The following is a 72,089-nucleotide window of genomic DNA, read 5'->3' as shown; positions in this document are numbered from 1 at the left end:
AAAGGCTAGAATGAGTCCTTGTAGCACTCTCCAAAGAGACCAACAACACTTTGTCAATGAGCAGCCATATGCATGCTACAAAGTCTCCCAAGACTTCCAACACAGCTACAGCCCCCTTCTGTAATTTTTCCCAGCTATTGTTTTAAACACCAGGTATTGTGGCAGTTAAAAACTGGACTAGTTGGCTGTGGGCCCACTTATTCTCTTCTGCAGTTCAAATTCTAGGCCCTACAGAGGAATCATCTGATCAGCCTGCTAAAGAGAGACTGACTACCATTCCTCGCTAGTCTTCCTTGGAGTCAGTGACTTTTGCAATCTGCATTCTAGTCAATTTGTATCACGCTTCCGCTGCCTTTCTAGACATTTTGGACCATACTTGGTCACAATTGGCTTGATTTAATAAAGCTCTCCTAGACCTGAGACTATCATGAGAGAATCCGGGGTGATCCAGCAAACTCAGCTTCAATAAATTACACCAAATATATAAACACACACAATATAATTGAATCCTTTGTTTTTCCTAATGTACGCCATATATACAATTTTACAGATGCATCCATGATTGTACATTGTCACTGACCAGGACAATACAGAATGATTATCACAAGGAAGGTTCTGGTGCTTACTCTATTCCAAGGTACTGTAAACTAGATTAATTAATTGAAAAGAACTTGACAAATATAACCAAATAAACATGTAACATATATTTTCAGGTCTTCTAACAGAATGTTGGTGTCAGAAATGGGATTTTCCTAACATAATTTTTGGTTTGGCTGGATCCTGCGTGGAGATTCCCTGCGTGTTCTCACCTCAGAATAATTCTGGGACATCCAGTACTGTTTGGTATTTGTATAGGCGAAAACAGTATCTTGAGATTTTTAACAGTCAAAAAAGTTCTTCAGTATTATCGGAATACAGAGACCGAACCTCATTAGCACGTGGGAGAAAAAGCTGTTCACTGAGGATAGACCCTGTGAGAAGAGATGATAGTGAGGAATACTATTACCCCGGAATTGCAGAACATCAGAGAACAAATGCTTGGTCACTAAGTGGAATGATTCTCCTGCTAAATGTCACAGGTAAACATTTCAATATAGCCGCACTGTGGATTGGCCACTTAAAACAATGGCTATGGCCACAGAGTTTGGGTGGGGAGGGGGGCAGTCATGTGCCATACTTACCTTTATAAATATAACTATAAATTTAATTGAGCACATACTTTCTTTTAGTTTTATTCTTTTTATTTCTGAACACAAAGTGAACCATTATTGAGAATTTTTTTATCAAGGTCCACCAATACTTTCCTGGCTTCATTCTTTTGAAGAAATCACTAGTTGTAGTATGTTCAAAAATGTGCCTAAAAACAATAGGTTGTGTGCTATACTTACCCTGCTTTTTCAACTGCAAAGAGTCACAGGCAAGAGTCACATCGGACCGTCTTTTAGGAAGGATCTGGAAGAATACAAAGCAGCCCAGTTCTCACCAGAAAGGTGCTGGGACTTCAAACTTGTCAATGAATATTGACAGCTAGAAATTCCTCAAATTTCTTTGTCTCTACTGAGGTTGCACATATTACAGAGTCACCCTATCCTGGGGTTCCTGGAAATAGAATGTGATCAGAACAGTTCGTAGTATATAAAATGAATGCTCATGTTTTTGGTAACCAGATCAGGAAAGAAGGTGAAACATCCCCAGAAGCACATGGACAACAATGAAACCAGGACTAAGATTCTAACCCTTCTACTATTTATCCAGAGTTTAATAGGACATTGACTGATTTTGGCAACTATTATGGGTCTATCTATAAAATAACAAGACAGTGTTAATATCTATATCACAAAGCAGTGAGAAGATTCTGATCTTTTGCCATGAATGTGCAACTTCCCTAAACGTGCAGGACAAACAATGACACTCTCTGCTATTTGTTTGTTGTCAGTCAACAGTTAATGTTGTTGTGTTTCCCTTCATGTGCTGCAATCCTGAGAAGTATAGTGCTGCAAAGAAAATTTGCACTGACAACCTGCAGAAAATTGAGGCGGTGCCGGAACCTTTTTTTCTAAAGTCATCCCTTGTGAGGAAACCCGGATCTTCCAGTATGATCCTGAAACAAAACCACAGTCACTGGAAACCCCTTCATCAATAAGAATCAAAAGTCCGAATTCACAGCCGTGCTCATCGTGTTTTGTGACATTAAGACACCATTTTGACAGAATAGGTTCCAGAAGGCACAACAGTGACCCAACATTATTTTAAAAAAGTTCAGAAAAAGAGTGAAAGAGTTAGGAAAAGACAGCAGAAATGTGGGCAATTGGTTTCATTCTTCATCAGGACCTTCTCACACAGCACTTTCTGTGACCGACAAACACATTACTATGCCGGAACATCCTCCATATTCACCAGATTTGGCACCTTGGGACTTTTTTCTTTTTCCTAAATTGAAATCAGTGATTAAAGGAACATGCTTTGTGTCAATAGATGAGTAAAGAAAAAAACATCAAATACCAGAAACTGATATGCTCCACACCTTCCTGTCTACTCCACCTTCTAGTGGAAAACAAGATGACATAATTTCTCAATTGTGAAAGGAAAGAATATTGAAGGGGACAAGCATTAGAATTGTCAGTTATAATACCAGTATCCTTATTTCATAGACTCTGTATCTGGGCAAGACGTTTCCAAGCTTTAATCCACTAGGAAGACACTGACTTGCCATGAGCATGCTAGGGCAGAGGTCAGCAACCTTTACTATCAAAAGAGCCATTTTGCCTCCTCTTCCACTAAAGAAAAATAGTCTGGAGCCGCAAAACATAACACAGTTTATAAACTTTTAAAAGTTTTAATATTTTTTTAATTTTACCTGTTACAACAAGTGTGCATGTGTAGGCCTACTTTGCAATAAATTAAACACTGAACTATGCCCCTAGAAGCCTCCAGCTTCTAACTTATCATCCTGTTACATTAGCTGGAGGCTTCTAACGTAACAGGGTAGATTTTTTTGATGGGCAGAGTTCTTTATGTTCTGACGATGCCTTAGCGATGAAATTTTAGGCGGTGTTAGCCACAGGTGTCCCTCATTTGCAGCTTTAATTTTGTTCACCTGTACCCCCCAATCTTGAGTAATTGGGGTTCAGGTGCTAGAAGCCTCCAGCAATGTGTAACAGGGTAGATTATTTTGATGGGCAGAGTTCTTTATTTTCTGACGATGCCTTAGCGTTTCAATTGTAGGTGGTGTTAGCCATAAGTGTCCCCCACTTGCACCTCTATTTTGGTCACCTGTACCGCCTCCCCCCTTGTTCCAGAGAAATTGGGGTTCAGATGTTAGATGCTTCCAGCAATGTGTAACAGGGTAGATTTTTTTGATAGGCAGAGTTTTTATGAATTTGTAGGAGGTGTTAGCCACAGGTGTCCCGTACTTGCACCTCAGATTTTTTTCACCTGTACCCCCGTTTCCAGATAAATTGGGGTTCAGGTGCTAGAAGCCTCCAACAATGTGTAACAGGGTAGGGTTTTTTTGATGGGTGGAGTTTTTAGGAGGTGTTAGCCACAGGTGTCCCCCACTTGCACCTCTAATTTTGTTCACCTGTACTCCCTTCCTGTTCCAGAGAAATTGGGGTTCAGGTGCCTCCAGCAATGTGTAACGGTAGATTTTTTTGATGGGCAGAGTTCTTTATGTTCTGATGATAGCCTAACAATTAAATTTTAGGGGGTGTTAGTCACAGGTGTCCCCCACTTGCACCTACATTTTTGGTTTTGTACATCTCCCCATTCCAGAGGAATTGGGGTTCAAAGGAGGGGGATGTCATTGTACACACCCATTTGTACACGCCCCGTGGTAGATTTATTTCACTGGTAGATTTTTTTCATTAGAACACCCGATAGGGAATGCCCCTCCTCCGCAGTGTCTTGGGAGGAAGGGGATCCCCCATCAGAGATCTCCCCGCGGCAGCCGAAGGGAGCCGCAACAAGGAGGCTGAAGAGCTGCATGCGGCTCCGGAGCCGCAGGTTGCAGACCCCTGTGCTAGGGGATTCTTATGAAAACCGCTGAGAGAACAGAAAGTTTTCCTTGCAAAAAACAGTTATAACAATTTTGTATGTTATGCTTTGGAAAATCCAAAATTAAAGTATAAATGTAATATATTCTATTTATTTGTCTTTAACAATAGCATGACTTTAGTAACAATAATGTTTTTTAGATGATCCACCCATACCGGCACTTTCTGGAAAGAACAGAATGGTTGAAGGAAATTCAGAAACTATTGAATGCTCTGTATGGCACACATGTGGCTCCAGTCCACCTTCTCTGAAATACAACAAATCTGGCCAAACCAAGAGACACTTTGAAGCTTTACCTAGAGGATACTGGAGAGAAATATTACACCTTAGATATGTTCCCACAAGTGAGGATGACAAAACTGTAATTCAATGCACAGCAACTTATCATAACGGGAAGACGTCACAGAGAGCCGCAACACTGAATATCCTTTGTATGTATTCTGTGTGTTTCCATTGCAGGGCTGACAGGCTGCTAAGGGTTTGCTGCCATACAAACTATCTGGAAGAGATTTAGGTGCCTCTGTTGTCCTTTTAGGTCTACTTAGCCTCTTGATTTGGACGGGAGTGTTTTTTCACAAGATTTTGCCTACTCTGCATTACTTGGTTATCTTCTTGGAAGGGCTGTGATATCATACACATTATAATATAAAAGGGTAGAGAAAGTATAAAGCTACTTTTTTTTTAATTTTTACAACTACTAACAGCAGGTATTTTTTTAGGAAGAGGAGGACTCATTCAATTTTACCTAAGTGTAGATTGTTAAGATCGTGTTAAAAGTAATTTTTATTTTGATGGTTCATTTATAAGGCTTGCATAAATTGTGAGGTTTTTCTTTTGGGGTCAGATTAAAAGTTATATTTAAAGGTTAGGTAATGGGATAGATTAAGGTGTTTGGTGTTCATGCTCAAGTTAAGAGTTATGTTTTTGAGCTTAAATATTTAGTAATAGGGTAAATCCTAAGGGCTAATTTTAGAGATAAGGTTACACATTTAGGCATGGGAAAAGTATGTTTTAGTATGAAGGATGGCCTGAGTGATCTATTAAAGTTCAAAGTTAAAGGGTATGTGTGATTCCTTTATTTTTCACCTCCTGGTTTTGTGTTCTGGGTTCTGAAAAACAACTTTTTTTTATTATTTTTTTAAGGAGTTAAAGAAAATCAAATATCTCACCTTTGGTGACTCACTGACCTCCTATTCCCCTTTTTTTTAAAGAATCCAGTATTGTTATTTGCTCCTTGGTAAGTTTTGTACCTTTATTACTCCCTCCACAATTTGTCATGTTTTGGACATTTGTTTCAGCAATGACTGAAGTACACCTGGAAATTGTGGAACAAATATTTTTCTGTGTTCTGTTGTTGAAATACATAGAAATCAGCATGTCATGCAAATTTCAGAAAGCGGGAAAAAGAAAAAAAAATTGTTGCCCTGGAAATGCCCTTTAAGCAAAAATATTTTCTTCTTCACCAGATGCACCAAAAGATGTTATGGTTGTCTTACCCAAACCCAAAGCCATCATAGAGGGTGGTGATGTGATATTAACATGCTTCTGCAAATCCAACCCTCCTCCACTCACGTATGAGTGGTACCGAGCAAACAGCAAAGTTAAGTTGAGATCTGAAGATCAGAAGAGCTTGATCTTGCGGAATGTCAGCAAAGACACTGAGCCCTATTCCTGCAGTGCAATTAATGAAGTTGGGAGAGGAGAATCACCACCCACAAGGATCCCCATGCAATGTATGTATATCATATTGAGTAGTAACAGAGACAAACCTTTAGATCATAATACATTATTGAACAATACATTTTATGTGTTCTGTAGATGCTGCTACTGGAGTCCAAGTCATTGTGCTTTACAAAGCTGGGGGAGCCACTAGACTAAAGTGCAGCTTTGTAAGTAGCAAACCCAATGTGACTCATTACACCTGGTTCAAGGATGGAAATAAATTAATATATAAGACTGGACAGATCTTGGTTTTGGACAACAATGAAGATATGTCTGGCTCATTCTCCTGCATTGCTCACAACATAGTTGGAAGCTCCACCTCCTCGGAGCTAGAGCTTGAAGGTTGGCAAATAATTTTTTCCTTGTATTTGTTTAATTTTTTCCATGGGGATATTTTTCTATTGACTGTCATAAAACATGTGTTTTTCCCTATGAGCCATGCATGCTAGCAGTTCCTTTAATTCTGTAGTAAAATACAAACTCTATTCTTAGGACTGCCTACCTCTCTATAGCAGTGTTTCTCATCCAGGGTTACCTGGAACCCTGGGATTTTTCCAGAGGTTGCTGGGGGTTCTTTGAGCAATTTGTCACAGTAGCTGCATGGCAGGATGGTGGACCCTCGATGTCACCAGCTCGGTAAGTTGATATGTGCACAGGGCGCAGAGTCTAAGCAGCTGCCCGGTCTTCACCAGAGCCTCTAGAGGTGAGGGTGTTGCACTGCGAGCAACTGCCAGGTTGCAGCCCCCGTGCACACAGAGGCAGGTGACTGCTAACAAGCTGGAACAAAAACATAGTGCCAAAGGGAAATCCAGGAGAGTAGTCAGACGAGCCAAAAGGTCAGGGCAGGCAGCGAACAAGGTTGGTCAGGAAACAGGCAAGAGGACAGGATGGGCAGCAAACAAGCGTAGTCAGGAAACAAGCCGGGGTCAGTACACTAAGAATCTGGAGCCGGGGAAACAAACAACAGGAACCTGGAAGCAGTGCCAAAGGAACTCATTGTTCAGGCAACTTCCTACTGCCCTTCACTTCCTTTTAAGGGCAGGGCCTGTGATGAATGGAGCCATGTGACCTGCTGCATCCTACTCTACCACCAGAGGGAGTCCAAGAGACTAGAGGTTGGTGTTGTTCACAACTCCACCAGCAGGGGAAGTACATCAGTGAAACACTCTAGTCCTCTGTGGTAGTGGAGCAGCTGACTGGGAGTCACATGACCTTGTGATTGGCCCTTCTGCAATGCAGCCTTGCAGGTACTCTTCTAATGCAGCCATGCTATTCTCTTCATTATATGGCTCATTGAGTTTGGTGATCTCTGTGTCTTTCATAGCTGGCAATGTTAGCCTAATAGGAAATCATGCCCTGATTATATAACTCTTTGTCTACTTTTCATAAGCAATTGATGCTGATAACAATGAAGAGGGTACCAAGAAGATGATTTATATGACTTTATTTCCGGTACTGGGATTTATCTGCCTATCCATACTGGTTATATGTATTTACTGCAGGTAGGAAATTACATGAGTAAAAAAAAAAATACTAAAGCATTTGTTTAAACTTTGCAGTTTTCATAATGTAATAATAATCCTGTATTGTATTTCCATATTTATATTAAACCCCCCCTAGCAGTAAAACCCCCCCTAGCAGTTCCGTTGCTGTCTCCCAACGTCCTGCTTGTCCACACAGGTCCTGGGGACATGTCCTGCTGCTCTGATCTCCATCTGCAAAGTGCAGATTCGATCTACGGGGTTTCCCGGTGACGTCGGTACATGTGTTGGTGCAGTCAGGACTTAGCGGTAGGAAATTCAAATAATTTTGTATTGGATTCAATACAGAATAGCTGTATTGGGTCCAATATAAAGAAATATACATATAATATATATATAAATATATATATTTATATTATATATATATATATATATATATATATATATTTATAAATATATATATGCTACTATACACTTATATGACATGTTTTATTATATTGTTTATTTAAATTTTATTATTGAATTTAATAAATGCATTAAATATCGATGAGTTATGCCTAAGAGTTATAGCATAAAATACATTTCCATGCAAAAAAAATTGGAACACTTTATGCATTGAAATTTGAACAGATTTAGAACGCTAGGGGGGTTAATATTTACAATATATACCTTATATTTTATGAATTTATGTATATTTCATTAGTAGTTTAAGTTTGTATTTGAGTATAAATTTTAAATATGTCTCTTTATCACCTTACCATTCATGTGAAGAAATGTATAATTATATTTATGTATACTTTTATATTTTATTATCACAATTTTTTCATGTATTTTTTCATAGATATAAAGCACATCAGGCATCATCACCCACATCAACAACACAGGAAGTACACAGTTTGAAGGTAGTGAATTGTGTTTCTGCAAATAAAAATTACATTTTGTATTTATTTACAATACTATACTATAAATAGCATTTTCGGAAATAATTTTTCAAATAAAGAATAAGTCTTTTGTAAATATGAAATATTGTCTATGGATATTTTGGATTTACCTTCTGGAATCTGGGCCATGCAAGGTGCTCATTGACTGAGTAGGAAGATTTACAAGCAAGGGTGCACATGGATGACCATCATTCTCTTTCCATGCTGATTTTGTACAATGAAACATATATTATATTGATTTTTGCAAGATAGTTTACATTAAAGTTCCATATTTTTCTTATTTCTTTTTTTTAAACCAAAATCCTAAGGAAGTGTATTGTCATTCTTCCCCTTCCCAGAATTTACAATGCTCAGATGCCAACTATACAGATCTTGTGAAAGAAGAAGTTTCAGATTATTATAACTCTCTAAAGGTAATAAAATACATGGTGTGTTTTAATTATTGTTCTTGAGTTTTTTCATGAGCTGTAAAAACTGGCCCAATGATCTTGAGAATGGCTTTTACCAGAGCAATGACTGGTTTAATGGTGGGTGAGCCTGTTGAATATACAACAAGGACATTAATTTCTCCAAGAATCCTCTTAGTTCTGAGATAAATATCATCACCCCAGACATCTAATATGCACAACATTGTGACTGCCAGGAAGTCATACAATGTGTTTTGTTGGATACATTTCTAAAGAAGACTTCACCATAAGAATAATGTATTTAATTTGTATTTTTTTTTTTTGCAGCCTCCATTCCCCACTCAACGTGAACCTGGAGGAAGAAATGTAACATCAGATAACCATTATGAAAATATTATAAAATAAACATATTCCCTAAATTGAGGAAATGAGAAAACACTTTTTAATGAGTTTTTTTATAATATAAATATAAATATATATATATTTTTTTTTTAATCTGCATAATAAACACCAGAAAGAAAGAAATGATAAAAGTGATGTCATTAGTATTATATATATATATATATATATATATATATATAAATATATATATATATGCATTAGAAACAGAAAGGAAGATAAACAAGGTGGGCTTTTGATACAAATTTTGCATAAATGTTTTACTTACATTAAAGGAACAATTAAATATGAGTATGTGCAAGGCCAGAATAGCACTAGACAAAATAAAGTTAATGCATCAATACATAAGGTTATGAATAGACTTAGGTAGATATCTGAAAAAGACTGCAGTCATCTCAATGCCTGACATGTTTCACCATTTTGTCTTCTTCATATGATTAAAATATATATCTGAATAGGGGAATTCCAACATTATTAGGGATGACTATGGAGATGGTATTTATTATAGCTATCCATGTTGGGGGAAATCCAATACTGTAGGGAACATCATCATAATGAAGGTGATGTTTAGGAAATACAATTGTATTGTAGCAAAGGAAACAATAACATGTCCAAACATGCTGCAAACAGGTCCCAAAAAAATAGTAAGGGTGCTGGTAATGGAGGCAAATTTCCTGTCTCTGGCTCCCAGGTATTGTAAACTACATAATAAAGTAAATGTAACTCCAAAGAGTATGGGTATAAGTCTTATTCGGAAGATTTCTATTCACTTTCTGTACCATAGCCACAACAGGAAGTAAAAGCAGCTCTAATTCAAAGGGTAATCCCCTCTATGACATTCATCACCAGAATCGTGTTTCCAATCAGACAATTTCATCTTTGTTCCAGTTCTTGTCACAACTCCAAAAAATTGAAGTTTTGGTTACTTTCTGGAAAAACCTGAAGGATGCTAAACCCTTCTCATCCAATTGAAAACTACAAAAAATCGTTTGTATAAAAATGGAATAAGATTTTAGTCAAGAACGTACAAAGAGGGCAAGCTTATCATTTTACCGTTTTTTTATTTTAGAAATTTGAAAATTGAAGAAAAATATAAAGTACATTGATGTAAAGAGCAAATTACTGTTTCAGTCAAAGCAACATCTCTGTTGTTACTTTATTTCTTTCTCAAGCCAGAGCTTTACTGAAACTTTGTATAACAAACCATGAAAAAAACCCTAACTCAAAAGCCAAACCTAAAAAAGTGCTTGGCAACCCTTCGAAAATCCTAGATCTTCAAACTGAGTGGACTTGATGTGGAAGGTGTGTTGTTGGGGTCTTATATGATTTCCCTGGGCACCTAGGGTAAAATGTTGCTGGAGAAAAACAATTAAATCTAATAATAAAGAAGCATTTTAATAATAAATTGAAAAATTCTTCATTTCATTAAGGTATAAGTCGTTGATAGTTCTGACTATGAGGAAAAAACCTAGTGGGATAAAAAATGAATGCACTAGACAAAAGAAAAAGCTCAGCAAACATTTGCACAATATTTGTGTACAGGGTCATTCTTAGGATGATGGCAACAATTACTGCAAAGGTGACTTGTAGAAGACCTAGGGCACATGACTGGAGTACCAAGGTCTAGCAGTCTCTCTGCAAATGACATTTCTATTATCCATGGGATACAACTATGGAGCCTGACCATCTTCAAATATCTGCCAATTCAAACAACGGTTCCCATCACCCAACATAAACTCAAGCTATGTGCTGGAACTCTCCCCTCATCAGAGATGAGTCACCAAAAATGGTGAATGGTCTAGAGATAAAACCTAGCATAAGAGACTGGAGGAACCTAATATATAAAGAGAAAATAGAGTAAAAGGTACGTTATGAAGCCTTTAAACACTTCAGAGTTTGACTGACGCAAACTGGAGCAAAAATAATAAAATGGAGACATGACATGAGGAGGTGACCTCAAACGAGCAGGAGGAAAGTTCAAAACTAACCCAAAGAAGTAATATTTTATCAAAAAATAGTAATGACATCTGGGACAAACAAAGATGATAAAAAATTAAACAATAAGGTTAGAAAAACAGAGAGAGCAGATAGACAACTTGGTCCATTGGCCATCTTCTTACACCCAAATATGAAAACAAAATCTATCTCATAAATAAGATTGTTGTAACTGGCCCTACTTCTCTAGTAACTGGCCCTACTGGCCCTAGTACAAATAAAAGCTCCACAATAGAGAGCAAACCCCCATCGTTTGCTGGCACCTCAGATACAAACTGATTAGGGACTGATTAGTGCACAGTATATTACTGCCATAGTCATTGCCACTGGACTATATCTCCGATAGCAGTAATAATGGGGACTCCACAAACTTTTTTACAATCAGCCGCCCACATTAAGAAACTTCATCTGTCTAAACCACCTAGGAACCTAGAATGACAAATATATCAGGAATAAATAAGTAGAAAAAGGAAATTGGGTTATAATGGCATCAATATTCACAAGAGAAAAACCTATCTATGACCATATAAAATCCAAAAAATTTTAATAATTTAATCCGATTAATACAAATGGCCACCAAATGTACATACATTTGTAATAACATTTATCCTTCTTAGAGTATTCTTCAACGTCTTCAACTCCTATACATGTTTTTTTTTCCCCTTTCTCAATGCGTTTTGCACAATAATAATCAGGAGCATACATGGGATGTCCAGCTAAGAAGAGGATAAGTAGTATTATGTAGATTGGCTGCCATATAACACAAATCAAAAGAAAATTTTACCAAAATAAAGAACTAGTATAAAGCAAAACAGACCAATCCAAAAGAGGAACTATCTCTTCCAGGATGTTACAAACAAATAATAAAATAAGTAATGTGACTGTGAAGTAATGCTGAAATGTTCCAAGCAGTGACTGAAATAATAGAATCACAAATATCAAAACCAAGGATATAAAAGTGGGTGTAAAGATTAGAAGGTTTCTTATCAGCACCAAACATATAAACCTCCAAGATGAGCAGAGTGCTTTTTAACTTACCTAAGGTAACCTGTGTTCACATCCAATCATGCCAGATTCTTTCTTGCAAACACTACTGAGGTCTTTTTGGCATTTTTCTGTTCTGTATGCCTGTGTGTAGATTTGCAGTTATAGACAGACAACCTGAAAGAAGCTAATATTGTTTTATTAATCTATTGCTGTAAGAAAGTTCTATTATAAATGCATGTTTTAATTAAATCCAAAATGTAAAATGTAAATAGAAAACAAAAAGGTAGATAACACCAGTTAACATTAAAATCAATCATTAAAATAAAATAAAATAAAATAAAACTGGCCTTGTAATATTTGAATTTTCCTCTCATAACAGTCTTATTGTACAACAGGAAGGTTGCTAATTTCAGGAACTACCAGGGAGACGTAACTTCTGCAAATTGCCCCATTTCACATATGAGCATATAATTGCAGTCTGTTGTTCTTTCTTTCTGAAAGCTAATATCTCTAAGAGCTCAGGTAAGTAACTCCTATAAATATTTGGTAGGCTGACAGTTTTAGAAAACTACTTAAAAAAACTGTTATTACTATATTCTCTGATCTTCCATTTTGTTTTTGTTATAAAGGTATTATGTAGTTGTTTGAGATAAGCTGGCAACTAATTGTTAGAATTTTCTTATGAATCACAGCTGTAATAAGACCAGAGTTTGGTTGTATTTATTATTACTTTATATTGGTAATTCTTGAAAGGAGAACCCCATCAAAACTTTTATTTATTAATGGCTTGGTATGGATGTAAAGCAACCCTCATTCTGCTGCAGGTAAATGAAACTTTCAGGTCTTTTCCCTCCCCTAACCTGTGACTGGACAGGTAAAGGAGAAGCAGCTGACTGATGAGCTCATCTTTCTGTCACTGCTTCCTCATATTAGCATGGCCTCTGCATAAGAGGGCAACTGTTTGGCTTTTAATGTTAATTTTACTTTTCCCTGTCTGCTGTAAAGGATCAACAAAAAGCTAATACCAAATCTATTCAGGTACTTACACTGCATGTATTAAAGTTAAAAATATGTTTTAATTAGTTATGTATGAATTAATACAGAACTGCATTATTGTCTTTTATACTGATCAATAGCTAACTTGCTTTTTACCTATATTATATTGTATGTTGTCTGTAGTTTCCCATGGCAGTGTATTTAAGGTATGATTGAACCTACAACGGCATCACAACAAAAAATACAGTGGCTTCCGAAAGTATTCAGATCCCCTTCACTTCAGATTTGTTATGTTGCAGCCTGATGCTACAATCATTTAAATTCCTTTTTTTATTATTAATAAGTACCTAGCATAATTTTATTATTAATCAGTACCCCATAATGACAAATTGAAAGCACCATCTTGGATAACAAATCTGTCTGTCTGGATGTCTAAAAGCAGTACATTGTCTGTCATGAAAATGTATTTTACATTGTAGGCATCTAAATCTTAGGCATAACTCATCAAAATATGTCAAATATTTAATACATTTAATAAATGTAATAATGAACTTTAAATAAAAAACACAAAAATCTGTTAAAACAAGGGTGCAAAAAAAAACAAAAATACTGAAACGTGTAATATAACTGTACAGTAGCATATATATTATATATAATATAATTATTACTTTGTATTGGATTCAATATATTTTAGATTGAATCCAATACAAAATAATTTGAAATTCTTGGGGAACGTTAGCACAATCCCGGGACCAATCGGAAGCAGAGGACGAGGCCAGGGCATGGGATCGGACAGGCAAGACACTAAAGGACGCTGGAGGGACCTGGTAAGGCTTTATTTTATTAGCTACCCCGAGTGTGGCTCCCCCTTCTCCCTGACCAGTCTTTCACCACCTGCTGCTGAGTAACACCCCACAGCATGATGATGACACCACCATGCTTTACTTTTGGGATGGTATTGGGCAGATAATAAGCAGTGTCTGGTTTCTTCCAGACATAATGTTGAGAACTGAGGCCAAACAGTTAAATCTTGGTTTCCTCAGACCAGAGAATCTTGTTCCTCACTGAGAATCTTTCAGGTGCTTTTTGGCAAACTCCATGCGGGCCCTTACGTTCTTTGCACTGAAAACAGGCTTCCGTCCAGCCACTCTGCCATAAATCCCAGATTGGTGGAAGTTTGCAGTTATGGTTGTCCTTCTGGAACTTACCATCTCCACACAGGATCCCTGGTGCTCTCGGGTTCTTGGTCATCTCTCTTACTAAGGCCCTTCTGACTCGATTGCTTAGTTTGATTGGGAGACCGGCTCTTGGAAGAGTCCTGGTTGTTCCAAACTTCTTCCATTCTTATATTATGGAGACCACTTTTAGTGCAGTAGACATTTTTTTGTGGTCTTCCCCAAGATCCATGTTTGCATTATTCCTTTCTGTCTGCTCCTGGTTTTAATTTGGCATTATGGGTATAGATTATTTAAAAAGCAAAAAATGTAAACAATTGCAGCATCTGGGGCAACATAACAAAATTGAGCGGGGTCTGCATACTTTCTGAAGCCTCTATATAATATATTATTTGTTTTTATTAATTTGCTTTCTTTGGATGTCATTGGGTAACTTTTACAATATATTTTGTTTACCTCAACAATATATATATATACACACACAATGAATATAATATCCTTTTACAGATGATTGTACATCGTCACTGACCAGGACAGGACAGAATGTGTATCACAAAAAAGATGCTGGTTCTTACTCTTTTCCAAGGTAAACTAGATTCATATTTGAAAGGCAATTGATAAATATAACCAAACATACATGTAATTTAATTTTTCCTCTAACAGGGTTTTGGTGTCAAAGGTGGGAATTTCCTAACAAAATGTATGGTTTGTCTGGATCCTGTGTGGAGATTCCCTGCGTGTTCTCGCCTCATAGGAATTCTGGGACATCCAATACTGTTTGGTATTTATATAGTTCAACAAGGTATCTTGAGATTTTTAACAGTCAAGAAAGTTCTTCGTTATTATCGGAATACAGAGACCGAACCTCATTAGTTCCTGGGACAAGAAGCTGTTCACTGAGGATAGACCCTGTGAGAAGAGATGATGGTGAGGAATACTATTACCCCGGAATTGCAGAACGCCTGGGGACAAATGCCTGGTCAATAAGTACAATGACTCTACAGCTTCATGTCATAGGTAAGCATTTTGGTATAGAGGTCCCACAGAATGGCCACATGGCCCATGTTAAAATTTCATTTCCATCTACGGGTGTCTTTTTTTTTTGGAGCATAATTGGAAGGGAGGTGACACTTTCCCCAAGAAGCACACATACAAAATATGAAGTTTTATTCTTTCCACAATCTATCCAAAATACAATAAAATCATTGACTACTTGTTGGAGCTACATTTGCGCAAATAGATCCCAAACCTTTTTCCACTAGGAACCCACTTGCACCCTGTACAGCTGCTAGGGCATTCTTTATAGATGTATATAAAAACTCAAAGGTAAAATGTAATATATTTTGACAACAGTATGACTTTAGGCATTTACCATAATGTTTTTCAGATAATCCACCCATACCGAGACTTTCTGGAAGTAGCATTATGATTGAAGAACATTTTGAAGTTGTTGGATGCTCTGTAGAGCACACATGCGGCTCCAGTCCACCCTCATTGACGTGGAACAAACCTGGCCAAACCAAGAGACACTTTGAAGCTTTATCTGGAGGACACTGGAGAGAAACATCACACCTTAGATATGTTCCCACAGATAAGGATGACGGAACTCAAATTCAATGCACGGCAACTTTTCATAACGGGAAAACATCACAGGGTGCAGCAATACTGAACATCCTTTGTATGTATAACTGCCCTTTATAGTTTAATTATTGGCTGCGATTTCCCAATTGACAAACTCTGCAACTTATGGGCCCTATACATTCAGCAACAAAAATGTAATAGTAGATTTTAAGGGGTTAGTTAAGGGGCCTTTTATAAGGCAGTGATTGTGACCAAACATTCCCTGGTGGTGAATAAACTCCTTTAATGTAAAACAAATAGACCTGAAAGATTGGCTTACAGTAAATGTTTTGTGAATATTAGATAAACTTTTTTTTTTTTAAATACACCCCACACAAGTGTCAAGAATTCAGCACTAAGTTATAAATATAGTAAAAGTCAAAAATTAAAGTATTAGGATCGTTTTAAAAGTTGAGATTTAGGGTTGGGTTAGAGATAAAGTTTGTCTAAGCTAAACAGTTTAGTGTAAAATTGCAATTGATTTTGAACTATGGATATTAAATTAATTAATTAAACCAGATCTATCACCAAAAGTTCAATTTATTTAAAAGGGTGGATAACCCTTTAACAAAAAGCAAAAATGTAAAAAAGGTGGGGGGGGGCTTCGGGCAGTTTCCTCTGAGCAAGGGGTTGTGCCCAAAAAGTTTTAAAACGTGTCAATCTCATGCATGTGCACGGGTGCGTGATTGGTTGACATAGGCAGAAAAAGAAGAAGATGATTGGGGTTGATGCTTCCTTTCAAGTGCTAACTTGAAAAAAGAATCCAGCAAAGCACAGGATTGAATCAAGGTCAGCCGTGGAGGGATCGAGGGATCTGTGGAAGTATAGGTATATGGCATTTATTTATTTTAATGAAAGTTCCGCTTTTGAGTTCCAGACAATAGGAGCGACCCTAGAAAAGTCTTGGAGCCATGCATGGGAAAGGTTATGAGTGAGAAAGTCATTAGTAGGTCATTTTTCTGCCGTGGGCAGCACGGTGCCTCAGGGGTTAACACTCCAGCCTTTGCAGCGCTAGGTCCCAGGTTCGATCCCCAGGCAGGACACTATCTGCATGGAGTTTGCAGGTTCTCCCCGTGTCTGCGTGGGTTTCCTCCGGGTACTCCGGTTTCCTCCCACATCCCAAAAACATGCAGTTAGGTTAATTGGCTTCTCCCTAACAATTGACCTTAGACTACATTAATGACATATGACTATGGTAGGGACATTAGATTGTGAGCTCCTTTGAGGGACAGTTAGTGACATGACTATGGACTCTGTACAGCGCTGCGTAATATGATGGCGCTATATAAATACTGTATAATAATAATAATAATAATAATAATAATTGAAGGCGCAAAGCAGCTAGAAGGGTATTTTTGTGTCAGGTCAGAAAGTAGGTGAGACATGAGCTGTAAAGGCAAAACACAGTTACCTACATTTGCTTCTACGGTCAAATGGAAGACATTGTAGAGCATTGCAAGGCAGCAGATGAGGAGTGGATGGCCAGTTCTAGTGACAGATTTCATGGTGGATTGTGGATGAGTCTGGTTAGTAGAATACCAGAGAGGGGGATGTTACAGTAGTCCAGATGATTGATGAGAGCATAAAGAGCGTACTTTGGAGAAAGTGGTACGACCTAGACATTTTCTGAATGTGTGGTTTGAAGGAGAGGGGAAAAAGAAAGGTGAGTGTTATATAAAAATTTTGGGAAGATTTTGAAAGGGAGGAGGGGAAGATGATGAGCCCTGTTTTTTTCAGGTTGGGTTTCATCAAAATGTCAGTAACTCATGAGTTGGCAGTCAGGAAACATGAAACTTTATCCAGGACTGAGGAAAACAAGTCAGCGCTGGGCAGGCAGATTTGTGTGTCATCTGCATACAAATGTTTTAGTAAGCCAAAAGAGGATATGTGTTTGCTGATTAAGGAGGTGTACAGGGAACATTGGTGAACACCAACAGGGAGGAAAGTGGGGGAAGGGGGATTACAAAATACTTAAATGAGCAGTCAGTCAAATAGGAAGCAAACCAAGAGAGAGCAGTGTCACCAAACCAATGGAGTTCACGATTTTGTTTGGAAGGGGGTGATCAACAGTGTCTAAAGCGGAGGAAAAATCAGGAAGGATGAAGGAAAAGTTGCCTTGAGACTTAGCTCCGAGGAGGTCATTGGCCACTTTAGTGAGGGCTGTTTCAGTGCAATGGGCAGCACAAAAGCCAGACTTGAGTGTGTCAAGGAGAGAGTTGGTGTTCAGATAGTCCATGACTCATTTTTAGACAAAGAACTCAAGAAGATTATAGACATATGGGAGACGGGAGATAGGATGGTACCTAGACAGTAGGGAGGGAACTAGTGAGGGTTTCTTCAGGATTGGGATATCAATGGCATGTTTGAAGGTTGAGGGTAAGATACTAGTGGGAAAAGAGATTGATTAGCTTGAAATTAGTAGATGTTATATGGAGAGGAGAGGGAGGAAAACAAACGAGCTGTACCCAACTGCGCTCTCCCCCTTTCACTTTCATTGCAGTAATTCGTCTTCTTGTTCTCAGCTCGTATCGGCTAAGAATCATCTGATGCGTGTACATACCCTAAGCCCTAAAGGCTAATTTTGAGATAGAGATACACTTTTAGGCATGGGCAAGGTAATTTTTAGTATGAGAGATGGCCCTATAAAAAACTTGACTTTTAGGAAGCTAAGCTAAGAAAAGCCAATGTTTCACCTTTGCATCAGCAAGGGTCACTGACTCCTTTGCCTTTTTCTTTGTTTCAAAGACTCCAGTGGTAATATTTGCTACTTGATAAGTATTGTGCCGATAATATTCTCCCCATAATTTGATTTGTTGGCCTTTTATTACAGCAATGGCTAAGTACACCTGGAAATTGTGGAAGGAATATTTTTTTTTGTGTTCTTGAAAGTAATAGAAAGTCAGCATATCATGCAAATTGTCAGAAAGCCGGAAAAAGAAAAAAATGTTGCCCTGGTAATTCCTTTTCAGCAAAAAATATTTTCTTCTTCACCAGATGCACCAAAAGATGTTATGGTGACCTTACCGAAACACAAAACAATCATAGAGGGTAGTAATGTGCTAATAACATGCTCTAGCAGATCCAAACCTCCTCCGCTCCGGTATGAGTGGTACAGAGCAAACAGCAAAGTTAAGATGAGATCGGAAGATCAGAAGAGCTTGCTCTTGTGGAATGTCAGCAAAGACACTGAGCCCTATTCCTGCAGTGTAATAAATGAAGTTGGGAGAGGAGAATCGCAACCCACAGAGATCTCTGTGCAATGTATGTACATCATGCTTAGCAGTAACAGACAAACCATTAGATCGCAATACATTAATGAACAATACATTTTATGTATTCTTTAGATGCTGCTACTGGAGTCCGAGTCATTGCGTTTCACACAACAGGGGGAGCCATGGAGCTACAGTGCAGTTTTGTGAGTAGCAACCCCGATGTAACTCATTACTCCTGGTTCAAGGATGGAAATAGAATTATAAGTGAAACTGGACAGATCCTGGTATTAGAAAACAATGAAGATAAGTCTGGCTCTTTCTCCTGCATTGCTCACAACACAGTTGGAAGCTCCACTTCTGCGGATCTGCAGCTTGAAGGTTGGCAATTCATTTCTTTCTTGTTTTTGTTTTGCTCCGGATATTTACCTGCAAAAGTGGATCTGCGGCCCACTGCATGCCAGGAATTCAGTTATAGTACACTAGTCCCAGGATTAGGACTCTGACATGCTGTCTAATGACATAATGCAGAGCACAATACGTATTCTTCTATTTTCATATTGCTTCTTTGCTTGCCGCTGTGCCCCCGATACACAGAAATTCCGAGTTTTAGAGTTTTTAGTTAGAAGAAGAAAAATTTCTGTTCTTTACCGTATATTCTTTTTTTCTAAGTTTTATAGTTAAATTTCCAGATGTCTAATCACCTAAAGTGTCACTTAAAGAGGAAGAAACTTCCCATCTAATGACACCATGATGCCAGAACCCACCCACTCTCCCAGGGACACAACCTGCTCACTTCCCTGAGCTTGCGATCTGTACAGGGGACATGGTCCACGTGGCTCTGGCTGTTGCCTCCCCCCAGCGGGATCCTTATCCTGACCCTGCTCGGGGGTGCACCGGCCGGAGCCGTGGACCACCAAAATTTTCTCGCAGACCACCGGTTGGCGACCTCTGCACTGAGCTACATCTATCGCCTAGGGAGCCACAGCTCGTCTGCTGAAGGACTCCTAGTTCCTGCTTCCAATACCTGAATCTCAACAGCAGAAATCAGTCATTGCTGGGTAAGGGAGACACAGAGATCACCAGGCCCAAACCCCTGGAGAGAGCAAGGAAGACCACATTAGATGAGCGCGATCACAGGAAGGAAAAATAGGCTGACAGCATTAGTAGATTAAAAGCATAGCGAGCCAGACTATAAAGAGCTAGGCAGCCAATGTTATTATAACATTAAGCACATCAAGCTAGACAGTGGCAGAGATGACAGATGTTAGTAGCTGAAATGCTGGAAAACACATGGTAGTGAAGGTAGTTGGGTTGGGCAGTGTAACCCCAATAGATACCCCTTGAGGGGTGTAATACTGTGGAACCCCCCACACACACACATGTAGTTGTAATATTGTGGGCACCAATACCACTCTTGAGAGGTTATTTACTGCCACTGAACCAATTCCTGAGGGGTGGTGTTATTATGGCAGCTACTGACACCACTTCGGGAGTTTGCCATAATGCCCAATGACACTGCTCCTGTTGGGGAGGGTTTTATATTACCCCTGTGAGGCAGTAAAAACGAAGCCACTGACTCACTGGCTCCCCTCCTGGGAGGTCATTATTGAGGTCACTGGCACTGCTCCTGGGAGGGGTAGATTTATATTGCTGCCAATGATATCGCCTGTGGGGGATTTGTGACTATGTTTTTGGTATATTTGTTTGGCATTTCTCTGTTTGTTATGTTATTTTATTGTTGTTCTTACTGATGTTACTGAAAAATGTTTTCCTTAACCTTCTGGGTGAAGTGGACTCCATCCAACCTAAAGGACTGAAAACATGATGGAGAGGATGAGGACGGAGAGAAGAGGAGTATTGCAAGCCAGTACTCAGTGCTATAGGGAACCAGTTATAATAGTTTTGAGCTGACCTTATCTTGGTCATTGGCATCTGATCTATTAGACAAAATCTCAGCTAGTTGTCACTGAAAATCAAACATCTTCAACTCCCTCTCCTTTGGAAAAGACACCACAGGTTGCACACCAATCTATGAAACGCCTTCCAGATCTCAACTCTATTTGTGTTGGTTTTTTTTTGCTTTCATTGTATTATTTTTTTAAACATTTGATAATAATTGCACTAAAATTCTCCTAACTTTCTTCTGCAAATTTGAAGATGAGAACAAACCTGATTTACTTCTGATCTTGGGGGTTTTATCTGGAGTCGTCCTCCTGCTTTTGCTGGTATTGATTGTCTACTTTTATACTAGGTAAGGCAGACAAATCACGCAAGGAAACTGCAGTTTTAGGTCCCATGTGATTTTAGTAATCAGAAACATTCATTACCAATGGACCAATGTTTGAAGAAGTTTCTAAGCTGATTGGTCTAATGTGGCCCCTAGTAGCCACTCAAATCCCTAGTTTTCCATCTGAATCCTGACAAGTAGTGATGCAACTTAGATTTCTAAAATCAGACATTTTATGAAAAATTTAGTGCAAAGCATCAGGTTTACATTACAATATTCAATAGAAACGTATCATAAATGATTCCAAATCCAAGGGTTGAGATCTCAGGTCAATATAGATCAATAGATCTGGACATATGCTGGGACAGCAGAGAGGCAATACTGATTGGAAAGCCACTCTGACCTCTCCAAATAAAAATATCCCACCTCCAGAATTGTCAGTCTGATAGAAGTATAGACCTGAAATAATTAAAAACAATGGAATGGAAAGAGAATCATGCCATATATATGGCCAGCTATGGGTGCAATGGAATTTAAACTAAACTATGACCCAAATGTTCTGCAGCTGAACAATGTGCTAAAAATAAATCTTTAACCTTTTTTTCTTTTGCTTAGGAAAAAGGTGTTGTATTTTATCTCTAATTGAGCACATTTTAAAGCTAAAGGAAAACATGAAAACACAATTTTGTGTAGTTTTGAATTGCTTTAAAAATTAATTTTGCCTTAATTTGCAAAAAAAGTTGGTATCAGCTTCTTGTGATATCTGCCCATATAGAAAATCAATTGTATATCTGGCCCACATCTACAGATGAAAAGTCATACCAAGATAATGAACATTTGGTATCTGAGGAGAATTCAAATTTCCCGATATCTATGGTTAAATAATGTAATTGATTTATTTGTCTTTATGGATTATGTGGATTTTTAAGGTTTGTTTTTGTCGCCTTCCTCATTTTGGTAGACAAAAAAGAAAACCGGATTCTCAGTCTTCTCCAATCTTTGGTGAAATTAGTTCTCACTTTCCGGTGAGTATATTTTTTGTAGTAATTGAATTTCTATCCATAAACAATGCTTTATTGATATCAAAGCCCCAGGGTTGATCAAGCCCCCAATCCCTCGTGGCACACAGTTGTTTTTAGCTTGGTCAAATGACACTGCTGGCTTATATGCCGTCTTCTGTGGTACGTGGATTCTGGTGGTGGTTCAGTAATTGCACAGCTCTCCATCATAATAGATTGTAAGCTTATTTGGCCAATGTCCTCTTCTTTTCCTGTGTTATTTGTGTGCATTTATGAGACCAAAACAAATCCGGGGGCCCCAGGCTCTGGCCCCTCCCTGGCTGCTTTGGCAACTCTAGATAATCTCATGATTATCAATCTGCCCTATCAACTTTTGATGGTAATTTCTGCACCATTGTGCATAGTGACCACTGATAACAGGGAATCAGGGTTATTGAGCCTGATTTCTTAAAGCTCTCCAAGGCGGGAGAGGATACACTGGGTGAACCTGGTTGATCCCGGAAAATGCCTAAGCAAATGATTTTAGGAAATTAATTTCAGGCTTGCTGGATCACCTAGGTTCACTGATGAAAGTGTATCATCTCCAGCCTTGGAGAGCTTCAATAAATCAGGCCCAATGTTTTTATCTGTCTGTCATTTGCAACCCCTATTTCTCTGGATATGGAGTGGAGTCGTTTATACTTTTGACTCACAGAAACTGGGTTGAATGATGCTGGATGACATTAAAACTACAAGAGGAGCACAAGCTAAGCTTTAAATACCGCATATCCTCAAGTATAAGCCTACTTTTTCAGAACCCAAAATGTGCTGAAAAAGTCACCCTCAGCCTATACTCCAGTCAGGTGAATGGGTCCCTCAAGAGAAGCACCCCCTGCCAGCCGATTTCCGCTCCTGCCAATCTGGCCTAATCCCGGCCGGCAGAGGTTGGCAACCTGTGGTCTAGAGCCGCATGCGGCTCTTGACTTCCTTGTTGTGGCTCCCTTCACTCTTTACCACGGCCAGAGTTAACACTTCCGCCTCACGGGTAAGAGGATACTCCCTCTCTTACGTATGCATTGCGGAGGAGAGGGATTTACCTTCAGGGGCGTTCCTGGTGGGGGGCAGAGCCATCAGTGCAGAACTAGAGAGAGTCCCTCGCTGATAGGAGTCCCATGTCCCATGTGTTTCTGGGTGCTTACACGTGGAATGGGAACTAGATACAAAAGCAGTAACAGAGAGCCAGGAAAAAAAAAGTAAATTAGGTTTAAAAGTAAGTTATATAAACTAATGATGCATAATTTATTAGATGATTAATAAATGATTAGTAACTAACCATATATTAATGATTAGCTACTAACCATATAGTAATCATCTGATAAATGATTATTACTACACAGTATTTATATAGCGCCATCATGTTACGCAGAGCTGTACAAAGTCGATAGTCATGTCACTAACTTAAAGGATTCACAATTTAATGTCCCTATGTCATATGTCATTAATGTAGTCCAAGGTAAGTTTTTTGGGAAAAGCCAATTAACTGAAAAAAATAAAGAAGTGAACCTCATTTGTAGAAGTGAAACTTGCCAATAGCTCCAGCATTTCTCAACCTCAGCCTATAATCGAGTCAATCAATTTTTTCTGTTTTCTAAGGTAAAAATAGGTACCTCGGCTTATACCGTGTTTCCCCGAAAATAAGACCTACCCCGAAAGTAAGCCCTAGCATGCTAATCATGCAAGGGTGAAATAAAAGCCCTCCCCCGAAAGTAAGCCCTATTGGCTTCTTCGGAGGGTGTGGTCACGTGGTACACGGAGGGATACCAAGAGGAAGGAGGGAGCAGAGAGAGGAGCAGGAGATTTCAAAAGCACTGGAGCAAGGGGTGGAGAAATTGCAGGGTTAATTACCCTACAGCACTCTGGTGTGACACTAGCACTAAGAGGTTGGTGGATTCTCTTTTCAAAAGGTCCTTGCTGGTATTTCATTCATTAGCAGCAATGCATATTTATTAATTGGATTTTTTTTTTTTGCTTTTACTCAGATTTAACATGTAACTCTATGAGTCACATGTTCATTGTCAGCACATTTTCTTATGTTGCACTTGTTTGCTTATGAAGCTGTGTTTTTTTTCATTACTCATTTATGTCAATTCTTATTCATGACTTCTTGTATATAACAGGAGAAATCTGTGATTTTGACAGGTCACAGGTAACACTATAGAGGTATCTTTCTATAGTAATATTGGTTGCAGGTTTTGGTAAATACAGATTTTTGTACATGAATAAATATAGATTTTTTTGTGAGAAAAATAAGACATCGCCTGAAAATAAGCCCCAATGAGATTTTCAGAGGTAAAATAAATATAAGACACTGTCTTATTTTCGGGTAAACACGGTACTCAGAACAACTTATACTCGAGTATATAGGTTATGCTTTTTTTGCTTTCAGGGGCTAATGAAGCAAAAATTTGGGTTGTGTGTAACAGCACCTATTTCTTTTGGAAAAAATAGAAATGTCTTGGATGGAAGATTTAACCTCTCCAATTATTCTGGTAGCCATTGCCACTGAGATAGAAATTATTGGGGAAGTAAATACATTGCCTCCTGTGACTTGTTGAAGTATTAAAAAAATCATTGTGCACATTGTCCAAAACACTTGTTAATTATTTTTTAATTCTTTCTGAACATGATCCAGGATGAAACATTAGTGCAAGAACACCAATATGGAAACATCCAAGTTAATCCAAGGGTATTTCCAGCGTCCAAGCGGTCACCGTGAGTTTCTCTATTTTTTTTTTCCATTATGAAGTTTCTTAGAATGGCTCACCAGAAACTCTGTTTAAATATTATATTATATAAATATATTGCTGTAAATATATTGTACATTTCACCATTACAAAAACATTTAGTTAGGTTAACTGGCTTCCCCCCAAATTGACCTTAGACCGTGGTAATGACGTATGGCTATGGTAGGGACATTAGACTGTGAGCCACTTTAAGGGACAGCTGGTGACAATACTATGGACTTTGTGAAGCACTGCGTAATATGTCAGCACCATATAAATACTAGTTATTAATAATAAAAATATGTCTCATCCTGCAACTTTATATTTTATACAAAATCCTGTGAGCTCCTAATATTCTACAGTGAGCTGGCAATGGTGCAACTGCTGCACTAATACCCCAAGCAGTGTTATTAGCCCTGCAAGGCTGACAACGGCTGACAACACTGCCTAAGATTATAGAGCAGCTATATTATGCTGTCAGCTAAACAAAGGAACCTGGTGAAAGAATCAATGGGTATTTGTTTGTACTGTATTTTTCTTGTTGAGTAAACAATGGAGACAGAAAGAACAAAAGAAACCTAAATCAGATTCCAACCCTTCCTGACTTTATACAACACAAAAAATAATGCTTTTCCTAGAGGTAGAGTTATTAGATTATTAATGAAATTGAAAAAAAAATACTCCTTATGTGCTCTTGTTCTTTTTACTGTATGAAAATAATTTTCGAACTGGTTATATCTGTAAAATAATATTTTATTTCAATTTCAGATATTCATCTCATACGCCAGGGGAAGGAAGCTACGCAATCTATAGCAATGAAGAGGTAAGGTTTTGCATTCTGAGCTGGGTTTTAAATATGAAACCAAAGAACATCATAAATGTTTGCATGGTTTGTACGATAGCAGATCAACCTAAAGCCCTAATGTGACCTAGGCCAAAAAGACAATCAAACAGAACCCCTGGTCTACTTCATTGTCCACCATATTGTCTTGATGAAGATTGACCTAAAACTGCCATGTTTATAAAAGGTGAAGAAGTACGAAAGAAGAATGGATGAGGTGATCGGGTGCAGTTGATTGTATTTATTATCAGATAAAAACATCTTATTGTGAGAGTTTCTTGGGGTTTCTTTAAATCAAGTCACTAAATCAAAACCTAATTAACTTAAAAAACTTAACAGAAACCATGGAGAATGGGGATCTGCTACATCCAAAACATTTTAGCTTTTAACTGATAGCCACCTCATGCATTCATCTTATGTTTTCAGCCAAGGTCCCTCAGTGGATAGCGGGAAACTCTGATTGGGTTTATCTCCTATATTCACACAACTAAACATTTATTTTTATTTGTTTACTTTTTTACTTTTTTTCACCCTTTGTTTTGTTGTTTTGTTTTTAAATGCACACCAGATTCCCAATGTCAAAGGAAAGATGTCTATGAGAGCCCAAGTAACATACATCTCTTTTCCTACTTTAACCCTACAGTTCAGCATATTATCACAACCAAAAAAAAGATCCTCAGATCCAGAACCTCTTCTGACAAAACTCTTGAATGTTCAGTGTTTTTTAAAAAAAATGATTGTCATAAATTCTAGCTTTAATAGCCTGAATGCACATTTAACCCCCTTAGTGGTGTTCCCGAGTCGGGTAAAAAAAAACATGCAAAAAGCAGTAACCCCAAGCCACATTTGGAGTAGCTTAAAACAATAAAAAAAAACACTTACCTGGTCCCATCGACATCCCCTGGTGTCCTGCTCGTCCCTGCAGGTCATCGGGCCGCGTCCTTTTCTCTTGATCTTCTCCTGGCGACTGCACTGACGTTCTCCAGGGTTCCTCGGTGATGTTGGTGCATGCCTCGGTTTGTGCATGCCTCGGTTTTGTATTGGATTCAATACAAAATAGCTTTATTGAGTCCAATACAAAGAAATCCTTATATATTATATATATATAATTTCATTATATATATAATAAATATGCTACTCTACAGTTATATTACAGGTTCAGTAGTTTTATGCAATCCTATTTTAACAGATTTTTGTATTTTTTTATTTAAAGTTTATTTTTAAATGTATTGAATATTGGACATATTTCGGCGAGTTATACTTAGGAATTATAGGCCTTCAACGTAAAATGATATTCCATGCAAAACAAGCTAACGCTTTTTGCATGAAGATAAGGACAGAATCGGAATGCTAGGGGGGTTAATTAGTTCAGAACGTCATGGATAGTTGGAATGTGTAAAACCCAGACTCATTGGCTTGGAAATCAGGGCCTAACAAGTTCTAATAAAGAAGCAGGTAAATTCTTATATTTCATACTAGTAATTCAATATCAGCCAGGGCTCCAGGCGATTAAACTGACTGCTCTCTTCATTATTGCATGCCCTGTAATAAATGCCCCATCTTCTAAAGATAACTGCCTGTCCTGTGCACTAGAGCACAAGCATACAGATGCCCCCTGCTATGCTGACATTAGCCCATATGTCCTTTAAAAATATGCATCCCTCAATCTTAGGTAAAACCATTTCTCGTAGTTTCACAGGTGCTTTCAAGGGATTTCTAGAGTCTAAATTTCTTGAGTCTATATGCAGAGATAGCAAAAGTGACATTAGGAGCCGGAGTATTTACAGGCTGTTTGTGCCCTCTCGTAGACATAGGGATTCATTCATTGAAGGTCTTCAATTTTTCCAGAATGTAATTTATCACTGATTAGCTGTCTGATAATATTGTTTCCCTGTAAATCTATTTTCCAGTTGCAATACATTTTAAACTGATAAGTTGATATAAAGATTTGATTTTGATGTAGCATTACATAGTATTCAGGTTTGGGCGGGATTAAGTAGAATTAGTCAATTGAAAAAACAATGTTTTTTATTTTCCAGCTCATACAAGCAGAAACAGGTATTGAATATTCAACCATTGCACATACCAACCGTAAAAGAAGGGAAGATTTATTTGATAATGATCGATATGAAGACAGTGTAAACTACGCTGAAATAAAATATTAAAGAAGATATAAAAAAAATATTCTTTCTATGAAACTAAAATGGATGTAGTGAAGAAGATACCGGACATTTTACAGAAAGATATATATATATATATATATATATATATTCATCTTGTTTTTTCCTGACGTTGTTATAATTTTTTTATATTTTCTATATTTTTAATAGTATAGAAAAGTAAAAGACTTTAGATATTAAACTTGCTTTCTGTTTTTTTTTAAGTCATAACATAAGCTTGCATCTCACAGAACCACTGGCTTTCCAATAAAATTTAGGACTGATGTTTTTTCAGATATGTTGAGTGTTGCAGCATTCCTGTAATGTGTGGGACTTAATTGCTCTTGGGTTAACTCTTTTTTTTCACCCCTCTCATCATAGATGCAGTATGGCCAAGCCAGAACTAATATTTTCCCTTATTGAAAGATTTCACTTCCTGAGCCCCATATTTAAACCCGTTTTGATCACATGACTTTGTTAGGAAATGTTCACCTGGGCAGCATTTATTGTAATATTTATTGTTAATTTCTACAAAATGTTGAGATTTTTTTTAAACCATTAAATTAATTGAGGAACCAAGCTAGGAATGGTTATCCCACTCATCCCTACTAACCAGTGCATTTAATGTTTCTTACAGCTGAGTATAAGCATTGTGAATTATTGCCAGTGGCGTCTTTTAAAAAGTGTCCAAGCCCAAGAACAAACATCTAGTAGTTTATCAGATGTGGTGTGTGCATTAGTTTTTTAGGCAAAGTATTCTGTATTTTTACTTTTAGGTAGTTTTGTTAGCGATAAAATCATCCTGTCCTATACTGACAACTCATTACAATATACAATGTGCTAAATCTATGGAGGAGCATAGGACAGGACTACAGAATACCTTCTCTTTTCTACTCTCCTCTCCTCTTCATCTCCTCCTCCTCTTCTTCTTCTTTTTTTTCTTCTCTTTCTCTTCTTCTTTTCTACCTATTCTTATCCTCCAATTCTCCAATTCTTTATCCTCCTTTTTTTCTCTTCCTCTTCTCCTCTTTCTCATGTTATTCTCTAGCTCTTTTTCTCCTCCTCTTCTTATCTTTTCTTCTCTTCTTCTTTTCCTAATCTTCTTATTCTCCTCCTTTTCTTCTACTCTATTTCCTCCTCCTTTTCTTCTCCTCTTCTGCTCCTCCTTCTTTTTTTCTGCCCCTCTTCTTCTTCTCCACCTTTTTTTCATCTTCTCTTCACTTGTCTTCTTCTCCACCTCTTTCTCTTCTCCTTTTTTTCTGCTCTTTTCTCCTCCTCCTCCTTTTCTTTTCCTCCCCCTCTTCTTCTCCTCCCCCTCACTTTTCTTCTTTACTTCCCTAAAACAAGCTTTTCCTTGTCTGCCTTTTCTTCACCTTCACTTTTTTTCTAGCTGTAGTTTCCCTTATATATAATAAAATAATTGCAGAACAGTTTTTTTCTATGCATTTATTGAGAGTTGCTCATTTTTTTTATTTCTAATGCCATGGTCATTATTCTTTTAATGATAGTTTGTAAGGGCCTGGACCAGCAAACAGTATTTGCCAGATGCCAGTCCTTCAATCTGATGCGCACTCTTACCCTATAGCAAGCAGGTACCAGCACACAGTTGCCCTCATGACTTCTGTACGCATAGGATGCCATTTGGCAAAGGACTGATGGAGGACTAGGAGCCCACAGATAACACAGTACCAAAGTTCCAGCAGAGACAAGTCTAGAATACAGAGCCAAAGGTCATTCACTGGTAATCAGTCCACCAGACCAGGTATTTAAGGGTATAGACAAAAGCAGTCATGGTGACAGTCGGTCCAGGCAGCATACACTCACAAGGTCAGAAACAAGCAACAGTCAGCAATGGTAAATCCAACAAAGTAACACTCCAGCAGCCGGTCAGCCCAGCTTAACGCTACAACAGGAATCTGGGGACTGGGAGCAGAGAGGCTTTAATTCCTATCAGCCAATGGCAGTGCCTCAGAGTATGTACTGGGGATGCCGAGAACGTACACTTCAGGCTTCGCAGCTAAAGGGTAGCAGGAGATGCGTCTATTTCCTTGCTGCTCCAAGTGACAGCACTAGACAGAATAAATGAGGAGAGATACTGCGCACTGCACTGAATCGGTGGCCAGGTAAATATCTCCTTACACAGATATTTTCACACTGATAATGTAATTATATGAATCTTGTATTGTTTCTTCAATTTTATGGTTTTACAAAAAAGATCAGGGGGTGTTACTTAGTGTGTTTCATTGTATATTGTTGAGTGTATAGCAGTAAGATCCATTTCAGTTATTTTTGCTCTACATTGAGCCAGGTATCATGGTTATCAGCAAAGCAGCGACATTTAATTTAAAGAGTAAGCTACACAGTCCCATATCTAAACATTTAGTGGTAACATATCGAGGGTTTTAGGACGTTCATGTCACCCTATCCCCAAAAGGCCAATTGCCAATGTCATTCGGAAAAAGTAGGAAGGACAGAGCAAAATGATAAACCAAGGAAACAATATTTGCATATTTGCATATTGCAATATTTGTTACAAAGAACTGGTGAATCCTCTGCAAATAGATTATAGCTGAAAAAAAAAAAAACAAGACAATCTTGTGTTATGGGCCTCCCATCTCTCCCTGAGCCCTCGAATGTCAGCCTAGTGTTATCAAGAGGAAGGAGACCAGTTGGGTTTGTAAGAATCAGTGACTGTCACCATCAAACTTCTATGGCAATCGTTCATTATTTCTGTACATTTTTTACTTGTCAGCGATGAAAAAGTCGAAAGTGAACAGGATATCAGGGCAGGAGTTATTAGCCTACCATTTAAGGACAATTGTGTACTCCAAAATTTGATAAAAAAATAAAGTGGCTTTTCCTGAGGAAGTCAGAACCAACCACATATAAGCACATGCTGAATACTTTATGCACACGGTGCTCCTTTTCCTTCTCTGAGTGCACCAAGTTTACTTCTGAATATTTGTAAGTACCAGTTTTCCATTTAATATAGGACTTGTTATTCTTTCTATTAATGCTTAGTGAATGTAGACGGTATGGATCTTTTGTTGCAACTATTGGAAATGTACCTCTACAGCATTGCACTCCATGAAAACATTTATGGGGTAGTACATGCAATAGCGCCGAACATTAGTGTTTAGTGTAGATTACAAAGTGTTTTTTTAAATGGTGACCTAATATTCCATTAAATGTTTGTGTACGCAGATCTGTTATTATTATGCTAAATAAAGGTTCTTCTCAATGTTTAAAGAGCTGTTTAAAGTATACAGTGGGTTTGATTATCAGTAAATATGTATATAAATATATATTTTGACCTAGCATAGCGATGTTTCCCCTTGGTATTTTTCAAGGAGCTTAGTGAATGAGCCAAAGTTTTGCTGACTTCATCCATCCAAATAAAATTATTTATTTTCTTGCACTTGAGTGAATATTCTCTATAAAGCAAATTTTCACTGCATTGTTTAGGATAAGTAAAAATATCTCCTACAAAAGGGAAAATTCAACAGCCTTATTTTCTTTAATACCTTCACTTCATTGGTAACACCCAGATCAGTTACAGTCTATATCATTTTCCTAGTTTTGGATAGAGTGAAGAAGGGTTTTAACTCTTGTTAGGTTTTGATTTCTATCTGTGGCTTTGTATTTATATTTTGCCTCACTTTATGTCTAGGAGAAATGTTTTATCAGAATGGAAGTGAGAGGAAATCTTTAAGAGCAACACAGACAAACATTCTGAAGTGAGTAAATAACTTTGTTCTACCTATTGAGCAGTTTTGCCAATGTATAATAATATAACCCTTGCATTGTTATCACCTAATCATATCTTTCTGTAGATAACAGAAGTAAATCTAAGTGTACACAAGAAAAAGCAGAAAGTTTGAATAATGACCCTGGCGTCTTTTTTGCTCATAGGATCCATTTTCATATTTCTCGTTGGAGGTAAATTAAATATATTAGAATGAATATTCTCTTATCAATTTGCTAGTCTGCTTATATAGTTATGTTTTGTTAATGGTTCATGTACCACATATTGTTTCTTCAATGCATATAACCATAACCAAAGTGTTGTACCATGTAGCCGGTAACTACGACCGTATTTATAAAGCTGAACTAACAACTTTGCTCCGGCCAAAGAATTGACTTACATTGTCTTCAGTCAGCCTATAGCTATTATTTTATTTTCATTTGTTCCCTTCATATTCCAATGCTGAGCCCTACTACTCATTGTGCAGATTCAACCAAGTGCTACTTATCTTCCCCTAAAATATTAAGAAAGCGTATTAACCAACAAGTGTCATTCTGATAAATGTTAGATTCATTCATGAAAAGTAATGTCTTCCTTTACTAGAGGAATAAACTATGAAACCTCCAATACCAAAGGACGGAAGCCCGACCTCTCTCTGTGTTGAATTTGTTTAGCTGTGCAATTTTTTTTGTTCTCTGAACTTTTGCTACAGACTGCAATGAACCTTTTGTCTCTATGCAATGTTATCGTAACTTCAGTTTCTTTGTCATCTGTTATCTATGATGTATTTTATATTGATATGATTTTTTTTTTTTAGGCATTTCTTCAGATGTGAACAAAGAGCAATGGTCATTTATATTTCCAAATGAAATTATAGCATTGAGAAATTCTGATGTGACGATTCCTTGCACATTCACGGCTCCTGTTAACCACAGTGAGGTCAATATAATTTGGTTTAAGTATCATCTTCACGGATATCCCCAGGTTTTTAATCGTGAAGAGCCCTCTAAAGTTATAGAAGAGTACAGAGGACGGACAACTCTTGTGGGTTATGGAACAAACAGCTGCACATTGAAGATCAAAGATGTGACAAAGATAGAAAGGTTTCATCCAGGAATAAGCGAAGAGATAAATTCCGGGAAACTTCACTACAAAGATGTTAAGGTTAAAATACAAGGTAGTAAATATAATCCATGAAGTTACATGAATATAAGTCAAATTTACAAAAAGACGCAGGTAAAGTGGATCTTTAATACAAATGAAATAATTTGTGAACAGGGGGACTTTTTATTGCAGAGGACACATACAATTTATCAAATATTTCAAAAATACCACAGAATACAAAAATGTATCAATTCCAGATTTTTAAGGCATGTATTTTAGGAATCCCAAAGAAAGAATCTACATTTTTTACAAAAATTAGTTAAAAACACAGATTTTTTTTAACAATACATGACAATTAAAACCACATCAAGTAGGTTGAAGTTGGCAATATGTTCAGTCTGCTCAAGTCTAGTCTAGTGCAGCCACCAGAGTTATATGGAGCCCTAGACAGTGCCGTGCAGGGATCTCAGAGCCCTCAGCCCTTGTCCCATAGGGCCTGTGGGAAGGGGGGATGCTTGTCAGAAATTTGCACTGAGACCCTTAGACCTGTAGCTATACAACTGGATCCAGGGCCCCTCCGTAGATTACTAGGGACTAGTAGTCATTTCTGCCTCTAAGATAAATAAGATGGATGGAAGGATATCCCACTGACCATCACACTAATTTACCATAAGCTGTAGATGTGATTATTTTTCGCAGACAATAAAGTTTTTCCAAAGATTCCTTCATGTAAAAAGGTTTGGAAAGGCTGAATTAGAAGAATGGAATTCATTTTGTTAGTGTAGATAAATATTTGTGTATTTCTTTTTCTCAGGCTGCCATGAAGACGAATCGTGCAAAGACTGGACTTTTACATTTCCAAAATATATTAATGCTTTGCAAGGTTCCTGTGTGCACATCCCCTGCACCTTTACCCATCCTAAAGGTGCCAGGGATTTTAATTTCTTCTGGTATTCAGAAAGAATTACAATCTTCAACAATAAGTCTCGCAGTGATGTGGACGATAGATATAAGGGACGGACATTTCTTACTGGAAATACAGAAAATAATTGCTCATTAAAGATCATCAATATAGAAAAATCAAAGGAGAGAGAATATTTTCCAGGAATAAATGATCAGATTAACTCCATTACACTTCAAAATACAAGTATTCCAGTGAGTGTAAAAGGTAAGGACAAAAATGCAACAATTCATCCCGGTGTGTGAAATTTCTGGATCCCCTTTGCACTCTACATTTACCTGTGTTTGCCACAGCAGGACATAGTCATGATTATGATATAAGCATTAGCAAAAGAAAGTCCATTATCATCTACCCATAACCCCAATCTGACTGTCCCTGGCAATGAAGAAATGCCCACTCAAACCCATCCATTTACCCACCCTGAAGATGTGTTGCAGTAACTACCTGTTACTTTAATTTGTGCAGCTTCTAATGAATGCTAGACAAGCCTCAGTTTATATGCAAACTGTGTTATTACTTGTCTTTGCATCCTGCAGTTCCTGTACAGCAGGGCTGGAGCTTTAGAGAAAGAAACAGTACAATCCATTTATATGTAGGCTAGAAATATGTATTGAGGAAAAGTGAGCAGAGTGACGGTTAGGTGATGTCAGCCATGAAATAGAAGACATGAAGCAGTAGATTCTGATACACGTTTTTAGGTATTCTGATATATTTTTTCAAAAGATCTTTGAGATGAGATAATATTGTCAAAATTCTTAAATAATATATTGATATGACTTGAATCAGGATTGCTTCTACAAAGGCACTGTCATTTTGTGTTACAATTTATTTCTGTAATAAAACACTTACAATCTCTTCTTTTATAATTCCAGAAAACCCACCGCAACCATCAATAAGCGGAAATAAAAATATGAAAGTCAAGCAGAAAATATATATTGCCTGCTATGTAGAACACACCTGTCCCTCCAGTCCTCCAACTCTGAAATGGAATATCACCGGCCATCCGATAAAAGAGAGTCATTATGGTCTGCAAGCTCTAGGAAGGTGGAGGATGAAGTCAAAACTGACCTATACTGCTTCCTACACTGATGACAAAACCGTTCTAAAATGTGCAGCTACATTTCCAAATAATAAAACATCTGTTAAAACAATTACACTGACTATTAGATGTAAGTAAACTGAAATTTACATACATGTATTTAAATCTGCCCTCCAGCCTCCCCTTTAAAATATCTGCCCTCCAGCCTCCCCTTTATTAAATCCAGCTTTCCCTTAATTAAATCTGCCCCCAAACTCCCCTTCAATAAATCTGCCCCCGAATTCCCCCTCGTTAAATCAGCCCCCCTTCATTACATCTGCCCTCCCCTTTAATTAATCTGCCCTCCAGCTTCTCCTTCAACAAATTTGACCTCCAGCCTCCCCTTCATTAAATCTGCCCTCAAGCTTCTCCTTCATTAAATCATCCTCCAAACTCCCCTTTATTAAATCAGCCCCCTCCCCAGACTTTTGTTCATTAATTCTGCCCTCCAGACTCCTTTTTTATTAAATCTTTGTTTGTGAATGAATGAAAACACTCTGCGCTGCTTGCAACCATTTGTAGCCGGTTGTTAATGTATATGGCACTGAGCCCTTGGCATTGCCTTTCAGCTCGTTGTTTTGTGTCAGTGAGTCTGTTGGCAGTGTACACTACAGGCTACCTGCTTTGTTCTAAAACCAAGCTAACCAACACAAGCCCAAACAACAGGCTTACTTGGTTCTAATATAGCCAAATGTTGAATGTTCAACCTGAATCTAAACAGCTGCACTATTATTAATATTTTATTAAGGAAAATATGTTTTATAACATAATACTATCAATATTTTAATAATATTTTATATCTTATCTATCACTGCTCAGATCGTCCAATGAATGTCGCCATTTCAGCTGATGGTAACACCGACACAGCAAAAGACAACAATGTCACGTTACTTTGTTCAAGTAAAGCCAATCCTTCAGTAGATAATTACACCTGGTATCAGATAAGCCAAGGCAAGGAATTGTTACATGGATATGGAGATAAAATAACTGTGAAGAATACAACGACGGGGAAGTACATCTGTGTTGCAGCTAATAAAATAGGAAAAACTAGGTCTTCAATGTTCAGGTTTACAGAGCAATGTGAGTACTGCAATAAGCATCCATACCATTTTTATTTATCTGTAGTTTATTTCTTTATATTTCTAGTAAATGATACAAAACTTATACCAAAAAATAAGAAAAAAGTTCCACTTAAGAACAGCTTTTGTTGCAATAATGACCTGGAAACTATAGCTGTCTCTCGCAGTACTTCTCTTCCTCCACTAGATGTCCTTGGTCCCACGTTGAATAACAGCTAGCATCTTTCAAATGATCCTTCTGTGACTTCATTCCAGCTTTAAGGCTAAACTAGAGGAAAATCGTCAATACGGAGGATGGAATAGAAATAAAGGAGCTTTGTTACCTTTCAGAGCTTTCTTACTTGTCTGGTTACTCCTAAAATATTTACAGTGGTATTAGACATAAGAGCCATCATGGTGACTCTCTCCTGATACAAGTAAACAATACAGCCTGGTGCCTGCATATAAGTGAATGTGCCCAGATTTGAGACGATCTGAATTTGTTGGATGAATATTCATGTTTAAAGATGCTTAGGAGGTTAGGACATCTGAAAGAACATATCTCCAGTGAAAAACCGTGTTTTATTCCTAATTATTTTCCCTAGTTAATTGGTAAGTTCCTACAATGCTTACACTTACATTCATAAATTGACTCAGGAAAAACACAATTGTATGTTTTCACATAACATGCTTGGGGGATATATTGAATTCAGGTTAATCCTAACAACCTGATGAGGGGTGGGGATATTAACGCGTTGCCATCTACACCTGAAATGACAGATCCATGTGTGGTATTTGTAGAGCCATCTGGATTCATCATTGGGGCTACAGTAATAAAGTGGAAGGATTGTAATTGTATTCATACATGCAGCACCTGCAGAGCCACCCATGGTTTAATGTTACAATCAAGATGCAAGAATCAATCAAAGGATGAATATATACAGAAGTAAAGATCTCAGGATAATGAACTAATATGAATAATGGAAGTAAAAGAAGTGTAGAGATTGCACAGGAATGGGGAAACGTGTAGACATCAGAGATACCAGACATTGGGCCTGATTTAATAAAGCTCTCCAAGGCTGAGGAGGATACACTTTCATCAGTGAAACTGGGTAATCCAGCAAACCAGGAATAGATCTGGTCCAGGAATCAAAACATTTGCTAAGCAAATGACTTTGCAGAAATTCCTTCCAGGTTTGCTGGATCACCCAGCTTCACTAATGAAAGTGTATCCTCTCCAGCATTGGAGAGGCTTATAAATCAAGCCCCTTTGATTGTGTTGTGTGTTTCCCAATGCCTATGTCCAGTTTTCTCTGAATTCCATTAAAAAGTATTTTCACTTCCAGGGTCTTCTATAAAGTGACCCCATGCCCAGACCATGCAGACTAAAGTATGTACATATTCCGACATTGCTGTAAAACACTTTAAATCACTCTTTAGCTTCTATTAGGATAGAGTATTGCTTCAATATTTGCTGGGGTCGGGACTGTTGGGTGCAGGGGAACATGTCACAAGTGAAAATGCATGTCATTTTTCTATAGATTGATGTGAAGTTACAGTCATTAAAATGCTGCCACCTGAAAACTTTTCCAGTTAATTCCACAGCCCAGAAATATAGTACTATACCTCATTGATATATTTTGATTTTATTTGTTTGATATTATAAACCTTTTATTTACTTTCAGATCAGAAGTCAGTTGATGAGAACGTGATTTATATGACTGTATTTCCAATCCTGGGATTTATCTGCCTATCCATACTGGCTCTGCTTATATATATGTATTGGAGGTAGGGTTTTTCAATTATTTTGAATATTTAAGTTTACTGTTCTGCAAAGATAGTATTATAGGAAGTTCTGCCAAGATAGTATTCCACCTCCCACAGTCCTGGGCTGCAAATCTGGTTCATGGTTGCATAGCTGCTGAGTCAGCTACAATGTGGCCTTAGGATTGCTTCAGACATGTGGTGTGGTTGCAGTTTGGTTATCGCTTCTTAGGCTTGTGAATCGTACAATACTAGAATTGCTCACTAGTATATTATTATTATTATAGAGCTGGTACAGTAAATACATTATGTATGTAAATGAGCATTGGTGTTTTTACTTCTGACGCGTTTCGACTTATCGGCTTCCTCAGGGGAAGGTGAGACTCAAAAGTTAGGCTGGTACAATAAATTCATCGTGTATGTTTACATCCTTACTAAATTTAAAGGTTTGAGTCATTCCTTCTTTCTTTGAAAATGTGCATGTTAGGTTTCTGCAGTCTTTTCTGATATGTTTTATTTCTCACACCTTATTTTTTTGCCCATCTAAGGACTTGTTCTTTACTGTCAATATATGTTTGTTAGTAAGATTGTTGGACATCTTTGTGACAATCCTCATCAGACTGACTTTCAAAGATTTGAGTTTATGTCAGGTGATTTGCAGTTTTGGAGTCCTTTGTTTCAGTCAGCATCTATTTGGTGATGATTGGGTTCTATTTGTAGTTATCCTATGGATAATGCCATTTTCAAGGGGGCACTCTGATCAGATCCCCTTTGGTATTCTATTCTTAGGTCTCTATTGCGGCAGATATTGCCATCACCCTAACGCAAATGGGATTCTGTTTGGTTATCACTTCTTAGGCTTGTGAAGCATACAACACTACATGTGACATGTTACTTGCAATTCAGGACAATGTGTAGCACAGTGATTAGGATGGATACGGAGCTGCCCTGAAATTCCTATTCACAATTTTTTTTTTTGTTGGGTAGGTGACATGGTGGTAAAGCAAAGTTTTTAACAAAAAAATTACATTTTCATATAATATAACATTAAATCTGATATGTGCTAAAAATATTGGCGATGAATTTTCCAATTAACTGAAAATTACTATATAATAGTGATGTTAAATATTATAGGTGGTTAAAGTTATTTCTTACCCTTCTGGATATAGAGACCTCCAATATGGGGATGAGTAGGTATAAGATATACTTCTAATAAGGATCCACTATTGAGTCTATAATAATAAGTATTGCAATAAAATCTTACTCATTCTGTGCCATAGTATATAATGGCATTAGTTAAGGTATTTTTTTTTTTTTTGTGGCTTACCCCTGGATGTGTCTCGGAGTTGCCAGCAATGTGAGCCGCAGCTGCAGTAAAAATAGAGGAAACTGAATAACAGGGGAGTCTCCAGAAGCCGCACATTATAGACTAATGGGTCGGCGTTCCAGAAGTTTTCCTCGCCATGTGCACGTTGCCCGGTGTGGCCGGGATGTGTACAGAAGTCATCTGATTGGAGGATTGATCCTGTATTATGTTTTATTCATTTGTGTCTTATTGTGTCTCTTTATCCCCCTAATACAAGTGTTGAGTTTGCATTATTACCGCTCAACAGTAAATTATATTTATTCATTCTAATTTTATTTTTAATACATTTATTTCTTTTTTTATAGAGCTAAGACGCATCAGGCATCATCAGAGACATTATCAAGCCATAAGGTATATTATTTGAAGAAAGTGTTTAGTGTGTTTTTTTTTAAATATTTTATTTATATAGTGAACATTCTTGGGGTTAACAAACTTGATTTTTTTAAAAAAAAATCCTTATTTAAATATGGAAAAATAATTTTGTAAATACGGAATATTTTATATAACTTTTTGGTGTTCGGAGTGAGCATGTACAAGGTGCTCACTGGCTGATTTAGAACATTTGCATGTAAGGGTGTTCGAAGAGGGACCATCATGGACCTAATGTTGATGGACCATCGTTCTCCCACCACACTGATTCTTCACAATTCATATGTTGTGTTGCACCAATAGCTTTATAAGTTTTTCTAATTATTTTTTTTGAAACTGAAATTTTAAGAAAGAATCTTTCATTCTATCCATCCACAGAACTCACAACGTGCAGATGCTACATACATGAGTCTTTTGAAAACAGTTTCAAGTGAATATGAGTCTATAAAGGTAATGAAAATATCCGATAGCACAAAACACCATTGTACAGAATGACACAGATCATATTGACAGCTGGGAGTAATGTAGATACCAATTGTAGTATGGAGTTACTCTATAGGGATTGAATAAGAGGATTGGAGTAGTTGATGACTGCTTGTTGATAGCCTATTGAAAAGTATATGAATGCTGATTTATTTTGAACAAGAATGGCTGCTGTGGCTATCGGAATGCAATCAGATACCAGAAGTTGTTTGGGAAAGCACCTGGAGATGAACTTTAACAATGTTCTACCCCAACATGCTGGTAGCATAGACTGTACAGAAGCACATAACTATAGTTGTTAGCCAATAAGTGACTTGACTATATATTGACCGGGTAAACAATTACAAACAGGGGTGTTGTTTGATGTTCCTCTTATCACTTTCTGGTTTCCTCACAGACCAGCTACAGAAGGGATTCACCAATCTGTTCAGCCCCACATCTCCTAGCTGAGGTTCTAATACTTGGTTTGTGTCAATGCACTTTGGAGTCTTTGTAGGTGAAATCGACAAATTATTTTCTTGCTATTTCCTATATAGTGTGATCTGTGCTTTTTGGTGCACCTGAGGTTTTTTTGATTACGGTCTTGATTATCCCTGATCCCTTTAAACCACCTAGATTGGCTGTAAATAGAACCGTGACTTTTGGACATTTGGTAGTTGTATTGGAGAATGAGGCGGGTGAAAACCAATAATAACTATCCCTACTTCTCTCAAATCCTAGAAGAAGCCCAATAGTAAACAGTGACCTAGTAACCACCATTCTAAAGTAGACAAAACCAAAAAGATGGTAGACACATGATGGAAACATTCACATGACTGGTCGAGGAACTCTTCTAAGTGCATCACCACCAGCCATTGGACCACCAACTAGCCCAGGTCATCACCATATTATCTCCAATAATAGTAATAATAGAAAGTTGAAAGCCACAGGGGAATATGCAACAAAGACGCACACTATCCGAAAGAATCAACTTAGTTTTTGGTAAATGTCTTCAGCATAGAATTCTAAAAAACCAGATCCATTCCAAGTTTGCTGGATCATTCAGCTTCAATAATGAAAGTGTATTCTCTCCAGTCTTGGAGAGCTTTAATAAATCAGTATGCTTTGTTTACTAAACCAATATGCTTTGTTTGGTTTCCCTCTTAAAGAAGACTTTACCGAAATAATATTTTTTTCCATTTGTATCTTTACAGCCTTCATTCCCTGATAAACCTGCAGCTGGAGGAGACATAACTTCAGATAACCAATATGAAAACCTTCAGAAAAAATAACAAAATGTAACTTTTATATCAGTGGCCCCCAACCTTTTGCACGTCGCAGACCACTAAATGCACGGACTCCATACCGCACATGCGCTGGGAGCTGCTATGTCTCTGAAAGATGTGGTCCACGGCTCTGGCCGGTGCACCCTCCAAAGCACAATCCTTCTCCTGACCCCGCTGGAGGGAGCACTGGCCAGAGTGGGGGTTGGGAACGTTTGTTTTATATGATATGGCATCAAAATGTACTTCTCCTTTAAACGGTGGAAATGAGAAAACACATTAGTTTTAATTTTATAAGATATATTATAAATTATTATGTATTACAAACACCATTTCATATACATCATTTCAGCTTTCTTTTGTTTGATATTGGTGCAGCTAAAGAAACAAAGGGATCTAAATATTGTAGAACAAATTATTACTTCTGTAATATTTATTTTCTATGAGACATATCTAAAACATCAAAGGATCAAATAAATAAAAAAACTCTTTGTTAGTCTAAAATAAAGTGGAAATCCTCACGTTGCTGTCTCCAGAATAGGTTTTCTATCTGGACAATTTCACTTTTACTCCTGTTGTTGTGACAGCTTAAAAAAGTTGGGATTTCCCATTACTGTCTGTCTTGATGACATTGATCACCTGAACAAATAGAAAGGGGGAATCTCCCTGGAAGTACACAGTCAGCAATAAAAACCTAGACCAAACTCCTATCCCAGGTGAGCAGACCTGATGAGGAACTTATTCCATCATCTAAAATGAAACAATTTATCAAATTGCAATATTCTCTAATTCACTAAAATATACTTCTAAGATATTCCATTGGTAGTTGGTTAAGAAACGAAAGCACTGGATAAAAATACGCAGCCAAAGCTCAGCACAAGTTGAAGTATATTTGTGTACGGGATCACATTTGTGTTCGGGTGATGGGAAAAGCTACTGCAAAGGAAACCTGAGAATAGAATACAAAAGGGGACCTGATCAGGGCACCCCCCTGCAAATGGCATTTCCACCATCCATAGGATAACTACAAATGGAACCCAACCATTACCGAATAGATGCCAGTCGAAACAAAGGATCCCAAAACTGAACATCACCTAAAATAAACTCAAATCTTAGGAGGTGAATATTATAAGAAATTGTCAGAAAGATGTACAACAACCTTACTAACAAAAATATATTAGCAGTATAGAATGAGTCCTTGGATGGGCAACAAAATAAGTTGTGAGAAATAAAACATATCATAAGAGACTGTAGGAACCTAATATACACATTATCAGAGAAAGAAAGAACGACTCAAACCTTTAAATATAACAAGGGTGTCAAACTGGTTCAGGAGGACAGTATTTTCCATATGAAGCTAAGATCAAGGACACAGAGACATGGCTTCACATTTTTAGGAGGGAAGTTAATAAATAACCTTAGAAAGTATTATCTTACCTAAAGAATAACAATGCCCTCAGGTCATCACAACCAGCCACACTCTTGGCTGGCTGGTGCTAAGCTCACCTTTAAACACTACTCTGCAAACTCCCTTGGTTCAAGGAAAAAAAACCCTATCATTCACTGGAAACAATAAGCATTTACCCATTTACATAAAGGTCACCAAGTTACACATGGCAATTTATGCCAATCATAGTTTAAAACAACTACTACTGCTATCACTACTTCTCTTTGATCGTAACATGGAGCTGAAACAACTGCCACTACTACACCACAATATCTCTCGATAAGGATTTTGTTTTCTCTCCATCATCCATAAATAAGTGTGTCTTAAAAAGCCCCTGGAGAAGCAACAAGGTGAAACGTGGCGGGTAAAACAGACGACTGTCCTAAATTCCACACAATTTTTTTGTGCTTTGCGATGTCTAGCCATAGTACAAATGTTACTTTCTGTATGTATTTGGTAACCCTCAGAAGTAAAAACCTAAAAGCCCCTTCTTTTGCCTCTATCCTCTACATGCTGTAAAGAATACTTGTAGCCTAAACAAACTTTCACTAAGTCAGTCAGCAGTAAGTAAATTCAAATATACTTAGAACAAACTTTGATCTATGTGGAGACTATGAGGATGAAAAAAAAAGAAGGGTCAGACACGATGGCACTTATACTTTTTAAGTCAATCAACTTTTATGTATATTTGTTGCCACTTGGTGTCTTTCTACAAAATAGTACATCAGGTTTGGAAATGGAGCAATAGTAACTGTCCCCACTTCTCTAATATTCTCATATAAGTCATATAGTCTACAGTGACCCAGTAACCACCATCCTAAAGCACAGAAAACTAAAATGATGGTAGATGCATTATGGAAACATTCATATAATTCCTCACAAGATCCACACTGATCAATTAATTCTGCACAGTGGATCACCACCATCATAGCCATTTGACCACTGACTATCTCAGGTCATCACCAACATATCTCTAATAGTAGTAATAATAGGGGGTCCAAGATCTTTATTACAATAAGACATTCAAAATGTCATCAAGGGAAATCCCACCCAACTATGCCAGCAAAGGACATATATAGACAAATATATGAAGAACGACCTTACAGTGTACTTCAAATAACATATTTGAAATAAATAATCCTGGAGGTGCCTTTCCATGCAATGCATACATATCATGCCCGAAGGGAGGGACTAAACCGGTGTTCTACATAGATTTCTGAAACGTAACAGCACCAGAGTAAGTCATTTTAGTTCATGAGAGCAACCTAAACAAAAAAAAGGACTGCAGTTCAGATTCAAACCTTGAATAGAAAAATAAAATAAACCAATGTAAATTCACATAGGGTTTTATTTATAAATAAGGGAATCTGGCTTTCCCTCAAAAATTCCTTTTTGTGAATCTTCCAGGTAAATGTCTTTCAATGACAGTAAATGATTCCCACTAGGGAATGTTTGAGGGATTGTCAGAGCCCATTAATACACTTATTTACCAAAATATACCATGAGTAGAATGGGAAAAAGACCAATTCAAAAGGGAAAGTCTCAACTTCAGCATGTTACAACTAAAATTGTTTGACCGAGAAATTACACTGAAATCTTTCAAGGAAAGGAAGCGATACAATAAAAAACAGCAAATGGGACTTTTGATGCATCCACATATCTCTACAGGATAAAACAATTATGTACAGAATTTAAAACCTTTAAAACCTTTTTCTTTTGCTTTAGCCGCATAATGAGTTAATACCCAATGCGTTTCACAGACACGTCAGTCTGCTTCATAAGAAGTACAGCAAAGGAAGTTTCTGACACCTCCTGTACTAAACACAGGCACACTGTACACACTGAAGATCCCCAGCACTAGAGGTTAACTAACCTCTAGTGCCCGGGGATCGCAGTGGAACTGCAGAAGAACTCTCAATGGAGAAACTGCATTCAATGCATTCATTGATTGAAACTGCATTGATTGAAACTGCATTCTTCTGCATTCATTGATCAGCGCAGCCCGCAATCTTTTTTTTTTTTTTTTTTAAATTTGAGCTCGATTAGCGAATTTACACGCGCCATTCTTGTTTCCAATTTTGATAAGTGAGAACAGCCAAATTCGCAGCAAGATCGAGTTTTAAAAAAATTGGTTGCTCATCCCTAGTCATTGACACTCCATAGGGCTGCTAGGGCATTCTTTATAGTAATATATAAAAAAATGCAGAGAGGAAAGGTGAACATTTAACTTGCAGCAAAGTGTTCCAAATGTTTGTAGGTTACTTATACCTTGTGGAATCCAAACAGAACATAGTAAAAATGTATCTTTTGTAAATAGCATGGCTTTAGAATCTTACGTATAATGTTTTTAGATGATCCACCCATACCAGTACTTTCTGTAAATAACAGAATGGTTGAAGGAAATTCTGAAATTGTTGGATGGCCAAACCGGGAGACAATTTGAAGCTTTATCTGGAGGAAACTGGATGGAAATATCACTCCTAGAATATGTTCCCACACACAAGGATGAGCTTCTGTTGCCATAGAATATACCAGGAACAGGTGGGCCTCTGTTGTTCATTTAGGATACCCATACCTTACCCCTAATTCTGCACATGGTGTCTAGGTGTGGGGGACATTACACTCCTTCTAGCAAGATCCTAGAACCTACAAACTTCTATTGGATTTGAGTGTTTGTTTTAACAAGATTTTGCTTTTTCTGCATTACTCTATTATTTTTTTTAAGTAATGTTTGAGAGAAGAGAATGACCAACAGAGTTCCCTGTGCAACGTATGTATAGTATACTCACCAGTAAATACAGAGACAAACCTTTAGATCATAATTAACCAATATTAAACAATACATTTTATGTGTTCTGTAGATGCTGGTACTGGAGTCCGAGTTGCTGTGCTTCAGACAACTGGGGGAGTCACTGGGCTAAAGTGCAGTTTTGTTCGTAGTAACCTGAATGTGACTCATTACACCTGGTTCAAGAATGGCAACTGATTAATAAATAAAACTGGACAGATCCTAGTATTTAACAGGAATGAAGATCAGTCTGGCTCGTTTTCCTGCATTGCTTACAACGCGGTTGGAAACTCCACCTCCGCAGAGTTTGAAGGTTGGTAATTCCAATACTTTTTGTTTTATTATTTATTTCATTTTTTTCCCATGAGGATATTTCCCTATCAATTTGCATAAAATGTTTTATTATGTTGCTTCTTGACTTGCCATTACATCACCACTACACAGGTATTCTGTCTCTCATGAATTATATGGTTACATTTCTAGACGTCTGCACTTAATGTGCAGGATCTTCTTCTTGGTCTTAGTGTTGCAGAAAACAGTACTGACATTACGATTTTAGTGTTCCTCTCTGGGTAATTACAGTGAGTGAGTGCAGGGTATGGAGGTGATCAGGGCACAATTTTTTTTACTAGGCTACCTAGGTCATTATCCAGAGTGTCAAGTCAACCAGGGGTGGCAACTACCTTCCCCATCAGGCACACAACGATTTAGTAGAGGTCCGCAGTTAATGCTTCCGACACCTGAATTTCAGAAGCTACACCAGCAGTAGAAATCAGTCATTGCCAGCTAAGGGAGACACAAAGATCGCAGATCTCAGCAAACCAGACTGTGGAGAGAGAAAGAGAAGACCATATTGTGGAATCCCAGTCAAAGCAAGTCAGAATTTAAAGGAAAGACAGACAGCCAGCATTAGTAGATCACTGAGCATTTAGAGCAAGATTATAGAAAGCTAGGCAGCCATTATTAATAGCCAGGGGCAATTTTTTTTACTACCCCAGGCCATCAACTTTGTCCCCCTATGCCACAACAGCAACATCTTTGGACATTATGCTACATATACCACACATGAACATCACACGAACAGTTCCCCATACACATGAAGAAATGATCAACCTAATTATGTATAAAATGGGGTAATAATAACCGGTCATTAATGAAAACAGCAGGTATTGATAAAAACTATACTAGAAACAAGTACATACATTATATATTGGCCTCAATATATCAGTAAGACAGCACTCCTCGGTTGAGGGGCAATATTGTGGACATCCCCCTCCCGTACATAGTCCCTTGTGTTATTTCCACCAGAGACAACTTTGAGTTCTGATTTATGAATCAGTGATTATTTTAGAACTTCTCTTTCTTTTGTTCACAGCCCCATTTATTGTCATTCTACCTCCCCATCCAGTTACACTGTGCAGCCCAGCTTACCTAGCGAGTATTCATACTTTTTTATATAAACTCCCTATCTTTCTTCAGGTCATACGCCCATTGATGGATTTATCAAGAAGATAAGTTATATGACTTTATTTCCAGTATTGGGGTTTATCTGCCGACCCATACTGACTCTGGTTATATAAATTTACTGCAGGTAGGATATTTAAGTAATTTGGAATAATCAAAAATACAATTTAATTGTTTTTAATTGTAATTTCTCATTTGCTCTTTTTAGAAATCTGTCTATAAAAAATAAATTAATTCATATTATTTTTTATTATATATTATATAAAATCAGTAGTTTTGCCTCTTTGATTCAGCCCGAAGGGAATAAAACTGAACATTGTCAATGTTGACTAATAGGATTTGATGTCTAGGGATGTCTGTCATTGTCAGATGGATGGGCTGAGCCTACTTGTTTTTGAAAGGTATTAGGTATGGTGCTTAGGGCCACAGGCTATACCTGTCAATTTTCAGTTATATAGTATATGATTCAACAAATCCATCCAGTTCACAATTATAGGTTATCAATGGCCAACAGCTGGATTGGTTGAGCCGTACACTACATCTAATTTTCCCTTATTAACTTCAATGGAATTAAGACCCCTGATCCTTCTGGAGCTGTTCTAATTTGGGTCCCGTGTCGTCCAGAAATCTTCTTTCATCCCGGTGCAGAGGAAGGCCGAGTGTCTCCATCTTCCTCCGTCTTCTTACTTTTTCTGGCTACGTCACCTGATCTCACACTGCACAGGCACAAGATCAGGTGACATAGCCTTCTGTAAATGGGGAAAAAATAAGTTTACCGATCTTAAAGCGAATGCATGAGATCGACATTCTTTTATCCTTTGAAGGATACAGACCCTTCTGAAGGATCGGTCACCTCCTGGATTGTGTGTGACGTAGGTATCCAAAGAGGCTCTGCGCTCCCATTCCGTGGCTGTAAAGACAGAAAAGAAGGGGCTTCACTTTTTTTCTTTTTAAAAAGGGTCTTGGGGTAAGTTTTACTTTACATAAAAGGGTTTTCTATCCTTTTGTGTAAAGTAAAAATGTTGGTGTTAGGTCTGCTTTAACATTTGGATACCAAATCAACCTAAAAATCGGGGTCAGTTTGAACAAACTGACAGCAAATTGAACTGATGAAAATTCATCCAGCAATAGAAATCAGATCTGTGCTAACGAGTATTGGAGACGAATAGAACAATTATGTAAACATAAGTCATAAAGTGTTCATGCATTTCAATAGACATATGGCTAAATAAAAACATTTATAAGAATAAAACACATGCCAGTATAAAAAATATTAAACACTATATTTAAAGTTGCAAGTTTGTGATAATAATCCTGTATTTACCTTAAGCTTTATCTTTTATGAATTTGTGGTTTAGTATAAACCTATGGCTATCTCTCTATCACCTTATCATACAAGTAAAGCTGCGTACACACCTGCAATTTTTCTCGTTGGAAAGGATCTTTCACGATCCTTTCCAACGAGAAAAGACTGCACGATGCATGAACGATGCTGTACATACAGCACCGTTCATGCTCTATGGAGAGGGGAGGGGGAGAGCGACGGAGCGGCACCCTGCTGCGCGCTCTCCCCTTCCCTTTCATTAGGATCGGTCGTCGTCCATCGTCCATGGATCCGCCAGGACGGTCGTCGGACGATGGACGACGACCGACTGTACACACGGCAGATTTTCGCCCGATAATTGGCCGATACCGATTATCGGGCGAGAAAAATTTGCCGTGTGTACGCAGCTTAATGAGTTTTTTTTACTTTTTAGTTTTAATACTGCAATAGCTTAACTGACTAAATTAATTAACCATCATGAGAACCCATTAAGAATATTTTCTTTACAAGCAAAATGCACTTATTTTTTTAAATGGAAAAAAATTAAAACACATTTTAATTAAGAAAATATTTTTTATACTAGATATATTCACATTTTATAATTGTAGTAGAAACATTCATTTTATCTTGCTTTTTATTACAAAAATGTATGAGGAATAAAAAGCACATTGATGTAAATACAAAATGATTCTTTTGGTCATAACAATATTTCTGGTGTTTCTTTAATTCTTTCTCAAGCCAGAGCTGTACTGAAACATTGTATGACAAACCATCTAAAAAAAAGTCCAACCCAAAGTCCAATCTCAAAAGAACGGTATAGCAACTCCTAAAAACACTTAGGTCTACAAACTGAGTGGACTTGATGAGTTACCAAATTTAAGTTGAGGTTGACTGTAAGGTTGGAAAAAAAAGTCATGATGGACAACTTGGTCTTTTTCTGCTATCTGCCATTCATCCCAAAAAAAGATAAATCTGTGATCAGCTGAAACTGGTCCTACTTCTCTATCATATATATGATAAGGGGGCTTATTTAACCTGAAACCTGAAAACATACCTTTGATTCCTTACCAGACACAAACTGATTACGGAACTCAAAACAGTGCACGACACTATAAACATTGTCCATTGGGCCATATCTCCAATAGCGGTAATAATGGGGAGTCCACAACCTTTTCTGCTATCGGCTTCCATTTGAGATGCCTTTAGGGGAAATGCCACCTGTCCAAGGCATTAGGAATCCAATCTAATTTCAGGATGTTACAACTAAAATTATATGCATTAAATAAATATGAAAAATGTACCATGACTGAGAAGTAAAATATCACCACATTCACTAGGCTAAGTGAATGATCTCGTTCAAGCTAATAATAAATCCTGGTAAGTGAAAAGCTTAATTTCCTTTGTTATATCACCCTCAATGACAGTACTACAGAAGAGTAAGAATATAAAAATAAATAACTACAAAACGCTTACCGTATTTATGATTCATAATACTTCTAAAGCAGAGATAATGTTATAAGCAGGATTCTGACATCTGACTATAATGGAAGTGGAAATCATCTATATATCCTGTATATAAAGATTTGATATTAATGTGGCATCATAGTGTTTAGGTTTGGGTGGCATTTGAAAGAACTGGTCAATTCTGCATTTTTTAGTTTTAATTTTACAGCTCATACAAACACAAACAGGAATTGAATATTCAATCATTGTATATACCAACCCCAGAAGAAATGAAGATTTATTTGATAATATGGAGAGTGTTAACTATGCTGAAAAAAAATAATATTTTTTCTCTTCTCTTTTCTTTTCCTCTTCATTCTCTTCTCTCATCTCTTTTCTTTTCCCTTTTCTTCTCCTCTCCCTTCTTTTCATTTCTATTATCTTGTCCCACCTCTTCTTTTTTTTTTCTCCCTTCTCTTCTTTTTTCGTCTCCTCTCCATTCTTTTCTCTTATCTCTTCTCTCTTCTCTTCTCCTATGTCTTCTCTCTTCTCAGATTTTCACCTTCTCTTCTCTCATCTTCTCTATTCTTATCCTGAGAAATGTTATGTAGTTCACAGAGAGTATTGGAACACAGAGTAACAGAGCTGAGGCCAAAAGCCCAGCTCACAAGAACTTTGCTGGGTTCACAAAATGTTGCCCTATTGTAGAGATATAACAAAATGCTTTTATTAGAATATTTACCAGACCAAAAGGGAGCAAATAAGAAAAGTTTTCTGTTAGTGTTTACATAGATTTCAACAAGAAGATTAACCCTGGAATCTTTGCTCAAAATAGTAAAGCAGAGGGAAAGAAAACAAGTCGCCAGTTTTGTCTGTAGTCTGCTGGTCTTTCCCCGTGTCCCATGTCTTGTTCTATATTGTATGGCGGCAGCCATCTTGGTAGAAGCACTGACACCACCAAATATCATTCCAAATCTCTTAGACATCTAGGCATCAGTGGGATCAGATAGCCTGCTACAATTTACAGCTATTAGACATTGAGACATTAGAGCATTGGTTAGACACAATTAGTACATCAAATCTTTACTATCGTGTTCAGGTCCACTTTAAGATTTACTGCCAACAGTTACTGTGATATTCCTTATTCATTGCATACTCTATTCATTGCAACATGCAACATGATTAGGACATTTTAGTAACAAAACAGGAAGTTACAGATTGTATAGAAACCTGTAGTGTGGAATGAATCCAGATTAGACTAAGGAGAAACAAGTAAGTGCCAACATCATTTTTCTATTATTCACCAGGTTCACAATTGCTTAGTTGGATCCAAACTTTTCTAAATCTGTTTTTACAGTTTATAAACTTTTTGGATCAAGTTCTTGATTGGTAACCAATAGTATGGGAGACAATCACAACAAAACTCTGATGAACAAAGTAATTTTGTTAAAATGATTTTGCAGGGAAGTTACAGAATCCACAGGCATCAAAATTTAGCAGAAGCCAGAACTTTCTATTTCACTCATCAAGCTCATTCTAAATCTTCTTGGAATAAAAATTAATATATAAACTTGTCAACAGTTAACAATAAATGTATTAAAAAATATTATTTTTATCCTGCTGTTTAAAATGTATTTTCTCCTCTTAACTGTTTTATTTTGAGTAAATAAATATTCAGAAAGTTTGCATTTATACAAATTAATAGTGATGAAATGATAATTATGTAATTTGCAGAAACATATACAGAATTTTCTTTCCTGTAATCCAACCTTTGCTCTCTCACATTGTGCTATAAATAATATATATTCTTTAACTTGATTTTTACTATTCTGCTATTATTATTTTTATATTTATCAGGTAATACATCATTCATCAAAGCTAGAAGAGTAATATATGAAATCTATACCTTTACATCTATTTTTGTGCCGTCATGAACAGAAACAACATTTTAATATTTGCTCTTCTACAAGGTATTTTCTTGTCTTATTGGTTACTAATAAATGAAGATATATACACTAAATATTAAATTGTTTTTTTTTTTATTACAAGCAACTTTCACCATTCAGGAAAAAAAATTTAATTTCCCATCTGAGATCCAAGCATTGATGGGCTCTTGTGTGGAAATTCCCTGCACTGTCAAAACATCGGCTACAGAACCAAAGAATACCATGGTGGTCTGGCACATTGTGGGGGCTTTCTTTGGTAAAAGGATTATTTACAGCTCAAATCCCTCTGAAATATCGGCAAATTATAGAAATCGAGCGGCACTTATAGGCAATCCGGAAGACAGCTGCACTCTCAGAATTCATAATGTAGGAAGCAAAGATATGAGGACATATTATCCAGCCGATAGGAAGTTACCAGCTGACAGAAAGGTTTCCGAGTATGTTCAGTTACAGGTTACAGGTAAATATTAATTTATTATTCCATTTTGTGATGTGGTCTTCAAAGGCAAAGTAACAAATTAATGTTAGTTAGGCATGTAGCTGTTTTCAATAAAATATATATTATTATTATACCTTATTAGGAGTAACTGTTGGGGTTAGCTTTGATATTTTTGGGGTTAGCTTTATGTTACAACAGGCTGCTAGCAAACACTGGCATTGGAGTCTGTTTACATGCCAATGATTCCAGTATTGGCGCTGTTCCCACAATAAGTTTCCAAGGGGCCCATGTGGTTGGACACAAGGGGTCTATTAAATGGTTTGTAACTGTTTGCTGATAGCTGTACAGAATGAAGCATAACAAAAACACACTTTTGTTTATTGAATAAAGGCACTAGAGGAGGGGAAGACATGCCTACGTCAACTACACTACAGCAGCCCCCCCCCCCCCCCCAAGCCTCCCTACCATGGGTAAATCTGAAGCTACTCTTACAAACAAAGATACGCAACACCCCAGAGCTGCTAAACCTTGGCCAACCCTTTCTGCCCCTGGCAATTTCCATCTGCCATTGATCCTACCCATCTTATGAGCCAACATAAATGTTTGAGGGCTGACCTAGTGGTGAACTCCAATGATTTGCGGAAGTGTGGTATTGCTTCTATTGTTGCAGCTCCAACTCCTTCATCTGAATTGTCACCAGGCAGAACAAATAGAATGAGTACAGCTTCCTAGTGGAGAGTAAAGGGTTCTATTGTATGTATATATATGTATATATATTAGACATACGTTATATTTGTATTGTGATCATAATGCCTCATATATTTTTAGTTTAGTTTTAGTTTGCAGACTTCCAAATTATTCGAAACTTTTTTTTTAATTATTCATACAGACCCTTTAAATCCTAATTCTTTAAATTTCCTTCTCAGATGTTCCACCTCGACCAGTGATGTCCTTACCTGAGGAGATAATTATAGGAAGGCCAACCCCGATCACGTGTTCCGTAAATCATACCTGTGCCACCAGTCCACCTTCTCTGAATTGGAACCTCCCAGGGTGGCCTGTGAAGGAGAATAACATAGACCATGGAGAGGGGAATTGGTTGGCAACATCTGAACTAACTTATCAACCTTCTTTAGAAGAAAATGGGTCAACCATTCTGTGTATAGCAACATTCCCTAATGGGCAAACAAGTAGGATTAGAGCTCAACTCATTATAAAAGGTATATTATTATCGTATTACATTAGACATTAACTAGTTGTAAAGATTTATTTAGAAAAAAGCCTTTTTGACTTTATTTAATCCTTACACCTCAATCCTTCTGATCTCCTTCTTGTCCATACACCTCATCCAATGTTGGCTGCACATGGGCAGATGCTCTGGGCTGCCTTACTGATAATAATGGGTCATGTTTGTAGTGACAACATTTCTGCTTGTGGTTTCCACCGCTCCAGTGATGTCAGGAGCAGTGATACAACATTGTCACCTTATAACAGAACAGGGACCTTCATGGACAATGATTTATCATCAATGATGTTTTAAATAAAATATTTCAGAAATATAATGTTTGAGAAATACACAAAATGTATGCAGATTCTGGCCCTCATGGACTGGAGTTGGCCCTTTTTAATAATTGTGTTTACATTTATTTTACGTGTTAGGGTTGGGTCGGGGTAGTGATCACAGTCATGGACATTATTGGACTTTTTTTGTTTGTTTTTGGTATATAAAGCAGAACATCGAAAACTAACAAAGCAAATTAGAAAGTGACAATGTTATGAAGTTATAGAAGCACCATATTAAAAATCAATAATGACGAATCTGACGTGTGAATGTCACAAAGATGATGAATCCATTGGATAAAATGATCATAATAAATGTAATGAAAATATAATTTAATGGTGACTCAAACAGCTGGCATGTGACATATTCTGAGAAAAGAGAGCAATCAAGAGTGGGAAGAATAATAGGTGTGTGTATGTATATACATATTGTTTGTTTTTTTATTATTACAGAGGAAAACACATTGAACAGAAATATCAGGACAGGTATTGTTGCTGCATGCTTGATCCCATTGTTGCTAATCGTCTTCTTTATTTTAAGGTATAGTAACAAGACTATGATCACTAAAAACAGTAATACAGTATAAGGGCTGTGCTAAAACAATGCAAAAGTGGGCATAACTTTGATTAGCTGCCAAGGGCCACTCAGATGTTGGTAGTGTAATTTTTCCTCTATACAGGCGCTTCAGAATATTTCTCTTTATTGTAGGTGAATATTAGATTCCAAGCAGAAACAACATTCCATCATTGAGTTCTTTATAATGAATGCGTTTCACACTTACTTCCTTATTACTAAAGCAAAGGCGACTCTGTATTTCTGGACTCTAATTTTCTGTATTTCTGGCTCTTGACACCTCTTGCCTGCTGCCTGCTCGACCCAGGCCTTCATTGACTATTCTCCCGCTTGCTGATTTGGTACTGTGCATTGTCCTACCCACCCTGGCGTGCCCAAGAGCCACAACCTGGCAGCCACCTGCAGTGCAGCATCCACACCACTAGAGGTGCTCGAGAAGACCTGGCTGCTTCTTGGATTCTGCACCTTAGCCCTTCTCAGGGCTCACATCCCTATTGTGCGAGCTATAGCTCCCCCTAGAGGCTCTGTCTCTCCAAGCGTTACAAGCTGTCCAACACGCACAGAGGGCTAAAGAGATGACACCATTGACAAGAGCATGAATATGAGCACAGATGGTGAAAAAAGGAGAAAACCTGCATGTCGTCAATGGTGCCACTACGGCATGATGTTTCTGTTTGGAATCTTAAAAATGCTTAGAATTTAAAAAATGCAAAAAAATACATTTATTAATTTGTTATTAAATATAAAATGACATTTGTCTTTTACATTTGCCTTGAGTTAAACTATATAGTACAAGAAAACCTTAACATTGATAACTGGGTAATGCAAACCTATCCCCTGTCATGGCAAGCATAGAAGCAGATCCGTATTGATGTGATCAGTTTGCATCTCTTTAATTTGCTTATTAGTGCTACAGCACCTGTAAATTCATATTCAGCTTTGCTGCCACTGCCCTCTCCAACCCGGAGCTGTTCTGCAGCGTAAGTAGCATTGTAGTGCACATTGCAGGGAAAGACTTATGCATTGCAGCAGGAACTTTTTTTCCCTATGGACATCATTAGGTTGGACTCCAACCTCTGGAAAAGAGACGGTACAGAGGCCACGCAGTCATGTGATCATAGGACAAAGCATTATATAAAATGGTACAGAGGTTTAGAAAGTTTATTTAAATTGTCTTTTTTTTACCTTTTTTTGTATACTTTAGGCAGTGGGTGGAATATTTGGCTGACCTTATTTAGCACTTGCAACATTTCTGAATAGAAGTAAGAAATGCTCATATTTCTTCATTTTCTTTTCAAATTATGTCACAATCATTTGTTTAGGCCTTACAAAACAACCCAACTTCTGTCTTTTACTAACAAACACCCACTGCCAGCTTCCGCCTACAAATGATTCTCAACTTTTCTCTTCTGTTTGTTTAAGGTTTTCTCTAGGTAACAGAGATTCCAAATCCAGAGCTGTGATTTCATATGATGGAAAAAATGAATATTTTACTGTAAAAGACCCCAAGGTAATTGTGTCTGGAGGAAACTGTGACTTATGTACAGGCAAACTTAAACCTGCCCAATACAGAGTTGGTAGTTGGTCAATTTGGGCAATATGGGCAGCATGGTGGCTCAGGGGTTAGCACTCTGGCCTTTGCAGCACTAGGTCCCAGGTTTGAATCCCAGACACTATCTGCATGGAGTTTGCAGGTTCTCCCTGTGTCTGCATGGGTTTCCTCTGGGTACTCTGGTTTCCTCCCACATCCCAAAAACATGCAGTTAGGTTAATTAGCTTCCCCCTAAAAAAAAAAAAAAAAAAAAAAAAAAAAAAAAACTTGACCCTAGACTTCAATAATGACATATGACTATGGTAGGGACATTAGATTGTGAGCTCCTTTGAGGCACAGTTAGTGACACGACTATAGACTTTGTACAGCGCTGCGTAATATGATGGCGCTATATAAATACTGTGTGTAGTAATAATTGTTCCTAAGTGTTAACTCCCTTCAATTAATATATGGGCTCTAGGATATAATGTTTATAGGCCAGCGTGGTTGGCAAAGCTGAGGAGCAGGTGGTTATTGGGGATGGCAGCAGATATTTGCTAGATTTTGTTCCTCCAAAGGAAGTAAATGAATACTTACCTTTTATTAGCAGCTGGTAAGTTAAAACCTCTACAGAACTCCGAGCACCATTGCTGCATCTGCCTCGTCTTTGGGTGTCAGATGCTGTGTCCACTGTTGATCAGTCTGATTCCTCCAACCAACTTTTAAGTCTCAACTGTGTACTGTAATCACATAGGGTGGGTGGATGAAGCCATCGTGTCCAATGGGGGGACATGCTATTACCACAACTAGAAGGGTCACACAACAACAATATCCACTGCCGCTCACCACCTCCCACATTGGTGAGTATTCATCTACCCGTCTAGGGGTTTCAATTCTTTTCACTTAGGCACAGGGTCATTATATGGTTTTAATGGGTCTACATTAGGAAACTTTTATAATTTAGTACCAGGATCACATTTCATTCACTGGCCATTCACTAGCCACATATATACACCCACTGGCCATTTTATTAGGTGCACCTCACTTGTATCAGTCTGGACCACTTTTTGCCATGAGAATTGTTAAAATTCTTCATTGCATAGCTTGAACGAGGTGCTAGAAACACTCTTCAATATTTTTCATCCATATTGGCATAATAGTATAATGCATTTGCTGCACATTTTGAGTTGTACATTTATACTACAAATCCCTCATTCCACCATATCCCAAAAGTTCTCTATTGGATGGAGATCTGGTGACTGAGAAGGCCACTTGATGCATTGTCATGTTCAACAAACCAGTTTAAGGTTATCATGGCACATTATCCTGCTGGAGGTAGCCATCAGAAGATGGGTGCACTGTGGTCATAGAGGGATAGACATAAAGACATTACAAAAGTAGGCTAGAATTTAAATTATGGCCAGTTTGGTACCAAGGGGTTCGAAGTGTGCCCCGGAAAATATCCCCCACACCATCATTCCACCACCAACCTGAACCACTGATACAAGGCAGAATCCATACTTTCATGTTTTTGAGGTCAAATGACCCTACTATCCAAATGTTGCAGCAGAGATGAAGACTCATTAGACCAGGCAATGTTTTCCCAATTTCCTCTTGTCAAATTTTGGTGAACCCATGTGAATTGAACCCTCAGGTTCCTGTTCTTAGCTGATATTTAGGATACAGTATAAACAGTCTCCCTGATAACATGATGAGTCAGTGAAAAGGGAAATATTCTTTCTGGTATGTAATTTTTTGATGTCACTCTTTAAATGTCACCACTTCATAATGTATTTCAACATTTTTTCCACCTTGCTGCCACAGCATATTACAGCATTGGTATTTTAAAATATTGTTTGCTTTTTTTTAAAGGTTTGCTTCACAGTAAACCAATAAAGCATCAGCTAAAGATAATATTAAAAGGTACAGAAATGCTGTATTTATATTTTGAAATTTGGTATTTAGCCGTATTTGTTAAAGACATCTAGATTTCTTTTCACTTGATTTGTATAAGATCATTGATCATTGAGAGGATACACTTTCATCAGTGAAGCTGGGTGATCCACCAAATCTTGAATGATTTTCTATTTGCTATCAAATATTTTAAAATCCTGAACCAGATCCATTCTAAGTTTGCGGGATCACCCAGCTTCACTGATTCAAGTGTATCCTTTTCAGCCTTGGAGAGCTTTAATAAATCAGACCCATTGTAACCATTTTGACTAAAGTAAAAGCCCACTTAGCCAAGTAAATGTTTCCTTATCCTAAAAATGACATATATGTCTTGATATTGTCATGTAAGAATGACTTACATACAATCTATAGGCCGAAAAAAAAAAAATCCTTAACCTCCCTTTTTTAAATTTGACCACTGTTATTGTTACTGTAAATCAAAAGGTTACATTTCATTCTATAAATTAATATTAAAAAGTATAAAACACTGAAAATATATTTACACATTAAAATAAATATATTTCATTGCAATACAAAAAAATCAATACATTTAAAGTAGTTTTTTTATTCTCTTTTATTAAAATAGGATACTGGGTATACAGATCTTATTGAGAGAGAAAAAACAATGTATTGTGTATTAGAGGTAAGTCAGGTAATACAATCCTCATTAACTTAATATTTTTTCTATTATTTCTGATAACATAAATATGTATGTGTCCATTGTCACACTGGGATACAATTCATATAATTTAGGAATCATAATTTACCAAATTCTGATTTTTGTCTGCAGCCAAAGAATCGGATGGCAATATCTGCTCCAAATAATCAAAGCTCAGTAAGTTTTTTTCTAATTCTTTCTTTTTAACAACATAACAGATATGCAAATCTTATGCACAGAGAATATTCAGTGTCTTGAGGAAGTATTCTGGCCACTTTACTTATTTTTGTTATGTTGGGGCTTCATGTTAGAATTTCATAAATTATTTTTCCAATCTACACTCAGTGCTTTTTAATAACAAAGTGAAAATAGGATTTTAGATGATTTTGTAAATGTTTTAGAAAAATCAGTTTTCAGACTTTGCTTTTGCATTTTGATTGGAGTCCACTTGGGAAGGCACAGACCTCTCTATAGAAGAGAGAATATGTGATGACGCATCAGAGGAAAAACCAAGCCATGAGGTCACAGGAAACTTGGGAAGGTTACAAAATCATTGTTCCCAAGAGCACAGTGGCCTCCATAATTCTCAAATAGTATAGGTTTGTCAAGGCCAGGACTCTTCCATGACCTCCGAACTATAAAGGAACACGTTTGGATTTATGTGTTTTGGATCTCCTAAAAATCCCTCCATAGTTCTTGCCCCATTTACCTTTCTGCCCTGATAGAAAAATACTCGCCTAGCCGCTCTCTCCGCTCCTCCAATGACCTACTAATGACTTCCTCACTCATAACCTCATCACACCCACAGATACAAGAATTTTCTAGAGCTGCCCCCACTCTCTGGAATGGTCTTTCTTGTCCTATTCAGCTTGCTCCTAATTTCTCCTTAAAAGTGCCCTTAAAACCCAACGCTTCAACCTCACCTACCTGTCTTCTTCTGTCTTCTATTCTCTCACTACTTCCCACCATTCTATATCCTCCCTCCTATTGTGTGATACTTCCCCCACCTCTTAGATTGTAAACTCTTTGGGGCAGGGTACTCTCCTCCTCCTGTGTCACACTGTCATTATCTGTCTGTCATTTGCAACCCCTATTTAATGTACAACACTGCATAATATTTTGGTGCTATATAATACCTGTTTATTAAAATAATAACAATGTTTTAAACAAAATAAGTGTTAAAGAAATTATATAACATGTTTTTTATATTCAGGATTTATTAGAGTACCCAGCCATTAGCTTTAATGACAGCATTGCACTCTTCTGGCATTCTCTCAATCAGATTCATGAGGAAATCACCTGGAATGTTTTTTTAATAACAGCCGTGCTTTGTACAGAGTTCATTTTTGGATTTTGATGCCTTCTTAATGTGTTTGAGATCACCAGTTGTACTGTGCAGAGATTGGGTTAGTATACAGTTCAAAAAGGTACAGTAAATGGTCCTACTATTAGAACTACTGTTCTATTTCATATCATGACCACTTAACTAAATAATGGGAAGTTATTATTTCTTGAAGACATGATGGTCAGTCAAGCTGAAAAATTTTACAAACTTTGAACGTCTCGAAAACTATCAAACGCTATCATGAAACTGACTGTCATGAGGATCACCCCAGGAATGGAAGACCAAGAGTCAACTCCTCATAAAAGTATGAGCCTTGGAAACTTGAGCCCACAATAATGGTTCAAAGGTTTCAAGTAGAAGACTTAACATCAACTGTTCGGAGGAGAATGTGTGAATCAGCCTTTCATGGCCAAATTTCTGCAAACAAGCGACTACTGAAGAAGAACAAGAAGAAGAAGAGAATTGCTTGGGCCAAGAAACTCAATGAATGGACATCAGTGCAAATCTCTAATTTGGTCTGATGGGTCAAGATTTTAGAATTTTAGTTCCAAACCCAATATCCTTGTGAGATGCAGAAGGTAAGTGGAGGGTTTGTATATGTTGATGATGGCTCCCATTGTGAAGCATGGAGGAAGAGTTGTGATGGTGTGGGGGTACTTTACTGGTGGCAACGTTGGTGAGTTATTCAAAATTCAAGGCACATGTAACCAGTATTCTGCAGTGACAAGCCATCCTATGTGGGGGGTATTTCATTGGGCCATTATTTGCTTTTCAACAGGACAATGACTAGGGATGAGCAAGCGAATTGGGCCGTTCTGGCTTACCAAACATGTAGGCGGGAACGACCTTTGTAAATTCAACCAGCGAGACCTGCAAGACCAATAAGGAACACAGTGTGAGTCTCACGGCTGGCTACTCATGAATGACTACAGCATGGGAAAAATCCTCTAATTTTTCCCACGGCCGTGTTTATTTATAAACGCAAGCCGCATGTATTTATGAATGCAGCCGCGATAATCCTCCTCTCAGAGTGAGTCATGTGTGTATAAATTTTCCCACGCTGCATTCATTCATGAGCAGCCAGCCGTGAGACTCACACTGTGTTCCTGGATAGAGAGACTTTATCCAGGAACACATACTACAGGGCTGCAACAGCAATCACGGGAGTGGAGCTTCAATGCTCCCCTGATTGGTGTTGCCGCCCTGAAGTATGTGTTCCTGGATAGAGTCTCTCTGCCTTTACTAGTTTGTCTTCTATTTGACCACAAAAAAGGATCTGGCCTCCATAATCACCCAACCTAAGCCCAGTTGATGTGGTTTCAGATAAGTCGTACTGCAGAGTGAATGCAAAGAAGCCAACAAGTGACCAGCACATCCAGGAACTCCTTCAGGACTGATGCAAAACTATTTCAGAATCTGCTTGTGAATTTCAAGAGTGTGCAAAGCTGTCATCAAGGCTAAATACGGCTACTTGAATCTAAACTATAAAATACATTCAGGGCTGTCTATAACTTTTTTTATTTAATACACAATTCCATAAGTGTTCCTTCATAGTTTGGAGATATTCAATATTAAACTAAAAAAAATAAAAATAATGAAAAAGTATTAAACAAGGTGTGTAAAGTAAATTTAAGAAATATGGTATTTTGTATGAAGTAAATGTAGATCATATGATTATATCATATTTTTGAATCAAAATTTAACCAAATTTTCTTCTTTTCTACAGACATCGAAGAACTTGTCAGTGCAAGGAAAAAACAATCTAAAGCAAGCTGAATATGTCAACATATATGAGACTCTAACTTAATCTTGACTGTGATATTGGAAAATAATAATTCTTGATCCCTCCTTTAAATATAAAAGGATTTTCTTCTAAAATGCCTTTGTCTGGAAATTGTCTCTCTAGCAGACAAGGGTCATAAACTTCCCCTTATCAGGTATTTTTTTATCTGACAACCAGGGTCCTTCCAGTCTAGTGGTCACCAAAGGAGGAGAAACCTTCCCCATAGTGATGTCATGATGGCTTAACCGCACCCACTTCCATCACAGATCGGAGCCTGCGATAGGAGAGTGGGCAGGTTGTGTCCAGGGACACAGCCCGCCCATATCCCTGAGTCTGGGATTTGTCCTTCTTCTGGCCCCGCTCGGGGGTGCACCAGCCAGAGCCGCAGACCACCAACATTTTCTCATGGACCACCAGTGCTGCTCTAGTCACAACACCGGCTCTGACTGTCTGGGTATTGTGCCTGCAAGACTCATACCATTCAGATAAGCATAGACAGAGTGTCTCAGATTGACTTCTAAACTGTATTTTGAAACCCATATAATAGTAACCTTTATCTTTCTAACATACCATTCTGTTTAAAATATTAGACTGATTTGTAGTTGTAACTTTATGGTGAGCATTTTGAGAACTGTTCTCCTAGGCCTCAGGAAAGCCTGGAAACCATATGTAGCCTGTCTGGTGAACCCAGACTTGCCTAGTTTGGTCCCTGTGAACTCTGTATTTTGTGGTGATTAATATTCTAGGGGTTGGCCGTTCATAAAACTTGTACTTATGGAATTATTAATAATGGCTAGAATAAGGGCTCCTTGGGATTGCCCACAGAGCATCCTAATCTATGCCCCTCAGACACCCCCCACCTGGCTGTCATTCGATGGTCTTATTAGTCCCACCTCTGTGCTTGGCAAAGAAAAAGCCATGTAAGTCTAGCAGAGACAGATCTCACTGATATTATCTTGTTGCTAAGGAAAACCGCACTGACACATTGAGCACTGCAGGGAGCCCAGTTACTCTGGCTATTACCTTGGACTTCACACAGCAACCCTGACCAAGGCAAACTAATTCCACCTAAGTATTATTTCACAGTTTTCCTTTTTTATGCTGTTGCTATAATTCTGCTAGTGTTACTTGATTAGTATTTGTTTTTCTATAATTTGTTTATGCATTGTTTTTTGTATATTTTTATTTAATAAACGCTATAAAAAGTGTAAGCTGAATCTCTGAATGCTCCAAGTGGAAGTAGTGTAACTTGCTAACCTGAATACACTACTATAAACATTGTTATTGCTGAGATAAGCAGAAACACAATTGTGGTTGTCAAGGGTAACAGTGCATTCAAGCACATGGTACATCCCATCTACCCCGATACCATCCTTCCATGACCTTCAAATCTTGGTGGAATAGTTCACCTTGCTCATCACTGACTGTATGACTATGGATGGCTATGCAGAAAATGCACCTTGATGCTCATATTGCAACCAAGCAACCAAGAGTTTCTGGACAAAATCTGTGTAATTATTTGCTTGTGTGTTTCCAAGAAAGTCCTTGACAATGGCTATGAAAGATAACCAAGCATTCTTTTCAATTACTGACATTGTTCTGATGAAATGTTCATTTTGATGAGCTGCCGAATTTGTGGACCATCAAACACCGGCCTTTATTTTTTCAGATGACAGGCTAGGAAATGCCAAAATGAGGTACTTGAAACAGTCTCCATTAGTTGGCAAAGTTTCAACGAACTGCTCCATCAGACCCAGTCACATGTGCAGAAGCGGGAAGATAATATTCTTTCTATCAACAAGTGGCTCATGTAGAATGTTTGGATCACCTGGTTTTAGGGCAGATCTTGGAGGCCAATTCCTTTCCACCCAATGCCTCTCACGAGTGCTGCTGTCCCACATGCACAGATAACAGGGATACTTGGTGTATCCGCACTGCTGACCAAAAAGGAAGCATACCATTTTAAGGTCAATAAGTGTTGCCGTGATGGTAAAATTGCAACAACCCAATGACTCTCTTTATGTCTGCATATTCTTCACAAAGAGAAACTGAATGGCCAATTGGGACTGACCCAAAAATATTGCCGTTGTGATGGAGGACACACTTTAAGCTCCCCTTTGAGCTATCAATGAATAATCACCATTCAGTTGAGTTATAGATTGGAATTCCCAATTCCTTCATTAAACCAGGTATGGTATGGCAATACACAAAGCCACTGTCAGTTCTAAAGTACTGCAGAAATGCAATTTCTCTGGTTTGAAAGTACGATACCTTCATTCCTTTTTCAAGTAAGCGTTTCTCACGCAGTCTTGATGCTAGGAGTTCTGAAGCCTTATAATTATAATCCCAAATCACATGCCAAATCACTGAACTCATGCTGATCAAATCCCTTACGAACAGAGTCCTCTTCCATTTCAAACTCTTCATTATTGTTGTCACTTAGTTCATCACCATAATCATGTTCTTCAAGAGAGGGCAGTGTAACGAAAACCGGCACAGGGATTTCATCTGAATGAGCCACTGGGCGTATAGCCGATAGTAGACTAGGATACTCTGTTACATTTATTTTGCTTGTTATATCCTGAAGTTTTCACTATACAAAAGTAACAGTTACTGAAATTATCTCCTGGCTCTCGCCAAACCATAGGTGTACCAAATGGCATCTTATCAAGTGTTCCCTTTGTCCACATCCGTAAACCCTCGACACACTGTTTGCACACCTTATGAGTGGCCCAAGACTTATCTTGATCACCAAGTTTAACTTTGAAATGTGCCAAATAGGCTTGCTCTACAAATGTGCTGATGTTCAACCTTTGACTGAGAATGGTGAAACTGCCACTGATATAACAAAGTGAATCAGGGATGTTTAGACACTTATGACGAGAAACCGCAGAGCCAGACATGATCTGAAAGAAAGGAAATACATGTGTAAGTAGAAAAATAAATTTCGCTTTTTCATTACGTGGAGCAGCACACAACCTCAGACCACACTGTTTTAGGTGTAAATAATTAGCCAATACAAATCCACACTACAGTAATCGCATTATTATAAGTAGTAAAGAAAAAACTGACATGATAGAAGAAAACTAACTGCACTTTCAGAATCAGCATACCTATTTTAGTGTATATAAGCCTAAAAATTGAAGTCAACAAAAAATTTGTTCACAATTGTTCAGTGTAATAGTTTGTAGAGGAGAGAGCCAGGTCAGTGGAATACCAGGGAGGAGAATGTTACAGTGGTCCAAAAGGTGAGATGATGCATGACTGTGGCAAGACATAGCTTGGTCAACTTGCTCAAAATAACTTCCCCTCATCATACTTATTAAACTTTCCCTCCAAACATCCACCGCCCCCCACCCATACACATTAAACACACCACGTTGCTTAAATGGCCCGCAGGCCTTTTATTAACAAATCTTATAATACATAACATATTAAATAACATATTAAACACAAATAATACCCATATATATATTATTAACTAAACCATATATATATATATATATAAATATATATACATAACCAATACAAAACATGTAAATTATTTTAACTGAACAACAATATATATATCAAATAATATAACCAACATATAAATCAACAATAACCTTGCAGAAAACAATTAAAATTATAATATCCTAGTTGCAGGTCCTCTGGGGTCCACCATTTATAAAAACCTTGGGCTCTGCACCTTCCCAAAGAATTGTTCCCAGCCGCCCATACACCCAGCTCGGGAACGCCATGACCCTTACTCGCGCAGACCCCATCAACAACTTTTCCAGATCGAACAACCACACTGGGGACTCCATACCTTAGATGGGTCCCCCCCCAACATAACTATTAACAAAAAACACACTCCCCCCAAGGACCTCAACCGCCCCAACCGCCCTCTACTCATATAAATCCCCCAAACGGAACAACATTAGGAGGGAGGGCGGGAAACCTTTCCCTTCTAGCTGTCCCTTGTGAAAACGGACTTTAACTCCTCTTTCTGACCTTTTTATCTCCTATTAACCCCTCCTATCCTTCTTTCATGCATGTCTCCCCCCCCCCCCCCCTTTCCTGTCCCTACAGCACGTGCCTTTACCTAATCATTACCTCTCTGCGTCTCCCCCTGTCTGCTCAGTCATGCTGGCCTTGCACTAATACTCCTTTCACTCGTATTCTCCAGGCCTTCCTTGAGAGAAGTTTGTGTACAAGAAGAAATATTTAATATATTTGAATAATTATATTGCCTGAAGTGCAACATCCATGCTTAAAAGCTGAAAGTGAACAATAAATCACATATAATGAAGAACTGGGGAATCCACTGCACCCAATCATAGGTTTTAGGGTTTTTACCCCTGATACCTTTTAGTATTGTCATCCTTGGTTTGATAGGAGAAAGGAGCCCAACACCATCCAAAGCCTCTGGCAATCATTCATCATATCTGTATATGTCTAATCTATCAGTGATGGAAAAGATGCGTGTGAACAGAATTTTCGAGCTCCAGACAAAAGCCTAACATTTATGGCCACTTGTGCTGATCAGTTGAGAAGTGAAGTTTCTTTTCCTGAGGAAGTCGGGCCAACCACATATTAGCACACATTATATGAAATTCACACACAGTGCCTCTGTTCCTTCTCTGAGTGCACCAAGTTTACTGCTGAATATTTGTGAGTACCAGTTTACATTTATTATACGGCTTCTTATTCTTTCCACTAATGCTTAGCAAATGTAGAAGACGGTATGGATCTTTTGTTGCAACTATTGGAAATGTAACTGTACAGCATTGCACTCCATGAAAACATTTATGGTGTAGTACAGGCAATAGTGCAGAAGTTACATTTAGCCATATACGAGAGGATAGGTCTATAAATGTAGTAATATATTATTCATCATTTATGGAAGAAGATGGCAAGCATGGTATAAATGAAACATTTAGGAATAAGGCTAATGACAGATAGAAATTATAATCTGAAAAATGGCAATCAATAACTAAAAAAATCTGACATTATTACCATATGTGGCTCTATGCTGGCAAATCAGTTAAAAAAGCTTACAGTATACATTGGGGTTGATTTCAATACATATAAGCTTTTGACTTAGCAAAGCCAATTTTCTTTTGCAAGGTATATTTCGTGGAGCATAGTGAATAAGTTTACTGCATTCACTAAATTAAGTGAAAGATCGATTGCAAAATGAAAAATTCACCTTCAAGTCAACAGTTTAACATGATTTAATAAATCCACCCTATTAGTGCACCCGTGTCAGTTACAGTGTACATCATTATTTTAGTTTTGAATAGAGTGGAGACGGAAAGGAGAAGAAAGTGAAAACAGTTTTTTTTGGCAGTTCAGCTTTAACATAAAATATTGTCACAGAAAATTTACCAGCGATACATACGTATCTTATATATATAATTATTGAGAAATAAGTCCAAAGTCCATTCAGTACATCATGGACCTTCTCCTATACATTATGTTAGCTACAGAATAAGAAAAAATGATAACATCTCACAGCCCAACGCGTTTCGCCACTAAGCTTCCTAAATGTGTCGGGATATGATACGGTATTTATTTTTCTTCTACCATCAGAAAGCCAATGTATGGGAGAAGGTCCAATATGTAATGATGTACTAAGTGGGATTTAGACATAATTCTCACTAATTATATATAACATATGTATCAATATGTTAGATTTTCTATATTCACACTATAATACAAGTTGAACTGACAAAAAAAAAATCTGTTTTCTCTTTAATCTTTGTTTCATTTTATGTCTCAGTGACACAATGGGGTTGGCAAAATAATTTATCATTAGGAAGGGAGATATTTGCTTAAATATTATGACTATAGTGAAGAATGCTTATAACAAGGTTGCTATCTGGGGCTTTGTTATAGATTTGTTATAGAGACCCAAACTTTATGTTGGAGAGCATTGTGAGAAGAACTCTTCAACAGCAAAACATTCTGAAATGTGCAAATAACCTACAACTACATTCTACCAGTTTTAAAATGTATAATAATATTATCCTTGTATTGTTTTCATCTAGTAACTAATTATAATTATATTTTTCTGTACAGAACAAATCAGAAATAAATCTAAGTGAACACGTGAAGAAAAAGCAGAAACTTTGAATAATGAACCCGGTGTCTTCTTTCCTGATAGAATACATTTTCATATTTCTTGTTCAAGGTAACAAATATATTGGAATGATTGGTCTCTTATCAGTGGTGGGACAATAGCCATAACAACCCCATGTGGCTGCCGGGGTAGGTGTGTGTAAGGGGCATTAGGAAGCCTGTAATAGAGGACTAAATTGTGACGCCACCAATCCAGAAGGACGGAAGTCGGACCTCAGGATCTCTCTGTGCTGTATTTGTTAGCTGTCTTACCAGTGTCTTTATACAGTGACATATCTAGTTATAGTACGGTTCAGGTTCTTTGTAATATGTTCTCTATCATACACTTATTTTTATTTTTTTAGGTGTGTCTTCAGATGTGAACAAAGAACAGTGGTCATTCATATTTCCCAAAGAAATTAAAGCATTGAAGAATTCTGATGTGACGATTCCCTGCACATTTACGGCTCCCATTAACCACAGTGAGGTCAATATAATTTGGTTTAGGTACCAGATATTGGGATATCCCCGGGTTTTTAATCATGAGGACCCCTTTAAAGTTATAGAAGAGTACAGAGGATGGACAACTCTTGAGGGTTATGGAACAAACAGCTGTACATTGATGATCAAAGATGTGACACAGACAGAAACTTTTCATCCAGGAATAAGCGAAGAGATAAATTCTTACAAACTTCAAAACCACAAAGATGTTACGGTCAAAATCACAGGTACAAATATAATCCATTGAGTTATATGAATATAGGTCAAATTAACAAGAAGACGCAGGTAAGGTGGAACTTTAAATACAAGTTGAAAATTGGTGAATAGTCAGACTATTTATTATAGAGGAGACATACAAATTATAAAAATTTCACAAATACCACCCTGATCTTCTATTGATAAGCATATTAAGTAGACAAAAATAAATCAGTTCAGGATTTTTAAGGCATATATCTTATATGATTACCGGTATATGATTATATAGGTCATATATCTATAAGAAAGAACTACATTTTTTAAATCAATTATTTTATTTACTTAATTATTGGCTCATAGATTAGTACTCTGGCCTTTGCAGTGCTGGCTCACAGTTTGAATTTCACCCAGGTCTCCGGTTTCCTCCAATATTACAAAAACTTGCAGTTAGGTTGCGTAATATGTTTGTGTTATATAAATACTGTGTAATAATAGTAATTATTTAACTTGGCAATGTGTTCACTGATGTCCACCTCCTAGGGCAGCTATTCTCCACCAGAGTTATATGGAGCCCTAGGCAGTGGCGTGCAGGGGTCACAGAGCCCTCAGGTTGGACCATGCCCCTTGCTCCATAGGGCCTGTGGGAAGGGGGGATGCTTGTCAGAAATTTGCACTGACACCCATAGACCTGTAGCTATAGACCTGGATCCAGTGCCCCTCCATAGATTACTAGGGACTAGTAGTCATTTCTGCCTCTCAGATAAATAAGATGGATGGAAGGATATCCCACTGACCATCACACTAATTTACCATAAACTGTAGATGTGATTATTATTAGCAGACAACAATGTTTTTTCAAATATTCCTTCATGAAAAAAGGTTTGGAAAGGCTGAATTAGAAGAATGGATTTGATTTTGTTAGGTAGATAAATATTTGTGTATTTCTTTTTCTCAGGCTGCAAGGAAGACTCATCATGTAATAAATGGATGTTTGAATTCCCAAGATATATTACTGCTCTGCAAGGTTCCTGTGTGCACATCCCCTGCACATTTACCCATCCTGAAGGTGCCAGGGATTTTAATTTCTTCTGGTATTCAAAAAGGTTAAAAATCTTCAACAATAAAACCTGGAGTGATGTGGACGATATGTATAAGGGACGGACATTTCTTACTGGGAATACAAAACATGATTGCTCATTAAAGATCATCAATATATCATCAAAATACGACAAGAATGAATATTTTCCGGGAATTAATGCTGAAATCAACTCTAATGAACTTCAAAACAAAAAAGTTTCACTGTTTGTATCAGGTAATTACAGTATGTAATGGATTCAGCAGACAAAAATGCAAAATATTCATTTTGTTTTTAGAATCTCAAAGCAGAGCTTATTTCAAATGAAACTCTAAGGTTAGGAATATAGAAACTGTATCAGTAATGTGTCCTAAAATAAGGTTCCCCTTCTGTGTCATTTATATTCTTGTTTTTTTTCTATTCTATTCCTCTTTCTGTCAGCCCCTTTGTCACATCAAGAGCCCATGGAAACTGACCACACCAATTACCTGCCGCAGTTTCTTGGTTCAGATTCTAATGAACACTGTACAAGCCTATTATTGTATGAAAGCCGTAATCATACCCATCCATTGGACTTTATCCATTCAGAGACTGGGGCAAGTTTAGGGCTTACAAACAGAATATATTCAAAGAAAGAAAACGATACTGAAGGAAAATCTTTGGGTTGCAGGTTTTTTTCTATTGTAGATTTTGGCTGGAGACTTGCCTTATAAAGTGAATGTACAAAAGAGATCATTGGATGTGTTTGTGCATCATATATATCATTTATGGTTACCTAATTTCCTTATTCCTGATTTTTCCAGCACAAAGTTACAAAACTGCCTGGGCCAAGTAAAAGGAAAATCTATAATAGATGTAATAAAAATAATAATAAATTGAAACTTAGATAACATTTAGGAATTCACATTTTTACAATGTTAGATGTTTGTGTTGGAATGCTAAAGAAATTTTGTTTTTTAATTACCCTGGACTGTTTCATACAAAGTCACTGTCAATCTCTATCAAAATTATTTATTTCTCATCTAAAACATTCTAATTTCTGATTTCAGAATACCCACCAAAGCCATCAATAAAGGGAAATAAACATATGAAAGAAAAGCAGAGAGTTAACATAACCTGCTCGGTAGATCACACCTGTCTCTCCAGTCCTCCGACTCTGACATGGAACATCACCGGCCATCCGATATTAGAAAGCCATGAAGATCTGCAATTGAATGGAAGGTGGAGGATGGAATCCATATTGACCTATACTTCTTCCATTACAGATGACAAAATCGTTCTAGAATGTGCAGCTGTGTTTCCAAATTATAAAACATCTGTTAAAACATTTACACTGAATATTAGATGTAAGTAAACTTGAAATGTCATTATTTTGTATATTTAATGTATGTTTTACTATATTTTATATGATACTTTATTTATTGTGCTATATCTTGTCTATACAGATCATCCGATGAATGTCATCATTTCAGCTGATGCTAACAACAACACAGCAGAAGACAGCAATGTCACGTTACTTTGTTCAAGTCAAGCCAATCCTCCAGTAGATAATTACACTTGGTATCAGATCAGCCAAGACAAGAAATTATTGCAGGGATATGGAGATAAAATAACTGTGAAGAACTCAAGGACCGGAAAATATATCTGTGTCGCAGCTAATGAAATGGGAACCAATAAGTCTACTGAGTTCAGTCTTACTGAGCAATGTGAGTACTGCAATAAGCATCTATACAATTTTTATTTATCTGTACTTCATTTCTATATATTTTTAGTAGCTGATACATAACTCAATAAAATACTATGGTTAAATCAGTGAATCTTATCAAACCACATCCCAGTTAGTATGTCTCATTTTTGGGGGGAGAAATATTGTTTTTTCCAATTTAGTTGGGCCTTTTTGTGGTGTCACACTTTTATACATCTATTAAAACATTAAATTTTATTTCCAAACATTATTAAAACAAATTAATTTAAAACAACAAACTATAATAAAAAGCCTCTGATGTACCAAGTGATACCATTGAACCCCTCATTGCAAGACTGTGTTGATCTTAGAGCGAACCCAAATTTAGTTACACTGTTACTCTGTAGTTTTGTTAATTCTACACATTTCACAGAACAAAGTCTGCTTCATCAGGAGATAGAATGGATGCATTTTTTTGGGATGAAGGACCAAGCCTCCAGCTAGCAACACAAATTATCTTAAAATGATTCAAATTGCAAATGGAAGTTAAAGGATTTCCATATATAAAGACAATTTCTAATCAAGTGAATGGGAAAACCCAAAAACCTACCTGGCTGGTGGCTGGGTCCCCTCCAGGTGAGGCGCGTCCCTCTTCTAATTTTTCTAACCTCTGCTTAATGTCCACAATCTCTTTAGTGGCATAAATGATTTTGCGATGTAAAGCTCCATCGTAATACTTACCTCCTCTTTCCTGATGAAGCAGACTTTGTTCTGTGAAATGTCTGGAAATTAACGAAACTACATACAAATGTAACCAAATTTTGGTTCACTCTCAGATCAATACATTGTTATTTTGAATTTAATAAAATGTAATGTTTTAACAGATGTATAAAAGTGAATTAATGAAATACAAGAGAAAGGCCCAAACAAATTGTAAAAAAAAAACACTTCTCCTCCAAAAGTTGGTACATAAATCAAACCAAAAAATAAGTAAAGAATTCCACTAAAAACAGCTTTTGCTGCAATAATGACCTGGAAAGTATATTCTTAATCATTTTAACAAGCATTTTTCCATCATTAAGTGGTACTAT

The 72,089-nt window shown here is 37.4% G+C and overlaps 4 protein-coding genes and 1 long non-coding RNA gene across 14 annotated transcripts in view; all 5 read left to right on the top strand.

The window, feature by feature from the left end:
- Positions 1–9,040, top strand: part of LOC140341332 (B-cell receptor CD22-like) — a 57,302-nt gene extending 48,262 nt beyond the window's left edge. The window contains exons 2-10 of one of the 2 annotated variants that reach the window (XM_072427002.1): positions 551–637; positions 714–1,079; positions 4,194–4,484; positions 5,520–5,786; positions 5,872–6,117; positions 7,166–7,277; positions 8,098–8,158; positions 8,536–8,610; positions 8,932–9,040. In XM_072427002.1, coding sequence (XP_072283103.1) covers positions 595–637; positions 714–1,079; positions 4,194–4,484; positions 5,520–5,786; positions 5,872–6,117; positions 7,166–7,277; positions 8,098–8,158; positions 8,536–8,610; positions 8,932–9,009 — 1,539 coding nt within the window. In that variant the 5' untranslated portion in view covers positions 551–594 and the 3' untranslated portion in view covers positions 9,010–9,040. The remainder of the gene's footprint in view (positions 1–550; positions 638–713; positions 1,080–4,193; positions 4,485–5,519; positions 5,787–5,871; positions 6,118–7,165; positions 7,278–8,097; positions 8,159–8,535; positions 8,611–8,931) is intronic. The other variant, XR_011922847.1, reaches the window with a different exon arrangement.
- A 3,397-nt stretch (positions 9,041–12,437) lies between these two features.
- LOC140341331 (B-cell receptor CD22-like) lies at positions 12,438–28,019 on the top strand. Of its 3 annotated transcripts, XM_072426998.1 has the most exons (11): positions 12,438–12,507; positions 14,664–14,742; positions 14,820–15,173; positions 15,544–15,834; positions 18,771–19,037; positions 19,121–19,366; positions 21,146–21,239; positions 22,177–22,240; positions 24,906–24,985; positions 25,765–25,819; positions 27,877–28,019. In XM_072426998.1, exons 2-11 carry the CDS (start codon positions 14,700–14,702, stop codon positions 28,000–28,002), a joined length of 1,620 nt encoding a protein of 539 aa, XP_072283099.1. In that variant the 5' UTR covers positions 12,438–12,507; positions 14,664–14,699; the 3' UTR covers positions 28,003–28,019. The 3 variants fall into 3 exon arrangements, with proteins under 3 accessions (XP_072283099.1, XP_072283101.1, XP_072283100.1); XM_072427000.1 differs by lacking the exon at positions 14,820–15,173; XM_072426999.1 differs by lacking the exon at positions 18,771–19,037.
- Positions 28,020–30,631: 2,612 nt separating this feature from the next.
- On the top strand, positions 30,632–42,359 carry LOC140341330 (B-cell receptor CD22-like). Of its 2 annotated transcripts, XM_072426996.1 has the most exons (11): positions 30,639–30,960; positions 31,667–31,733; positions 31,830–31,935; positions 32,559–32,918; positions 33,660–34,013; positions 34,679–34,975; positions 35,704–35,964; positions 37,628–37,730; positions 39,378–39,423; positions 39,820–39,891; positions 41,118–42,359. In XM_072426996.1, the coding sequence occupies exons 3-11, from the start codon at positions 31,881–31,883 to the stop codon at positions 41,193–41,195; spliced, it is 1,626 nt and encodes a 541-aa protein (XP_072283097.1). In that variant the 5' UTR covers positions 30,639–30,960; positions 31,667–31,733; positions 31,830–31,880; the 3' UTR covers positions 41,196–42,359. The 2 variants fall into 2 exon arrangements, with proteins under 2 accessions (XP_072283098.1, XP_072283097.1); XM_072426997.1 differs by lacking the exon at positions 33,660–34,013 and having other exon boundaries at positions 30,632–30,960.
- An 880-nt stretch (positions 42,360–43,239) lies between these two features.
- On the top strand, positions 43,240–61,536 carry LOC140341333 (B-cell receptor CD22-like). Of its 6 annotated transcripts, XM_072427004.1 has the most exons (10): positions 43,240–45,734; positions 46,901–47,012; positions 51,510–51,622; positions 51,702–52,058; positions 52,964–53,257; positions 54,051–54,138; positions 55,594–55,681; positions 58,242–58,307; positions 58,446–58,490; positions 61,385–61,536. In XM_072427004.1, exons 3-10 carry the CDS (start codon positions 51,583–51,585, stop codon positions 61,463–61,465), a joined length of 1,059 nt encoding a protein of 352 aa, XP_072283105.1. In that variant the 5' UTR covers positions 43,240–45,734; positions 46,901–47,012; positions 51,510–51,582; the 3' UTR covers positions 61,466–61,536. The 6 variants fall into 6 exon arrangements, with proteins under 6 accessions (XP_072283105.1, XP_072283106.1, XP_072283108.1 ...); XM_072427005.1 differs by lacking the exon at positions 46,901–47,012; XM_072427003.1 differs by lacking the exons at positions 43,240–45,734; positions 46,901–47,012 and adding an exon at positions 50,826–50,924.
- A 4,457-nt stretch (positions 61,537–65,993) lies between these two features.
- LOC140340679 (uncharacterized) lies at positions 65,994–68,117 on the top strand. Its single transcript, XR_011922703.1, has 3 exons — positions 65,994–66,094; positions 67,505–67,616; positions 67,909–68,117. It is a non-coding gene; the product is annotated as an uncharacterized lncRNA (long non-coding RNA).
- The last annotated feature ends 3,972 nt before the right edge of the window (positions 68,118–72,089 follow it).

Source organism: Pyxicephalus adspersus, chromosome 11 (assembly GCF_032062135.1).
Source record: "Pyxicephalus adspersus chromosome 11, UCB_Pads_2.0, whole genome shotgun sequence".
NCBI classification, from domain to species: Eukaryota; Metazoa; Chordata; class Amphibia; order Anura; family Pyxicephalidae; genus Pyxicephalus; species Pyxicephalus adspersus.
This window is presented reverse-complemented; position numbering and strand designations above follow the sequence as displayed.

Coding starts and splice junctions, on each gene's coding strand:
- LOC140341331 (XM_072426998.1), top strand. CDS start 14,700: ATGTGTATCACAAAAAAGATGCTGGTTCTTACTCTTTTCCAAG. Junction 15,835..18,770: donor AGCAATACTGAACATCCTTT/GTATGTATAACT, acceptor CTTCTTCACCAG/ATGCACCAAAAGATGTTATG. Junction 24,986..25,764: donor CCAGCGTCCAAGCGGTCACC/GTGAGTTTCTCT, acceptor TTTCAATTTCAG/ATATTCATCTCATACGCCAG.
- LOC140341330 (XM_072426996.1), top strand. CDS start 31,881: ATGACCCTGGCGTCTTTTTTGCTCATAGGATCCATTTTCATATTTCTC. Junction 34,976..35,703: donor AATTACACTGACTATTAGAT/GTAAGTAAACTG, acceptor ATCACTGCTCAG/ATCGTCCAATGAATGTCGCC. Junction 39,424..39,819: donor AGACATTATCAAGCCATAAG/GTATATTATTTG, acceptor ATCCATCCACAG/AACTCACAACGTGCAGATGC.
- LOC140341333 (XM_072427005.1), top strand. CDS start 51,583: ATGAACAGAAACAACATTTTAATATTTGCTCTTCTACAAG. Junction 54,139..55,593: donor ATCGTCTTCTTTATTTTAAG/GTATAGTAACAA, acceptor TGTTTGTTTAAG/GTTTTCTCTAGGTAACAGAG. Junction 58,308..58,445: donor GTGTATTAGAGGTAAGTCAG/GTAATACAATCC, acceptor TTTTGTCTGCAG/CCAAAGAATCGGATGGCAAT.